The following is a 72,089-nucleotide window of genomic DNA, read 5'->3' as shown; positions in this document are numbered from 1 at the left end:
TCTATTTGCTTTCATTGTCTACTGATAAACATTTCCTATCCATTCTTTTGAAGCACGTAATATTGACATACTCCGAGATAACAATGGGTAGTCTAAAATAAAATCCATTTGGGTTAACTCTTATGTTCAAAGTCTACTTCCCTAATAAATAAAGTGATTTTTAATTGTTGTAAGCAGTCATCAAATGTTGTGAAGCACTTTGGGTGTCACAACTTTAGAAACACCACTGTCTGTTAGCAGCATTATCATTTTCCAGTTGTGACACAGCTTTCTTGTACAGAGCTGATACTCCTAAATTAGCAGCATATTCTGAAAAAAAAAACAAACACAAAACAACCTAGAAATATTGTTTCATAAAGCAGCAGTCATAAAGTGGCTATTTTTTCCCCCCTTAGCTTAACTATTAGCAATCAGGTCCGAGCATTCTGCCAGTTATCAGTAAACAACTGATCCATAGTCTCTCTGAGACCTGTATCTCTAAACATATTTGTCAATCAATTTGCCTACTTTGTATTAACAGCTATACTGGCCATGTTTACAATGTCAGGAATGTTTACTGAATTAAACATAGTTGTCAGGCAGATAATAGTATTAAAACATTGGTATTAATATTGACTCGCTGTAGTTCCAACTCATGCTTTTAATGCATGGTATCTTACCACAGATAAACAGAGCACAGCAAGAAGGTATTTTAAATATGGAATAATCATATAGCGCTATATTGTACTGATGTTTGGGCCAAATGGGTGCTTGAGAAAAAAAAAAAAAAAAGGAAGAAGTTCCACATATGTTGACTTTACATCTCAGGTTAGTGATGAGTCAACAGTCATGGAGCAGTTCCTAAATATAATTTCAAGGCCATTTTTCATTTTACATTGAAGCTTTTCTGAACACATATCACATTTTGTCCAACCCTTAGGAGAGAGGTAACTTCTACCACATCGCTTTTACAGTTTGAAAGAGTTAAAAAATTGGCACATATTCCTTAGTCATAACTACAAAGGCAATGGTGTAAGACAGGCGCTGGGGCTCTATGTCCTTATACAGTGATCTGCCTACTAGACTACTGCCAATGAGTCTGATACAGCTATGTATAGAAATATAGGCATGTTTATGTCAATTTCTAAGGAGAAAGGAATAACAGTTTTGGGATTCATATTTTTTCAAGACACAGAGAAAGTGATGAAAGAGAAAAACAAACACAGTTTTGTTTTTCTTCATCCTGAAAATTAGAAACGGGTATTTCTAAAAACATCCGTTTTGTCTGATACTCTGTACAATATTCATTCTAAGATACTACATTGCTAAGACATCTATCTGAGCCACAATAACTGAACTATGCAGTGTATTCCCAAATAAATACGCAGAGCCTCAGCACCTGCTGCTTGAAGTCAGTAAGGAAATGCACTTGTAAGGTAAAAATCTCTTAGGAAAACTGTCAATATCTCCCAAGAATCTTAAAGATATAGGGAAAAGTGTGTCATTTTCTCACCAATAATCTGCACTTTTATCTTACATGAAACAATTTTTCACAAAAAAATGGCTGCACTCCTTGTATTTTATAAAGAAGAAGAATTAGAAATGGGTCCAATTTCCTCTTGAAAGGCAGGCTTCTTCTGCTTTTGATTGGCCTTTTCCATGACCCTCTATACAAGAAGACGGATAATAAATATAATGATTTGCACTGAAAAGAAAACTGTAAGGATAATGGCCCAAAGAGTGTAGGTTTATATAATGTTACCATAGTACATAATAGCAGCATGGTTCACATGGTTATAGTTACAGCTGTATCATATTTCCATTATAAATCCTGTTTTTCATAAGTTTATAATTTCATTTTAATAAATTTTCCCTTGGCTGAACTGCAACATACAAGGTTTAAATTAGGAACACTTTAATTTAAAAAAATAATAATTTTTTTGGCTAGTCACTAGCCATCTGTTAATCAAAAAGAACAATTTACTTGTTTATAACAATGTTTTGCACCATATAACAGAAGAAAAACAACTTCAAATGAAGTAATGAAACCAGGCAATTGATTAACCTATAGCAAACTGTCATCAGTCTTGATTGTGAAACAAGTTCTTTTGCTCATCTGCTAAATGTACTTTTTGACTACGCATACTAATACCTCCTCCAAGCCCCCATTCTACAGTTAAGCATATGCTTAAGCACTCTCTTGAATAGGAATGCTTTCCAGAGCTCAGGCCCTAGAAATATATACATATTTAATTAGATGGTAGTGCTTGAAGATAATTCAATCCTCTCCAAACAGCATGTGGTTTCACTGACTTCTGCATGTCTAACAGCAGTGTATTTTTGCATTTGTGTTTTAATCATCAAATATTGCTTTCTTCCCTCCACACTATTCTTTTATCTTGATGGGCATGTTTGTTAATCAAGGAAAGGTGAGGGTACACCTGAATATCTGCTGAATCCTACACTGCTTGCACATACAGCACTCACTAATTTCAGTATTTTATACTGCACAGTTTGAGCATTATGCATTAAACATAATGGCAACAGATCTATTTTACTATACATATATATACTATAGTGTTTCACAGTACTACACTAACCTATTTTACTTAACATGGTTAGATATTAGTGACATAATTTACTAGTGACGGTGTTTAACAATCTAAATTTAAAACATAGTATTTCATCATTGGATAACAATATATAAATATCCAAGGTGTGTGGAGCTGCAATATTTTAAGCAGTGATGCTTAGGGAAGTTCAGATCATCGTGTTCAGAGATAATCTCTGAAAAAGTCAAAAATCCAACTTGGATAAGCACCAAGGAGCCAAAGGCTTCCACAAAAACTACTGATTATTACCCTGCAACAACCCTTCTTAGTTCTCCTGAGCTGAGTATCTTGGCTATCCACAGCAGCTGAGACCATCATGGGCTTCTGCAAAGTGGGGATGGTATTGAGGAGAGGTGGGATAGCTCATCTGTCTTATTCAGGGGAACCAGCACCCTAATAGCATTGTGTAAAGACTGCTCAGGTGCTCGGTGCATCATGAGGACTCCAACTATGAATATACTTTATATTCGGGTGAATTCTGGTCTAAAAATAGGATCCAGCTTTTATTCCTGTACCCTGAACACCAGACTCATTCTTGGCCTTGGTCCTGCACTAGAGCATCTGCACTTACTCATATACAGCAGAGCTGCTGCCTTCCCACTGCTCAAGGACACTCCATGCCAAACCAAGCTGGTTTTTGCCAACTGCTTGTGCCTGTAGCTGGGGCCTCAGGGGTGCGCAAAAGGGACAATGCAGGGCTGTGGGGTGACAACATGGGGGTCAGGCCTAGGCCACGGGGCTCCCCACACATGGCTATATCCCTCACCAGATCTTTTTCCTCAGTCCATGGTCTGATGTGTAGACCAATGTAGTAACCAGAATCTAGTAACTAGAGAGGGCGCTGTACAAGGAACATCACAGCTAAAAACAGAATACTAATAAAACACACGAGCCTCCATATTATCACTTGCCTGCATGATAAACAGCTCTACAAATGTTAATTTCTCCAATGTTACTAGAAGTACAAACAGTACATATTGCTTCAACGCTGCTGCACACGGCTTGTGCATTTAGAGGGAATGTGTTTAGTTTTTATATTTATTTACTAAGGACACAAATTTTAACAACATGAAATATTTTGCTTGTATGGTATGAACACCAATAGTTTAACATAAACTATGGAAGGAATCCAGGCTGTGTTGACATATTTTATGAATGTTATGGGATGCCAGATTGGAGGTGTACATCTGTGTGGGTTGGCCAGTCATCCCACTGCCGTCTGTGTATCTGTATGCTTAAATGAATTAGCTATTATAAAAACACTGCATAAACAAGTTTAATGCTGTACACTTTCCTTTTGCTGATATAAAAGCATCTGAATCACAGTGAACTGAGCTAACAATGATATTCAATTGCTCTTTCACTACTCTCCTGTAAAAAGTTGGAAAGCTCTGCACTTTAAACTGTTTCATCTCCAACTCTGAGGACCCCCTCTCTCCCTTTGACTCCATCTCTCTCCATGTCATTGGCAGCAATCTCCTTGCAGCCCCTCACGATGGGAAGTACCACTGCATAATCCTGCAGGCGAAATCATTACCCAGTGACTGCCATCCACAAGGTCACTCAAGGTCGCTAAAATCTCATCCAACCAGCCTGAGCCCGGAGCACTGGCTGCCAGAAAGCGGCACCAGATTGCCCTGCTACCAGTGCCAGGATGCCCATATAAGAGTCAAGAGCTGTGAGATACCTTTGGGATTCTTCCTACCTGAGGCCATCATGCTGGCTATCAAGGCAGACATGGGAATGGTAAAGAAACCTTTTTCCTTTTGTGTATCTGAAAATGCTTGCAATAACTCTTTGTTGTTCCTTTTTTTTTTTTTTTTTTTACAAAGCACATGACAACAAGGGGTTTAGTTCTGTTATTGTAACATATACATTTGTCAGAGGATAAACCAGAGGATAAACATAGAAACCACAGTGGTCAATGAACTTGGTAACAAGTGGGATACTCAGCACTGAAAGAAATCACAGGAGAATAGGGAAATAAAGCTGTTTCTATTTTACTGTATAAATAAACATTTATAATCTTGGCATTATGCTTCTTGTTCTGAATATGCTGGTCAAATGGAATCAAAAAATGGACTAGAATAAAAGTTTGTGTGTTTACTCACAGATTTTGATCTTTGAGTTAAATGAGAAACAATAAAACATTTTGAACTTTTTTCAGCTAACAGTTTGTAGGCTAATTTTGAATTTGAATTCATTCCAAGCATGATAGGTTAGATTTGCCCCAGATGGACTTTCAGTTTTGTTCAAATCGCTTGACAGCACCATAACAGCCATTTGTAACTAAGTCTGCAGAAATGGGCTGGCACTTGCAGCCTACTAGCATTGCTGATCTTTTTGTATGGGAAAAGCACCCATAAATCACAGTGCATTAAAAAGGCACACACATCCCAAGCAAACATCATGGAGAATCCATTGTCCTGTAGATAAGTATACAAATAAGTGCAAAGCATCACTTAAGTTTTATATAAGGCACATATTTTTTGGAAGGCAACCAATGCAGTTTCACATGCTGTACTTTTTCTAATCTGACTGACTCACAGTCTTGTGATAGTGAGATAAGCTAGGTAGGCAAATTTTTACAGAGTTGCAATTACTGAAATTGTCATTACGCTGCTCACTGTAAAATAAATATAGATAGAAGTGAAATTATGCACAGGCTAGAAGTAGAAAGTGTTTTGCTTCTGTTTGCTAAATTAATCTCTTCCTAAATGGCTGCAGGCCAGGTAGGTTAGCATTTGTGGTTTCAAAGGTTTTCAGCGCTTGCAATGAGCCATGAAATTACTGCATGCTGCTGAAAATGGCAGCTGATGAAAGGAAAAGAGCGAATCCCAAAGGCAGAAAGACAGGAGGAAGCAAAATTACAGGCAGAAAGTCTGATTTTTGATGTTGCTCATTGTGAAATGTACACCCAAACTTTTAATAAAACATAAAACATTAATAAACCTGCTAACAATTCCTTACAATTTCTTTTGAAGTCTCAGTATAATTTCTGAATACTTATTAAAACAGGCAACGATTCAATGGTGGCTGAGCAGTTCCTGTCTGTCGGATATGGTATATTGGTATACTAGTGACTTTTGAAATTAGATTTTTATTGATGTTTTTTAATTGAATTATCCAAAGGATTGATTTTTTTTTTGTTAATAATGTGACCCTAAACTCTTGAATTGTTGATCAAGTTTAACTAATATTAAATTAGATATTCAATGGTAAAATGCATGGCCTGATCAATGCTGCTTCACTGTTCCAAATCTTTTCAACTTGGTTGGGAAAATAAATCTGGCTTCAGCTAGTCATGTTGCTATCAGCTACTATATTATATGATGTATATGCCACAGAAATGTCGGCTTTATTTCTGGGGAGGGACGAAACAATGATTTTAAACATTATGAAAAGAAGGATACCAGCAAAGGAATCATGCACAGCAATAGCTGGGATACTTCAGCACACTACCATTTTAGTTTATAAGAAACACACAAATATGCAAGTCCTTTGGATCAGTACTGTGCCATTAATTTTTTGGCTGAATTGCCTAGTACTTTCAAAGACTCCCAGTGTGGTAGGATCTTCTGTAATTACTTTGTAATTATTAAGACATAGTTTGTCATACAAAAAAACTTGTTGAGCAATTAAAAAATACATATTTTTCATGGACATAACATTACAAAATTAGCTTTGCATTATAAAAATACTGAACAGATTAATGAATTATCCTAGAATCTGGCTATATTCTTAAGGGCTCTGTGCAGGCAGATAACTTGTTTACTGTGATCAACTGTAATGTAAAATGGGGCACTTCCTGGTAGAAATAAGCCTACATCTACTGTCTTGGGGTTTGAGGAAGCTGGCACTTTTCTGATATGATTGCTTATGTAAAGCAATGTCTGCTGTTATAGGCTCTTCAAAATGGACAGATCTGAATCACGCAAGGCAAGCAGGCAAGAACTGGCTTTGATGATATGTGTAGAAGGAATCAGGCTTGGAAAGTAGGGTCACATCCTAAAATTTCATTGATAGAGGTGATTGGCTTTAAAGGTTCCTTTACCTTAACATTACATTTCTGACCTGAAGTGTCTCCAAAACATACATCAATAAGTGCAATGACACAGAAATGGTCTCCAGCTAACGGTGGCCCCCAGAAGTAGGAGTGCAATGTAGGATGTGGTGAGGGGAGAAGGTATTTCAGCAAGGGACACTCTGCAAAAGCACTTCTGGAGTGTCACAAGCCAGTCAAGCTCTGTGTAGGGAAAGAGTACTTTGGTTTTTGAGGTATCGTCCACCTAAGAAGGAAGCATATATAAAATTGCAAGGAATACTGTTGTTTACCCATGGAGGACAACTGAATCAAGGCAATCACATTGTAATTTGAATGGAGACTTAGAACTGCATTCTGAACAACAGTGCTGCAGTGGAGAACGTTGGGCCAAATCTCTTCCCAACAGAAGAATGCCGGGTAAAACTGCAGGAGGAATACCACAGGTAAAAAGAAAGTAATTGCTGAATTGGAATCACAAGCATGTACATACACACAAATTGGGATTTTGAGTGCATAGGTTCAGTATATGGTAATGCATGTGCAAAATGTCATGCCCTTATCTATTCATTTGCTCATTCACACCACACTAATCACTGTCTCAGCACCTAATTTTGAAGACTATAAATATTTTATTATCCACACAAAAATCAGAGGTGGTAACTGAGCTCAAGCTGTGCCCTGAGGAAAATAAAGCAAATTGTGCCACATAATAAAAGATAGATATAGAAAACCATTGCATGGACATAATTCATATTCATATTGAGGAAGCCTATATTATATCTAGAGTAACCACATTATTCATTATATATCGTATACTATAGAAATAGAAAGTGTATACTACACATATTGTAGCCTAAAAAACATTTTTAATTATATTTTTATTAAAACTTGTAAAATCAAGGGCAAACATAGAACATGCTTACCTCTCAGTGTGATAGGAAGAATCTACTGCTGTACTACCGAAAAAGATAGCACAGAACATGTCCAACATTCAAAAACAAAATCGTGTGTACTCAATCTATGGTCTTCTTTACCAGACTGAAAGAATCTTATAAGCCTGTAACAGAAGACAAACAATGCCAGCATATAAGTCACACATGCACAAAGAATAACACTAAGCTTCATAGAAAAACCACAGTCATTTCGAAGCCGACTTATAAAGGCAGAGATATTTCTGATTTTTTAATCTTAGTAGCCAGGCAACTTTCACCTCATCCTCCAGAAAGAAAGAAGAAAAGAAGGAAGAAGGAAAGGAAAGAAGGAAAGGAAAGAAAGAAGTCAAGCACTCCTAAGAATAAAAGTCTGTTTAAAAATACATAAGAAAAATGAGTCAGGAATAAGAGAAAATGCTCATGGTGTGAATACACCTGAATTTTGAGCTGAATTCTGTTGAGGTCCCCATTTAAAAAATAAAACCACTGGCAGAAACCAAAATACAGAAATCCACAACTGAAGCAAACTAAATGCTGGTAATGTGTATCTTCCTAGACATGTAAAAGAGAATATTTTTTTGGATGCATACTCCATAAGGAAACAATGCTCTTTGTGATAAGTAAAGATTCAGAGGTAGGTAATACTTGATGGATTATTCTGTAAAAAATGCATGAGAAATACCTAAACGAATTTGGGTGGGTAAAAAAACGGGTTCCATATGTAATGTGTTATAATTTGCTACACAGAGTGGAATCTAGTGCAAGCAGGAGCTGTAGGGGAAGTTGCAATTTATGTGCAGTTTCTGTGGGGAAGAGAAAGGAAAGAAGGCTCCTAAATCACCCACTTAGCAGGCTATGCACTGTTTCCGTGAATTGAGAGAAAGGAGTTCTGGCTCCCCAAACTGCCCCACTTTGCTGCTGACACAGTATGAGGTGAAGTGAGTAACATCATTGGATCACGTGCAAGTTAAAACTGTGTGTGAATACACATTGCATGTGTGGGTTGGAGAGCAGAGGTTACCCTTGAGTGTTTCACTGCTAAAGGTTTAAGTCTGATAGTAGACATTGTTTACTTCCATCAGGTAGAGAATGAAATATAATGACCACAACGTACACCATGGACATCTACACTTTGCAAAAGTCAATAGATCCATGCTACTGTAAATCAGGGCAGTCTACAGCTCTTTGAAAATGATAGGAAGTATTTTCCAATCAGTATTTTCCAATCACTTTTCTCTTTGGTGCTGGGGTTTCACACACTTCCTCAGCAGGATGCATTTTGAAGATGGAGAGGTTTGACTAAGTGATTTGTTTAAAAGTGATTAAAATCAAAGGTATTCCTTCCTCTGTAGTGGGTGGAGTTTCACAGCAAATAGACTCATTGAAGCTGAACCCCATTTCTTACTCTGGCACAAGACTGATAATATGTACCCAGATGACTTTGTCTACTTATATATGTGAATATTCTCAGAAGTAAGGTGATGTAGGCTTAGTGCTACTATTGCTGGAACACTGAACCTTGACAAATTGCAAGGATTTTGGTAACGGTCCACAGGAATGACTGACAATGTACATCTTGCCTTAATAATAAAGAAGTATGAAGTTTATTTCTTTAGTTTGTGAAAGAAGCAACTTGGTCAGAGCCTACAAATAAGTGTTGAGGAAGAATATTTCTGCTTGCAGAAATCTTATTCTACCTTGAATCAAAGACTGGACAAAATTCAATATGTGGCAGGTAAAGCTGGACAAATTCCAGGTGGAATTGGTATAATGTTCTAAACACTGAAAATATGGAGTTCTGAGAAGTTTTTACCTAAGGAGGTCATAGACGTCACCTGGAATGCTTAGTCTTGATGTCTTTCTAAAGGCTGTGTTTTATCACAAAAGCATTGGAAGCAGTAGATGAAATTACAGCTTCTATTTTATGCAGAAAGTCAAGTTAAATTATAATTATGTCTCTTCTAGTTTAAAAAACCTGCAGATCTATGGGAAAACAAAAGAACAGGTGGCAGTTATAGGAACAGACAAATCAGAGAAAAAATTAAGCAAGCCAAGCCAAACCTTCGTGAATTCCTCTTGTTGATTATTCAGGCCACATGTTCTCTCTTCAAAATTTGCCAAATCATTCATGCTCACATAGGAACTCATCATACTCAAATAGATGACATTTTTCCACTCATAAAGTAATGCCTTTTGGACTGTTAAAGTGATTTATAGTCAAAAGAAACAAAAAAGACAAAAATGCCACCCCAACTGAGAAGTACATCCGGGCTAAAAAGCCGGTAAGACCCCTCAGATTCTGAAGGCAGCAGCATGCAAGGGAGTGAGATGCCTAAGGGCACATCCAGCTGTAGCCCAAACAGCCAGCACCTGCTTTCTGGTGTGATAAACAGAGCCAGTCCTCAGTACAAGTCAGAAGCAAAACTTCAGCTCACATCTCCATGTTCCTGGTTATAGCCCTTAGCTGCACTGTGATCTCAGCCTGGCTAGGCTGTACAGGGGAAGAGAAGTGAAACCAGGTTTAAGGATGCCATGTATTTATGGGTGAATCTTTTTGTTCTTTAAGTAACTACCACCTTACACAGTGTGATTCTGCTCCCAATTAAGACAATTACCTGCGCACACTGACACTGCTGGTTGGCCGCTTAGCAAAGTTGCCACTCCAGGAAACCATAGTCACAACTAGAAAACCCTTACTTAAAGACAGCCTGACCTAATGTCTACCTTTCTCTGAAACACAAGGCATTCTCAAGATGTAGGAAGCAAAAAATAACCTAAACTCATTACTCCACGCAGAATGCATCGCCATGCACATTACTGGCAAAATTATATCAAAAGCAATATCTCTCTCATGTGTGTGCTTTATGGGTGCATTTCAACCCCCAAACACTGACTTTCTGTTGCTGTCTCCATGTGGCAGTGTGTGGGAACAGAAGAGGTTAAAGCGCATCTTGCCTGGCTCTGGCGAGGGACCAGCTGCTGCAGAAGGATGCTGAGGATGCTGCGGAGATGGGGAAGGAGAGCTCGTGCTCACTTGCCTGTTCACTCAGGCCTTTGCTAATCACCAGGTGATGGATAGTTTTGTTACCTTGCTTGATTTGTGTTTGCAAAGATCCTCTCCTACTGAACAAACCTTCATACCTTTTGCTGTATTTATTTCTACTCCACCATTTTACCAACTTCTGTTTCAGCAACTGACTGTGCCATGGCCAGTGAATGAATGAGTGGAAATTGACAGGTCATTGTACATATTAAACATATGAGAAAAAAAGAAAAATCCCAAGCAGAACTCAAAAAAAGGCATATTGAAAAGGGCATTCAGAGTGTTTAAACACAGGCAAATGTAGAACTCTGCACTTGCTTTTGTCAGACTAAATAAAAACATACACATTATAAATTGTGGCCTGTTTTAGGACCTGATTCTAATTTCTCTAAAATCATAACTGTAAAAAAACCCCTGGCTTTTGCATATATACATATATGCTTTTTTTGCATATATACATATATGCTTTTTTGCATATATATAAAAATCCTCCCAGTGTTCACCCTTCCAGTACTGCAATGTGTCCTTGAGTGTGATATTATGTCTGAGTAAATTAGTGGCCAGTACATGTGGTTTGTAATGGTGCAAAACTAATGCTTATTTGCAGAAAGTGTCACTGAATGTGTTCTGAGCTTTTGTATCTTTACCAAATGTTACATTTAATTAACACTTTTCTTCAAAATGTTCAAACTAGGAAAATATTAATAATTATTTGGAAATAGAAGATATTAAGGAATAGACGATTTCAAAACTCTGGAATACAGAGAATGTCTCCTTATCAATAGCCTGAATGGAGAACAATTTGCCAAAACCCAAGAACCATACTCAACCTATTTAGAAAGACTATAAAGATGTTTTATGAAGATGACACAGGAAAAAAAAATCCCTCTCTTATGAGCAGGGAGTTCAACTTAGAATTTTAAACTAACTTATTGTATGATGCATTATTTAATAAATGTTAGCATTAATTTTTGAAGAGTTCAATTTGCATACATTACTGGGCCAAACGGTTGATGAGGATCACAATTAAAGAAAGATGCACTGTTCTAAAAAAGAAAAATCAAACTAAGTCAAACCTTTATCATTACACAGAATAAAGGTGCCCTATAACTGCCAAAAAAATGGAGCTCTGTGACAGATGTATTTAAAGTTCTGCTGATATTTAAATCAAACTTCTTGTAGTCTGACCCTATGCAAAAGCTCAAGATCCTCTCCTAGACTCAGTTAAAATATTTTAAAAACAAAAGCTTCTAGCCTAGGAAAAAGAAATATTAAAAGATAAGTAAGTTAGAGTTTCTTTTACGATGACATCTGAAATAAGTTTTCATCACCTCATCTATGACTCATATCATTATTTTTTTGATGAAAGATAAAATATTTGAGCAGAACTGTTAGCATTAACTTACCATACCACCTATGTATGTTATACCAAGGAATGTTACAGCTATAAATAAACGTAGGCATTTGGAAGAAATAAACGATGAAAGATGGTAGCTTACAAATTCACAGATTATTATGCTGGAAGAGATGATTGTGACCCTTTAGTCTGACCTGCTGCATAATGCAGGCCACAGGACTTCTCTGAATTAATTCCTGATTGAACCAGGCCATCTCCAATAGACTTGGAGTTCAAAGGCTCCCATCGTCTACCCTGAGCAGCCACCTCAATGCAGCTCCTCAATGCAGATGCTAGCTTACCATACATCACCTTTGCTTTTGGATTCAGAGACAAAGATTAAATTAAATATTTTAAAACATTTTTTCATACCCCTAAAAATCCTTTAATGGGAAAAAAACAAAATAAAATAAAACCACCAGTAAGTGGAAAAAGTTAAGAGTTTCCAGTCTTTCCTCAAAAACTAGAAAATGTAAATCAAAATGCATTTTGGAGAGGGGGTGAACAGAGGAGTTGTTGGAAGTGATTGTCCAGTAGAATAGTGCAGCTCTTTTAACCTTCAGTACAATTGCTTTAAGGGATGTGAATCATTGTTTCTTTTCTGATGTGCAGTTTTGGAGGGGTCCAAAACCTCATCTGCTCTGGCCTGATTCCACCATGAAGGGCAGAGGGTTCCTCCCTCATTGTCATGCCTCTTGAATCTTGCATGCTTTGTCACAGCCATGAAAGGAGACTACAAGTGCTGTTAAGAGAGGTCGATGATAAGTACAATATTAATGAAGCATCTGGCAGTTCTAGCTTTGGCCTGGGACTGCATTGTACTTGGGACTGCCCAAAATAGAGCGAAAGGAAAGTCATGTCACAAAGACAACATTTGGGAAACAATAGGAGGATAATGTGTAACTTCATAGATGTTCAGTGTCATCTTCTCCTAACAATGAGGGGCAGCATAGGAGAAAGCACATGTATATATTGAAAATTGAAGGATGGCCTACTGGGAGGAAACATCAACCTTTAGATATTGAATCAGGGCTGAGTGGGGACAAAACTGGCTGGACCTTGTACATGAAGACAAGTAGGGCTTTTATTGACGTCATAAAGGGTAGAGAGTCACTGAAGATCTGTAAAGAGAGGATTCTTTTGGAAATGTCCTGTTCCTGCAAGGATCTACAAAACAGTTGTTACAAAGGCCAATATTATCTCATCATTTTGTTGATCTTCCCTGGCTGCCTGCACCATTTTGTTTTTTAGAAATACTGTGTCATAGTATGTAAAGTTGAGCCATGGCTTGGACATGTAAACTAAAAATCCAAGGCAATGTCCATGTTAGTAGTGTGAGTAGCAAGCAGAATGGTGCTGCTGCTCATAGCAACAGAGAAAAGTCTGGGGACTGAAAGCGAAGAGCTTTTTTTCATAGTTATGTTGCACTCAAGTTGAAAGCCGTCTTTACAAAGAGACATAACGGTTTAGCTTTTCAATACAAAGATATGTTTCAGGACAGAGCATTAGAGATACATGTATATGATTCACCTGCACAGAGATGGCAGCGGAAGTTGGCTTGTGTACCTAAATTGCCCAGTTATCAGATGCTGAGGAAATATTACAGCACTGATGTCTTCGAAGAGTAGAGCTGACACACAGCATAACATTGGGAGGCCAATGTCCATGGAAGCTTTATCTGGTATTGAATGTTATGGTTCATTTTATCAGAGTGGTACACTGTACTCCTAGTCCATGCTTTTCCCTGGCTACCCATCTACTGCCAGGTCAAAGTGTTGGTTATAATCTTTAAATCCCTACAAAGCTTTAGTGTCTGCAATTCTAGAGACTGCCTCTCTATTTTATGTTCCCACACAACAGTTAATCCTAGTTATGGCTGTTCCAGGTAAATGGGAAAAAGGAGCAAAGGATGCTGCTTAATTAAGCCATAATGTAATTTATTTGGGAACTATATCTGCACCATGAAGTAATTTATAAATCATTCCCAACTGAAGAGAACTTCACCCTATTGAGCTACTGAACTCATTTGAACTTATTTAGATATTAGAAACGCAACTCTATACCACTATTTCATTAACAGACACCTTCCCTTAAAACCATTTCCAGTGTGGATTCATGAGGAAATCTTATCCACCATGGACTGAGCAGCTTCATTAGAGAACTCCCAAAGATAAACTTTGGTTAATAGTAGGTAACCCCATGATGGACTAATCATCCAGGGCAAAAAAACGTACCCCATACTGAACAGTATAATCATGTGAGGCACAGTATTTTGAAAGGATCTAATATATAATACCCCCAGCTGACTATGTTGATCTCAGGGGTAGTGACCACTGATCCAGACAGGTGAACATGATCAGACTTTGGAAAGACGGTGGAGTTTTTATCCCTTTCCGTATGTACATCTACATCCAGTAGCACAGATGAACCAAAGTTGGGGCGGGGGGGGATGGCAAGTCGGGCTGATGGGAAGGACCTTTAAACAGCATCTTCTGGTTCTGTCTCACTATTGAAAAAAATATATATTCTAGGGATTGTGTGTCTTCTCGTGGCAACAAGACCTTAGCATTGATTCTTGGAGTTTCTCTGGACTTCAGCAAAGCTCTCAGTACTGTTTCTCACAGCACTCTCCTGGGCAAACTAACAAGATACACATTGTGTGGGTGGTCTGTGATGTGAGTAGGAAATTGGATTTTGGATCACCTCAGAGGGTGGTGAACAATACTTTTTTACTTAGGCTGGCAGCCTAAGTGGGGTCCTCCAGGGATTGATACTTATCCCCACACTGTTCAACATTTTCATAAATGGATGATAGGATTGAGAAGACCCTCACCAAGTTTGCAGATGACGTCAAACTGGATGTTGAGGTGAACATATCAGAAGGGAAAACCAATTTACAGAATGATCTTGAAAGGCCGGAAGACTGGGCTGGCAAGAACTGTTTGACAAAGACAAATGCGAATTCCTACAGTCTATGATCTGTGTGGCTGGGGAGCAGCCGTGCTGAAGGGGACTTGGAGGTCCTGGTAGACAACAAGCTGAACAAGAATCAGCAGTGCGACTCTGCAGCAACAAAGGCAAATCAGATCCTGGGCTGTATCCACAAGGGCATTACTGGCAGAGATAGAGACATGATGATCCCACTCAGTGCTTGTCAGCCTGCATCTAGAGTACCATGTCCACTTACGGTCCTGGTAATTAAAGAAAGATGCAGACAGACTGGAGAAGTTCTAAAGGAGGGCCACAAAGATGATCAGTGGGCTGGAGAACCTCAGGGGGGATCTCATCACTGTATTCCAGTACATAAAGGGTGGCTACACAGAAGCTCTCTCTTCACAAGAAGCCACGTGGAGATGACAAGGGGGAATGAGGAAGAAGTTTCCTCTCAATGTAAGAAAACTTTTCTTGCAGTAAGAGCAACCATTCATTGGATAAACCTCCTCAGGGACGTGGTAGAGTCCTCGTCACCGGAGGTTTTCAAGATGTGACTGGACAGGGTGCTAGATGGTCTCATCCACGCTCTCTTTCCCACAAAAGGCTAGACCAGGTGATCTTTCAGATCCCTTCCAAGCTGGGACATTCTCTTATTCTACTCGGGGCCAGTAATAAGGCTTTTCCTGAAATATCAACTCCACCACATGATCCAATGAAGCATATATGTGATTTTCAAGGGACAAAAAGAAGACTTGGCTGTTCCACCTCCTTTTCAGTTAAACTTTGGAACAGTTGTCACAGTTTTCCAGTTTAAATGAATGCACTGTATTGTCCAAGGCCACACTGTGATGCTAGCAACAAAGCTTTCCCTTTGAAATTATCTTCTTTTCTGTCTCCTGGTGTGACAAAGGCCAGAGACTTGGGTTTTATTTCTATAGTGGTTGCCCATTCATAAGATAAGGATGCAGAAATCTTCCCAAATAAAGAGCTTTGATATATAGCTCAAAAAATGCTATGCTGACATTAAGAATTCAAGCTACACTATTTGTTTTTGAAGAGAGAAGCTAGAGATGCAAGTCTTACTATAACGTTTTGTAGATTGATTTGTAGTTGCTATACCTACAAAATCTGATAGATGTCTCATTTCCAGTGAAGTAAATATGGGAATAAATTTAGAAGGTTCTGAGCATGTTTAAGCAATAGGTACTTGAAAGTGTATTTTATAGAATAACGGCAACTGTTTTCTGACAGATTATGCTAAAAAAGAATCCACATGAATACACCTGTATTGAGCACCTTTTTCAAACCTAAATATCTTGGCTATTTAAAATATATATGTATAATGCCAAAAGTAATTACACCATATTATGAACTAATGCCTTGCCAAATTTTCCTGCTACTCTGCAACACTTTTCAAGTTATGCAAATACTAAAAAAATCCTTAATAGAAAAACTCCAAACAGCTCAACCACTATCTTTGAAAATTTATTTTAAAACCTCACATCGCTTCCAAGCTAAATCCTTGAAGCTCTGGATGCCAAGTTTCAGACTACAGTGTGTTTTCTTTACTATTTATTTCTTTACTATTAAGCTTTAAAACTCAGAAATGAAAGTTCATAATGCAAGTAATTATACAATCTAATTATTGTGATGCCACTGGGTGCTGCTATAATTTACAATGAATTGTTAGACTATGAATGCAAGAAAAAGCAAATAAGAACAAATATAAAATAAAGAAACATAAAGGTAAAAAGTGAATCTTATTTCAGGGAATATCCCACTGTGATAATGGAGACTGATTCTTATCTGTTGAACTGTTAATTTACTGACCCCTTATAGATCTGTTCTTCCAATAACCCTTGTTACTTACTGTAATATTAATTCATTTATTCACATTTCATTCCTTGAGAAAAAATCCATTAACACACAACAGTTCAATGTGATCTAAGGCAATCTAGTTAAAACAGATACTTTGGTAAGGTTAATTTAAGTTTTTTCTCTGTAAAAGTTCTCTGTCACTAACTGACTAATGGGAAATCTGAAAGGTGTTGCTAAACTGTTGAATCTCTGACCCTTGATGCCATCTGAAGCACACTCAGTTTTGTGCATGACAACCAGTATTTAGTAGGTTAGAGGAAAATATAATTTTATTGTTTTGTTGGGGGTTTTTTTGTTTTGTTTTGTTTTTCTGTTACAACGTCAGGTGGCAGTCCCATTAATAAATGACATCTGTTGAGAATAAATAATACAGGTAGGGTGTTGTCAGCTGACAAATGTCATCACCCATTAGTGCGGATTACATTATCCAGTCGTGTTTCAAAAGATTCTGGATCCAGCAGTATTGGGGGACTAACCTCTCTCAGTTATAGCATGAGGGATAAAGCGTATCATCTTTAAGTCAAGTTGAAAGTCTCCACAGTTTAGCTATGTTTGGTATTTTTATCATCACGGGTGCATTTAGAAGCTTTAATTATCTATGGATGGTATTGACAGATGAAGCATCAAGTGTTTAAAGCATAGGCTGGTGTGAAAGCTGCACTTCCTTTGGAGAAGGTATTTAAAGGAATGTCTATTTCTGTATACTCCATGATGAGGCTCCAGATATCTGGCCAAGTGTTTTGCTCTCACAGGACTGGTTTTCTTCAGAGAGCTCAGCCCCCTCTGCGGTGCAGAGAGCTTGGCTCTGGGGCCAAGACGCCATAAAATCCCACCTGGCAGCTGAGCAGCCTAGGACTTTTTCATTCTGATAGTTTTTAACTGAAAGTCCCTGATATACTGTAAGAATTCTGCCATAGACCACCAGGGTGGAATTTTTAACAGCACAACACTAAAAGTATCTTTTGCACACCTGGGAGCATGAATGAAGCTTGAAGGTAATGATATGGACAAGAAATTTGAGGCTATTTGGGACATTAAATATGTTATTTTATCTCTTTATAGATCTCGCCTATACCATTCATCATACGGACTTTGAACTCTCTGGGAAAGACCAAGAGAGAAATACTGTCTCAGCTTGAATGATTAACAGCACAGCCATTGCCAACAACACTGTCAGGCTATAACCCTGTACCTCTATTTCTTCTGTGTATTACATTATTCAGAAACCTAATGATGAGAGACAGAAACTAACTGGTAGATCAGATTTCATTATACATATCAGATACCAAAAAGTCAAGGTCACTAAACTGAGTTCACCTAACTTGAACATGGTTTAATATAATACTAAAGAAAGTGAAACAGTTTGGAGAAAAGCAAAAACAAAAACAAAAAAACAAGTCTGTTCTACTATTGAGTTGGCAAACCTTGGTTTGAGGAACAAATTACATCTTTTTCAATATTTTTGGTCCTTTGCCATAGGCAAGGCAAAAGGTCCTTGAAAATCTAAGATGTATCCTGTCTAAGCATTAACATGGGACTTAAACAAGTTTGAATGCCCATCTCCACTATTGCCATTCTGCATTGCTGGTTTGATTGTATTCCATGACCTAAGCTGGGTCTTTCAATACTCTGCACAAATCATTGCATATTTTGGAAAATCACTGCTGCGCATGTGAAGAAGAAAGAATTTTCTGCTTATGCTGAATGGCAGGACAGAGGAGAAAAATCACAACCATTTCCATACTAATATGTTTGCATGAGCAATGTCTGATATATTTTATTAAAGTAATTATTATTTCTAACAGAAATCAGAAGTAGAGAAGTATATAGTATATTTTCTTTATTTGAATAATTGCTTAAAACATTTTAGTTACTTGCACTAAACCTTAATAAGATACTATAGAAATTAAAAACAGGGGTTATGAGTGAGATATCAATTAACATAAGAATCAATTTAATGGTAATTTAAATAGCTAACTTATAATTTTTGCATAATGAAGTGGCCTGTGGGCTTGAAGTCCTAATCATGTCTAATTAATTTAAAGGATGTTACTTTTTGTTATCATTGAAATGTCTGACAGGTGATAAAACATTTAGGGTTGCAGTCACAAACTTTTTACATCAGCTATAATATAAGGCGACAGGTTATATAAACCCTTTCTCTGAAAAATGAATATTTAAGGAAAATAGTGTTAAGTATTTTGGATCAAATTCAGACATGGTAGAAGTGGATGAGAGTCCCATGAAGAAATTATATCTGCCTACGTGAGGGTTCAGTTTTATTCTGTCTTTCAGTATGAATTGGATTGGGAAATTCTGGGTTTCTTTGCTGTACATACAGAGTCCTATTGAAATTAATATATGTATTATACCATACAAGGAAGTCTTCACCGGGTGACATTTTCACAGTGTTTCTCTTTTTTTTTTTTCCTTCTTTGAATCTGAAGAAAATTACAAGGTGATCTACTTAAATCCTAATATGTACTATCTTTTAAAGAAAATAATGAGTTGTGGTGAAGACAACCCTAGCTCTCACCCCCTAAGAAAGAGCAGTTGTGACCTGCAGTATGCTTGTTGCCACACCAGTTATGCATGTGGTCTATACGTGCCCAGTGCATTCAGCATTATGGCATCCTGGTGTGCAGTGTCTGCTGAAGCCCGCTCTCTCCTCCACCTCCCATTGACTCCTGACCTGATGGCACTGAGGCTAAGAAGGTTCTGCATGTCCTTTAGTTCTTCAGTTTATATGTAATCCAGGTCATAGGAATCTCTGACAGTGGGAAGAGAGGGCAGGTCATAGAGTACATGAGGATAACACATTTCACAGGACAGTAGTCAGTGTCGGGTAGGTAATGGCATGAGCCTTCAAAGGGCTGTCTAAGATGTTCCACTCAAGGTGAACTGCGAGCCCTCTCCCCATGGTCAGGAGTTTGTGCTTGTTGGCTTTTTGAACAGTCTGTCAAGGCAGCTTTTCCAAAGCAAGTATCGAGTCTTGATGCCCAGAGAAAAGGAATTAAAGCCATATGGAAATTGAGACCAGCTGAAAGAGCTGTACCAGGCTGTAAGGAGCACCTGCAATCTAACCAACTTGTGACTAGTTGAAAATTTTCAAAATTTGACAGCTGTCACACCCAGCTCACAGACCATGGAAGCAGCTTCCAGGAGTTACGGAGATGATCCTCTTTTTTCTGTGAGGGAAACCCTATGGGGAACCCTATAGGAAAATTGCATGCATTTTTGTCTCCCTCCGGGAAGAAGGAAGCTAAAGGAGGAAAATTAGTACCTGACTTAAGTGAAATCCAATGTTCCAGTTAGACTTCTGCATGTAAGCCTGAGGAGCTACAGTCAGCCTACCACATTTCACCAGAGCCAGGAAGGGTAACCTGAATTTTTCCATATGTTTCGCAGGTGAATGAAGAAATGATTGCTTTTTGCTGGCCTCACTAAAGGAACTTTGGATGACTAGACTGTCACCCAACAAAAAATGCAAAAACCTTCATTTCAGTACTGATTAGGAAGGTATATGTGATTAGAAATCAGATTTTCCAGAGCACTTGCCATCTTTCTTTAGAATACCTTTGGCAATCTATATTAAAAGTTTAAAAAAAGTTTAACAAGATGAGGCTATTTTACTTTGAAAAGTTATTTTATATGACAGAATTCAATAGCAACAATAAAAGAGAAATTACATAAACAGGTGAAAATCTGAGAAAAAAAAATAGGAAGAAAAACAGTACTAGAGGCAGGATCAACAATGAAGCTTATTTTGAAATTCCTAAGACTACAAAGATGAGGAGAGGAAACTTGTGTAGAGATCCATGAGGACATGTTAGGAAAGTAACACAAGTGTCAGGAATAGACATATGGGCCATTTATACATGAGAAAAAAAGATGAAGAAACTGTTTTACAGAAAATTATGCGTGGATGAGTAGGAAGCAGGTATATACGAAAATATTTACACCATGCCACATTGAGCTACCTTGCAAATAAACACTTTTAGCACAAAAAATAAAATGCCTTATATTCACCTACAGTGAAGAGGGAGCATGACAGACTCTTTCACTTTGCCCTAAATGCAACTCAGACAGCGGAAGAATGCAAATGAAAAACACATTTGTTTATAGAAAGATATGCAGCTAATCGTGTTCAGTTATTATCATAGAAATTACATGTTCTCTGCTTTAGCTATATTCTGCTACAGTTAATAATTAAAACACAAACACATGAAACACTAATTTAGTGGCAGACTTCCTAATTACACAAGTACCGTAAGTGTTTGTTTTGTAAACATATGTGAAATTCTTTTGTACATACTGTAATTAGGAGATCATAAAAATCAGAGACTATCTCAAAAGGAAAAACTGGCCCACATTTTATTTTTTTTTCTGAAGCAACTGTAAATGTACAGGAGCCGTCATCAAAACAGGTTTTTTCACAAAGCCTTTAAGTATCTAAGCACATCAGTTAGTCAATGCATGTCTATTGCTGATTCTACAGTTTACTTTTTGCAAAATAGAGGCTGTTGACACAACCTGCTTATAGCTGTGGGAAGAAATCCTGCACCAAAGCTGCAGAGCTCGCAGGTTCCCCCAGGAAAAGGCAGGGCTGCCAAACCCATCCCAAAGGCTGAAGGAAAGTAACGGTGGCTCGGGGGGCAAAGACCGTCATTTGAACAGTCATGGGAAAGAATTTGGATTTGCATTCTGTGGTGGGCTTCTCATTGAACAAACTCAGCTTTTGGAAATCTTTGTTTCCAAAGAACTTGTCCAGACTGCACTTTTTTACTATGTTGCTTGGCTAGGTGTCTCTTCTTCTGTGCCTATCTCATGGTAATAATAGGGAAATAAAGTAGGTCAGAAAAGAGATCTAATAGGAAGTATATTCCAGAAAGAAGGAAAGAAACATGTTTCAGAAGAAATGAGCTGTGCAACATGGAGAGCAAGACCCAGGCTAAGGAAAGTGTTGAGGCCAGAAAAGAGAGCAATCCACAAAGACAAGTGGTAAGAAGAGAAGGAATGAGAAATACCGGAGGATCTGGGATAGAGAGGAAGTTCTCAGCCAAGCATGCAGAAAATGAGACAGGCTTCCAGTTACTCACCAGCCTTTCTTTGCCTTTGATGTTATAGTCATCTTCCTCAGTTTCCTACTGAAAAGGTGGCAGCTTGGGTGACCAAGCAAGCTCCCCTTCCCACACCACAGACCTCTTCCTGCTAGGCAACTGCTTTCCTTTTGTCACTCAGGTTTTGTTCGGTTTTGAATCTTTGAATTCTTGCAGCTGGACTTCTTTATTTTCTTTTAAAACAGGGATGTTGTTTAACAACAATACTATTTAAAGGAAAATGCAAGATGGAACAGCTGGACTTCTAGCCCCTGGACTAATCACCAGCAACTGGCCACAACTTTTCCAGTTCTTGTTGTGCTGTGTTTTCTTTTCATGTGAGAGAAAAATCTCTGTAAAGCATAGGGACTGGGCTGATTTTTCTCTCTTGCCTGTTAAACATCTCCTCAGAGGATGTTGCTGTTAACTACTGTTACTGTTAACAGTTGGCCTTTCCTGGCTACAGAAATAGCCTCTCTGAATGAAAGTGGAGAATATCCCCCTGGGTCCCCAGAACCCAACTATTACCCATCCTGTGGTTATTTTAAAACATTAGGCTAGTTTTCTGTTCAGAACGGACGAAATTCAGGTGCTGTTCTAATACATAATTAGGTTTGAGTGAACCATTTCAGGGTTTTTTTTAATGATTTTTTTTTCTTTCAGGTCACCCTGCCTTCAACTAAAACCATCACCTCCCCTTCAAAGACTGTTTGAAAGCCATCTCTGTCAACACACTTCTCAAATCAGCATCCGAACAACCAGACAAGCTGCTTCTATTGACTTCTGCTGCTGTTTCAGCACATAAAACATCTTCTCATTTTGTATCCCGTCTTCACCTGCTCTTGTAGTCATGCAGCCTCATTTCAATGTTTCCTTTGAAATTCATTCAATCATCAGCAGCTGAAATCTTTTCTCGAATCCATCCATGCACAGTTCATGTATCCTGGTGAGCCTGCTCATTGATGCTTATCTGAGCACCGCCTTCATTGAACTAGGCTTTTACATTCACACCAAGACTGCTCTGAAGGTATACATACATACATACAAGCAGTCCTGCAAAGTGAAAACATTTCAAAAGGCAGTACTGCAAATGCACCCACTTCTGAATCTCTAAGGTCCAGCCATTGCAACAGAGGATATGTGTTCAGATCTACATAGATAAAAGGAGAACAGCAAATGCAGTCAAATCTCTCTATCCTTATTGAGATGGAGGCATCAAAACTATAAACAAAGGATACTTGAATTTGCTTAATGTCAGAATTATACATTATTTTGGTTGTGCCCCGGACTTTTCCTAATAATGTTTGTTCATATGTTTTTAACAGCTACTGCACATTAGGCTAATGTTTTCTTAGAATTACCTATTATGACTTTGGGATTTCTTTACTGTGTGGTAACAGTTCAGAGACCAATACCATGTTTGTAAAATTAGGCTTGTTTTTTCCAACTGCCTTACTCTGCATTTATTAGCACTGAATTTCATTTCCCATTTTACTGACCAATTACTCAATACTGTGAGATCCTTCCACAGCCAGCTTTTGTTTTTACTACACTGAATAATTCAACATCATCAAGCTTTATCAGTCTCTACCACCTTTTCTAGATCCTGTATGAATATGCTGAATAGGACAAGCCTTAGCATGGGTCTCTGTAGGGTACAATATTTTCCTTCTCTGATGACCATTTACTCCTACCTTTTGTTTACCATCTTTTAAAAAGATACTCATCTGTTTGAGATATTTATCTGTTCTTGCTAAACTGATGACAAGTAAGTTTTTGCAAGCAATGCTGGTGAATAGCCTTTGGAAATCTCCGAAGATTGTATCTGTTGGCTCCCTGTACACATGCTCAGTGATTCAGCAAGATTACCTTGTGAGACATAAGTTCCCTGCATGAAAACCATATGAACACTTCTCTCTAGATATGTCAAATTGTTGGGTGATTGATTTATTTTATGATAATTTCTACAACTCTTCCCAGCCTGGACATCAGACTTGCAGAGCATACAGGAGCCTGCTTTAAAAGCTGGCATTTGGAACTTTCTTTTCCAGAGTCATAGCAGAAGCTCTAAGTGATAATTCATACTGTGCAATTAGAAGGTCAAGAATTTCAGTGCACAGTTTCATCATAATGTGCACCTGCACACATACAATCCCTGTCTGATGATTTGGCTCTTTTTCTGACACTTTGGTTTTATGCAGACCCTCTAAGTTGTTCCCTATGAGGGTTTCAGCATTGGAGCTTCTTTACCTCCTACACAGTGAACACAAATAGAAACAATTTATTTAGCTTTCCTGTTGCAGCCAGGTTTTCTATGAGAGTTGCCTGCACTCTCTGGTCAGCTATTGGTCTTCCAGATCATCAGAAAGGCTGTTTGATCCTGAAATATCAGAAGAGTACGGGTGATTATTTTTTATAGCTTTAGAAAACCTCCCTTACTGACTGCTTTACTGTAACAGCCCTTTCTTGATTGCTTTGGAGTGTCATTATATACTATGTGCCCCAGACGCAGTGTTGTTAATTAGTCTGTGACACCTGCCAGCATTTTACCTTCTGATCATCTATGTCACCTTACGACTGGAACCAAAGGCATTTATGCCATCTACATTAGCTGGCAGCTAAGAATGGATAGGAAGATCTCTCCTGGGAGGTTTTATGATCAGCTTGGTGACTGAGACTGACCCATGGGGCTGTGGGTCCTTCATGCTCAGCTGATGATCAGCGTTCCACTCGTCCTCTTTTCTTCCCTAAGATGTTGCTCCCTGCTTATCCCTTAATATCTGTTTTTTTCTCTAGGCAATTTTGACAGAAAAACCAATAAAGATAGAGAGATTGTCCTGACATAGAGAGAAAACAAAGCAGAAAATTTTACCTTCACGAAAATCAACTACCAAGATCTTACAGCTCAGGCCACCCCTGCCTCACCACATGCTGCAGGCTGAGAGGATGTATGGCAGACCGCATGCTGTACATATACTCTGCTCACATCCCCTTCCATGCTTATACTGTTGGCCATTGTCAGACCAAGACTCTTTTGCTGAAACATTGAACCAAAATGGCTGAGTTTATATTTCTACCTTTGTGAAAATATCCACTATTATGTTTCTTTAAGTATGAACTTGAGGAACTCCCTAAAATCTTCGTATCAGACACTGTGGATAAACATCACTTTTCCTGGCCACAATTTCCTGCATGTGTGTTTGCAGTGTATGGTGAAATTGCAGCAGATGTATTTAAATTTGATTCAAGTAAGCTCTATTTGATGTTTTTGATGAACTTTTGTTAGACATTTACTGAAGAATCAGCAAGAGAAAAAAAGGCAAAAATATTATTAGAAAGTCCTATTCTGATAGTTCTTTTCATTCCTATCTTTTGCCCTGAAGAATATAGCGTAGCCTTGGAAATAAAAAGGGAAAATATAATAAGAGTTAGAAATACCTGCCAGCAGGAAAAGAAGCAAATGAAACAAAGAATAACAATTTGTCGCCTGCATTGTCTGCCTTTGCCAAACAGGAAAAAAAAAAAGTCCTCTTCTGCAGGGCATATTAGGTCAAAGAGGCTAGTAAAAATTCAACCAGAGTCAGTAAGGATTAAGCTATTCAAAAAGAAGATACAAAAATAGAAGTGTCTGTGTTCTGCATATCTCAGCTATATCACCTGCTTCTTTCACTGGGTCTGCTTACAACTTCTCAAAACTTTTCGTCCAGCTCCTTTTCCTTCTGCTGTATACTGATTTTGCCTTTCCAGCTTCTTGGAAACTGGACTCAAGGTCCAAGTTCCGAAGCATCAGACGTGAGTTTCTCTTTCACTGAGTATTCACTTTCACGTATTGCAATTCCATTTCTACATGAGATGGCTCAGCACTCTCTCTTTTTTTCAGAAGCAATACTGTATGGAATTAAAGCATTTCTTTTACTATCAAGTGAATTTTTAATCTGGGTTGTACTCATGAAAACTTTCATGGGAAAAAAAATCCCACAGTAGCCTTAAAAGAATACCTTTTAACTGAATATGCCAGGTACCTCTATGGGGGATTTGTTTAGGAATCAGAGCCTTCTATAGACCTTCATGTCAGATGATACTCAGTGAAGGTGTACTACATGAAACAGGAGTTCAGTTTTTCTCTCATCAGCAACATACATAGTAACTGATAGCTGAGGCAGTTTGTGAACATAATAGAGCCCCAAGAGTGATTTTGAGCTTGAATTCACTACATGGCCATCTGCTGTTATTTCAAATAGAAGTTTTATTAACTTCTGTATTTTAACCTTTGCATTTCTACAAAGGTCACAATTAAATATTAACACTTTCTCTTGCAAAAAAATTAATCATTCCTTTTCTACTAATAACACTTGGTCTTTGCTTCTGAACATGTCATAAATATGATAAAGAAAGTGCTAGGGTGCAAAGGAGGTTTCATCAGCAATCTGGTCAGTGAGGTTAGAAAATTTGTGTATCATTTCTTGCTCTCAAGGGAAAAGTAATAAGGATGTTTTGTGATAAGAAGAAAAAATCATGCACATTTTAATCTCCATGTGTGTGTTCTTTTTTGCATATGCAGAGCAGGTTGCTTTCTGAACACATTTTGAGCTAGAATTATGATGTTAAAAGTACCAAAGTTGACACATCCAGAAATGGTTCACTTGAAGTTGAAATGCAAAAGAGAATAAATACCTGATGTTTTGGTTGGAATCAGGACTGAATATTGTTCACATCCAGAGCACTTATTAGCTAATGTAGTTTAAAGTATGCGATGTTTAGGAGAGCAGTATGTCCAACAGGTGACAAGAATCCCAAAAGAACCACTTGTAAATTTTCAGATACCGTTCTTGAATGCCCAGTTTAATTTTTCTTGCCTATGATTTAAACTTCTGAAATAATTACCTAGATAATTTTTTTTTGCTTTTTAGGTAGAAACCATGAAGCCTATAAACAGATCTGTTTCTGAAAATGTTGAATTCAGTATAGTATGAAATCATATTTATTTATTGTTTCTTAAACTAAAAAGCAAAACCAATATTCTTAAAATAATTTCTGATTTGCTAAACATAGGTTTAGGGATTCCATGAGACAGTTAAGATATTCTGAAAACACGGAGAAAACTAAAGAATGCAGGGGTGATGCAGTGACTCTTGGATATTGGAAAAGAATTCCATCAGTGTAACTCATCTAGGAAAAACATGAGTCAAGGGCAGAACTTACAGCAACCACATCACTAGACAGACAGTATCTCTGATGCTTAAAGTCATAGACACGCAGCACTAGCACATCTTTTAGAATTGAAAACAACAACAAACAGGCAAAAAGAACCCATAATCTGTCTCCCAAAGGGAAACTAAGAGGGAAGAGAAATAAAGGTAGGTAATTCTGAGTGGGAAACGTGAGTATTGCAGTGCATCTTAGGTTGACTACATAACACTTGGGATTGTGAAAAAAGTTTGGAACCATCTCAGTATTATACTTATCAAAGTGAGCTGAGTTAGGCCAGTTAAGACTGTTTAAAAATCCCTCTTCACATGCATGTCTTACTTTTTTTAAAATAAATCTTGTAACCATCTTTGAAACATTTAGAAGATATGGAGCTTGTAGTGACAATTAAAACCAAACAGAGCACCTAATATAGCATAGAGCAAGAGATATGGCTTGGTATGGAAGTGAATTCCAGAAAAAATAATCCACTAAAGTTAATTTTATATATTACAGCCACTTGGACTGCAGGATACCATGATACACGGCGAAGGATAATACCTAGTTCAGCTGATTCCTGACAAGGACCTGGAAGACATAAAAAGCACTGTGGTGGTACATGAAGACTACCGTTTACCAAAACAGAATATTTTACCCCCAGTGAAAAATCTACCAAAGCCAGTAACTTTCTGTGGAATGCTCTGTCATCAATAAATTCTTTTGCTTTCTGGAAAACAAAAATCTTGTCAGGAAGGTTTTGAACAGTCTAGACCGTGAACGTGTAATGCCTTACTTCTCATTGTTTCATAGCTGGGTCGTCTTTCCAAGATATTACTTTTCTGAATAGAACATGAGCCATGTCAATGTGCTGAGGAAAAGAAAAAAATTCTGGGAAACGGGTTTGTCCTGCCCTGGTGCTAGAAATGCCCTGTAGTTGTAGCTCTTGTTTTGCTTGGCAAGCAAACAACAAAGCAATGAATAGACTAACTAACCTTATTTTCTGAGGGTAGAGAGACTCCCCAATAGCTGTCAGCAGCAACAAGTTTGTTTAAAGAGTGTCCTGAAGTGCTGAATCGGGATCCCCATGCAGGGCAGCCGCTGTCTCCATCTGGCTCCGGTTGTGCTGTGGCATGTGCCTTCCCAGGTCAATTGCTCAGTTGTTCTGCCTTTTAGACAGTCACAGCGTTGTCACAGTGCTGTTTTTCTGCTTCAAATTCTGCAGTTAATTCATCTGATGCTGTCTCAGATGTATCTGTGGATAAGGAAGAGATTTCTCCTTTGTTCTTGTTTGAAAGGACGTGAACAATAAGACACAAATAATTTCCAGAGAGTTACCAGGATGTGCAGAAAAATTGTGCTGTGGACTACACCATCATGGAGAAAATATTTCACAAACTCTCCTTGTGGGATAAATAAAAAAACTTGCTATGGAAGGGTGATACTAGGGAAATAATGAAGTAGACCCCATAATGAGGGTCTAATGCAGGTTTCAACCATTGTCATTGGATACTCTGTGAGGTCTACAGAAAGGGGAATGTGACTGGCATCCATCCTTTGTTACTGGGGTTCATATCAACTCATGCAGAGTTTCACTAAAGCCACTGAAACTAGAATCAGTCTAAGTAAGTTCTTTTTGAAGTCACTGGAGAAATGCAGAACCTGAAGTCCTAAATCATCCTCTGGAAACATCTCACCCTTTGAGTTCATAGAGTGTTGAGGGCAACTCTAGCCCTACTTTAGACACTGCAGTCAGGTGCCTAGTATTAGATAACTGAGCATGAAGCTGTGTTTCAAGCCAACATATCACAGATGTGGTGAATAATGCATTTAATAAAGGTATTGGAAAAATACTTGGAGATTTATCATTTGAATATTAGTAGTAAGAATCCAGACTGGTGGAAATATGTTCTTTCTCTTTATAATGCACATATTAAGTTACTGTGAAGACATGCTGTTTTTCTACAAATAACATCTTTAAGTTCTTTATGCAAAACATCGTATTGCTACTGTTTAATACTCACATCTTGACCATATGTATACATCACCTTTGCTACCACATTCTTACTGCATGGATGCCTGTTATGCAGCACTCTCCATGTTCAGTAGCGCAGGGTCTCTAAAAACAGGTTGTCCTGGAATGACTGTACTATAATTTTTCATATATTATGGTGAATTACTGTGGTGGTTTGACTGAAAGTGGGTTAATTTTATTCATGCAGTTAGAAACTTCCTTTCCATAGCTAGCACATTTATTGTCTGGATTTAGTTTGAGAACAAGAAGATAACACCTCGAAACAGAGTTAATGTTTTTCTTCAAGTAACTTTCCAGTGTCTTTGGGTTAGAACAAAAAGAATGTAAGAGCCTGGTGTTATCTTAGTTGTGTCTGGAAACCAAGGTCTTTTCTGAGCTCTCTGCCTCTAGGTGTGAGGCAGATAGGAAGTGAGGCACAGATGGGACAGAACTTGACTGACTTCCAGGCTGATCAATAAGAATATTCCATGCCATTAGTGTCATGCTTTATATTTAAGGAGAGTTAGGATCTTCCAGCTAGTCTTGGAGTAGCTTGGAGTTGGGACAGAGATCTCTTCAGTGGGGTTTTGTCCAGGAGCTTCTTTAGTTCAGCCTTTTGTCATCCTGCAGTTTTGCAGAGGCCTCTCAGCCTTTCTGCCTTTTTCTCTTGTCTTTCTCTGGGATGGGCTGTTGGGACCAGGGACTGCTTCCTGGGACTGGCTGCTTGGTGCATGTGGAGTTTGTGAGGAAATGCATTGAGTGTCTTTTCTTTTATATTCTATTTTCAATTTTATATAGAGGAGGATGAGTCATAGTAGTAGAATAATATTATTTTGTTATTTTATTAAACTGTTTTTATCTCAGTCCATGAGTTTCTCTCTTCCCTTTCAAATCTCTCATATTTGGGGACAGAGAGAGTGAACAAGCAGCTATCAGGTTTGTGATTGCTAGATCAGGTTAAACCACAACAATTACATATAAATTGTCACACTTTTAAAATATTTTGAGGAATTTTCTATACAAGACTTCTGATGGATGACTGACCATGATAGCGGGGATCTAGGCGGCAGAACCCTCAGGGTGCTTTATAGACTTGTGCTTTTCCAATTCCTCAGGCTCTCCAGCCATCTTTATGCGATGGTTGTATTGGCCTTGACCACAGAGCATTCCCTGTGGATCGTCAGTAATCTGCCTAAAAAGACAGGGCCTTTAGGCTACGTGACTGCTGTCTTTGAAACCCTGAGGTTACTGTATCTTTGGGATTGGGAGCATATGGAAAAGCCGTAAAGGTTTATTTTTTGTCAATTTTGCTAATCTCTGACTGTAGCTTTATAGTCATTATAGCCTGATGTAAATTCACATTGCCATTAGGGTCCTTCCCTCTGTCCTTGGCTACTCATTTCTGCTATCTCCACTGCGCTGGCACTAACATTTTCATGTCTGTTCAGAGAGCTGGGTACTGTTAAGAACTAACCCAAAACCCAACCTGATCAGCTCTAGTCCTGTTGTCCTGAGCACCGCTTTCACACAGGGCATACATTTATGTCAGATGACAGTGAGAGTTTAACTACAGCCTCTGCAAACTTACACTTTACCTAAGCTCTGCTTTATAATATCATTACCCAGTTCAAGTGTTAGGGAATTCTGGTCGAGCAAGGAAAGGAGCTTTAAGCACCACTTAAACACTTCCTGCCCCTAACCTTTATTCTTTCAATTTGGAAAACAACAACAATACTTTAAAAATAAACTACATAAATTGGATAAGAGTCTGTAATGGTCTTCAGACCTCTTACAAAGACTGACATGAATGACTACATAAGCTTAAACTTCGGATTCACAAACAACTGTTACTAACATATAAATATAGATGCATAAAACATGTAAAACACCATAAGGATTTTCCTTTTGTTCATCACAAATTCCTGCCTTCACAACACAGGCATGCACTTCCTCCTCTGTTAGACAAGCAGCATTCATTCTACTCCTGAATCAAGGATTTGAATGGTGCAGCCTTCTGTAATTGGGATTTCCTTAAAAATATTGAACATTTTTACTATTAACTGCTATCTTCAAAATCCTAGGGCAACATTCCAAGAGCTTTTATTTGCCCCCAAATGATTTGGTTCCCAGAATGTTTCAATTTCTGGATTTAGCAACTCTGAGCTGTGGTGCAGAAAAATATATTTTAAAAAATCTTTGAAGCTAAGTGCAGAGAAGAGCCCAGTAGCCAGCTAGAAATTGCAGCACGCTTTATTTTATTTTTTCCGGCATCAGGATTTCAGCCCAGCAGGCATACAAACATCCAGTGTGTGCCAGAAAACACAACGAATGAACTAGATATCAGGATTTAACTTTTTCTAATAATAAAAGGGCAGAGAAAATGTGGCTGCTGATGTTAGTTGGGTAATTATCAGCTTCCATATTATCTGTCTTTTTTTCTCCCATTGCTGATGGACACAGCCTACTGAACTCTACTTTCAAGTTTATAGTCCTAGCCATAGGTAAAACTGTGCCAGTCATATAAAGCCTTAAATAAAGGTAATTTTCTTTCAATCTTCATCTCTTCATATTCAGCAAAGGGAGTAAACCCTTAAACTAGCAGTAGCTGTGTGCCAAGGATCTCAGTTTTCAAGCCTTGCTTTGCTAGTTTATGTGCTGGCAAGAAAATCAAGGGGATGGGAGAGATTATACTTAGTCCTGGAGGAAACTGGATGACTCTCCAGGAACTCCCACCAACTAAGCAAAGAGGTGATGCTGATAGTTTCTGAAAAGTCTTTCTGGGAAGAGAGAGAGTGACCACATTGTAGAAATTGGAAGCACTATCTGGTGAATTTTCTAGGAAGACACTTTAGGGCCAGTCTTATTTAACATTTTCATTAATGAGTTGGAAGTGAAAGTAACTATCCTGTAATTGCATTTGCTGATACTAAATTGAAAGGAGTTTCAAACTTCACTGGAGACAGAGAAATAATGCCAGGGGACTTACGGTAAAGATATAGGCAGACAAATCACAAAATGAGTGGGAAGGATGGGAGTAAGAGAACAAGAAATAGAATACCATTTTAATTACTATTTTTTTTTTTTTAATTGATTTGTGTTCCTAACCATTAACTTGCTTTGTATCACATGCAGACAAACGCTAGTTCCAGGTATTGAGTAGCCAGTCAGATACTGTAGTTAGGTATTCAGCAGACACCTAATAAGAATATGAAGGAACTGTAAGGTTGGTAATCAGAGGTCTGTGGCCGTGAGAACAGTTTTGGGTTCAGTGCACCTGGATATCAGCTTTGCAAGCAGCAAAGATGTTTTGCTCATGATACAGCTTATAAAGCCCTTGCCTTCATCCTCTAGGCAGAGAGGTACTTTGATCAAAAGTGTGTGGACCTGTACTGGTAAATCCAGGGAACAAGAAATGGATGACAGCTCCTTCAAAGGCAGTGAACCCATTTTGTTCAAGAATCAAAGCAGTTTTTTGTGTTTTTTTTTTTTATATTCCCTTAGTCTTTTCATAATATGACCCTTGTTCAGTGGTAAAATGATGACTTGTTTCCTCTTATTATTTAGGAATTTTTGTGACTTATGTGGCAGAAAAATATATGCCTACATGTGCAGGTTTGCATATGAAGAAATAAACCAGTTACAAGAATGGAAAACAAAAGAGGGCCTTTTGCTCTTCACTGCAGAAAGCCTTCACCATGCTACTAATAAAGGCACAAGATGTCAGAAGGCAGAGCAAGTATTGTAGGTTAAAATATTAATGTTAGTAAACATTGATTTGTTTAGATTTAATATAGAGGATTAAGGAATGAAGAATGAAGAAATGGGCATCAGGTAGTGCCCCAAGGTAAAATGCAGCTTCATAGTTATGAAAATTTAATTTGACTGCATTGGGAATAATTGCTCCTGTTTGGTAGCAGGCTTATATTTGCAAGATAACAGTCACTCAGATGGACATCACCCTGTGCACACTCTTAAGCAGCTGCATAATATTCTCGACTGGAGAATGATGTTGTATCCCATTGTTATAGGAGAACCATGCAGCTGAAAAAGACACTAAATCTGTCTGAATAATGCTCCAGTGCAATACTTTTTTCTATAATGAAGCTTCTTTTTGTTTTAACGTTGAAGTCTTCTTAAATGTCAGCAACTCTTTCTTCTAAAAATGGAAAATCTGTCACATTGTTAACAAAACCAAAACCCTTTGGGGTGTTATTTTCACTGAGGTTCTTCCTTCTCCCTCTTCTCCTCTCCCTCCTCACCAGTATAATAACATAAAAGCCCTTTAAAGATGTGTTGATTATATATCTATATATTTAACAAATAAATCATATTTACATACAATGTTGGATATTTCAACATTTCCAGGGCAGGAAAGAAGACCCTTAATAAACCAAAATAATTAAGTCCTTGTGATTAATCTGACAGATTCTCTGTTTCTAAAAGTTGCTAATAGCCTGAAAAACTTAGCAAAAAAAAAAAATTGGCATTATCTGATATTTCTTTCAGACCACTCTGAGACATAAGAGAAAATACATGAGCAAGGAACTAACATCCCAGCTGAAGGCCTACAGTAGTGAATGTATTAATTCACTGTCTGTATTTCCTATAACACTTTCTTTCATTCACCCTTTTCCTCTTCTCCTGTTTTCCAGAACACTTCATGACTACTGAGAAAAGGTCATTAATAACTGATACAAAGAATCACGCATGTGCATATAGATAAACTGAGGATGACAAAATATCAACTTACAGCTGCTCAATTGAAAGCCGTATCTACACAACGGATAATTACTTTTAATTTAATTAGGACTCCTGGTATTGTTTCTATCTCATAGATTACATTATAACACGTAATGTGTTAAAGCAGGAAGATGAACTGCAAGAAGACACAGAAAATATTACCTGTTTTGTCTAGAAATACCATATTTCAATGCCTCCCTAAGCACTTACTGCTCATTGTCAATAATCAGTTCTTGCATCCTGCCCTTCTACAGCAATTTGGTATATTCAATACACTCAATATTATTTGGAAAGATAGTTTTTAGCTTTGTAGAAATAAAACAAATTGACATATATATTGGGCAAAATTTTCACAGATTTTATGCTCTAAAAAACGCAATTTTTAAAAGCAAACTTCAGTTATTCAGCTGCAGAGTATAATCATCAAGCTGCAAGAGCAAAATGTATCATTTACAGAAATTAGTGTCAAGAATCAAATCATGCTATGTGACATACCATGGGCCAAACTTTGTACTGGTATAAATGGGAAGAGTTGCTTCATCTTCACTCATTTGTGCCACTAGAGAATGTATCAGTTGTAAGGAGAGCAGTAAAATAAATGAAACAAAAATATCACCTAAAACGTGATAAAATTTTGAACTATTCATGTAAGTACAGATTTCAGTTCTCTATTTTACAGTTGATATTCTTTCAGTATAACGTGATACACAATTTTTTGGATAGAGCCTAATTCTGTGCTCTGAATACAGCCTCTCATTTTAACATATAGCAGAGTCCGCAATTTTTTTCTCTTATTCCCTATTATGTGGCCCTTTGCTTCCTATTTATCAGCAATTCCCAATAAAAATACTCTGCCAGAAGTGCAGGACAAACAGATCTAAGTAAATGATTCCTAATGGTTCAAGCTAGAAGCAGAGGAGGGTGACGAAGCTGCTGAGGGGCCTGGAGCACAAGTCTGATGAGAAGCGACTGAGGGAACTGGGGCTGTTTATCCTGGAGAAAAGGAGGCTGAGGGGAGACCTTATCTCTGTCTACAACTACCTGAAAGGAGGTTGTAGCATGGAGGACGTTGGTCTCTTCTCCCAAGCAGCAACTGATAGGATGAGAGGAAATGGCCTCAAGTTACACCAGAGGAGGCTTAGATTGGATATTAGGAAAAAATTCTTCATGGAAAGGGTTGTCAGGCTCTGGAACAGGCTGCCTAGGGAAGCGGTGGAGTCACCATTCCTGGACGTGTTTAAAAGGTATTTAGACGAGGTTCTTAGGGACATGGTTTAGTGCTAGAGTTAGGTTGTTTATGGTTGGACTCGATGATCCTGAGGGTCTCTTCCAACAGAAATGATTCTATAATTCTAGAATCTGGCTCATCTCTTACTCTTTCTCTCCCCATTCCTACCCACCATCATTTAACATCCTCCTGGACTGTCAATGGAGGATGAACAGTAGAGAACATGCTATGTACTTGGTAGTTTATCACCCCAGACTACTGTCCATTTTGTATTATATCTCATTTCCATTCTCCCTAAAGGCCTGGATTTTCCTCACTTCGTGCAATCTAATAAAAGTGAACCTGATACTACCGTTACAGATGTACAAAAAATAATAATAATAATCTTTTCTATAACATGGTCAAATTCTGACCTTGAAAAAATAATTTTTTTGTATGAGTTCAACTGAAAATGAGGGTAACTTTCAATTTAGATCTGAAGAACTATAGTCAAACCACCAGGGTTTCACTGGTGGTCCTTTCAGTAAATTGTTCTGTGCATTGAGCAAGTTCATTTCTCCAAGGTTGGTGCATATGTTGAAACCTAAATATAATCCCTCATAGCACATACGGCAAGCATTATGTGTAACCTGAATGAAAAAAATACCAAAACATCAGCCCTTCAAACTGAAGTGAATAACTCCAAACTAAAATAAACCTCAGGAATGACCAGAACAAAGGTTTGGTTTCATAACATCATTGCAAATCGAAACATCCATAAAACCTCGCTGCCCCTGCCCCATCACCACCCAAAAGAAAATTCCATGTGAAACCAGCCATATAAGCAAAAAACCCAGTTGCCAACTGCTGCACTTCATTTATTTTCTTTTAAAATGATTAATCCTCTGAGAATTGCTTTGAACTTAAGTGAATGATTCATGCACCTTGACAATCTTGTCCTGAATCTCAAGGTTTGTTCCTGGAGTCACTCATACCACTCGTGACGTAATACTTAATAATATTCCAGGTAAAGGAGTGATGTTTTTTATACACTTGTAAAAGTATGAGTGATTAATTCTTTTTATTCAGACACTTTAAAAATAACCAAATAGCAGGACACTGAGGGACCTGGATTCCAGAACATCCTGATGAAGGATGCTATCCTTCCCTGAGATGAGTGTGTTGGCGGGCTGATAAAACCCTGCAAACAGGAGATAGTGATGCTAACTGACAAACTTAGACCTTTCGGAGCTGTGCTGGCATCACAAGACATCACAATTCTTCAGAGACCAAGACTAATTAACAGAAAGAGATGAAGACCCAGGGCTCAGGTTTAATGGGAAGTTCAGAGCCACTTCACTGAATCTGAACCCGAATGTCATCAGTAAATGTCTTAAAAGCCAGTCTTGGCAAGGGTTATGGCACACAGAGTTTTGGAGACATTTTCCTTCTCCTGTTCTTTAATTCCTGTTTAAATCCTGCCTGGCTGAGGTATTCTGACAATAGGTCTGACTGTTTACCCTGGCTGTCTTTGCCACTTATAAACCAAGGTTATCCTTGAAGGTAACATTGAAATTTTAGACTGATTTTTTTAACAGAGAGGAAGATGAACAGGCTTGAAAGAACTGATAATGATACCTCTTTATAATCCTCTTGATGATAAGCATTTAGTTATATGAAGAAAGAACGCCATACATATAATAAGTGTACAAAATGTCATCTCAGTATGAATCTATGGAAATAGACTGCAACTTTGCATAGCTAGCAACATTTGGTGTCTTGGTAGGAACTACATACCCCCCTCTTGGGGAATAGTCTGCTCTTCGTCGGAAAGTACATCTCTCCTCTCAGCTCATTCATTTCTCTCAGGTTCTACTCCACTGGTTGTACAACGTATACATGCTCTGGTTTGCTCCTAGGCATTTTTCTCGGGATTATTTCCCTCTGAGGTGAAATTCACATGTGGTCTCATGTGTTTTTTGCTCTAAGGTGAAATGAGATAGTACTGAAGCCCAAGTCTGCATCTGCAAACTTTATACCTACAAGCACCACGCCTGCTTTGTGTTTTGCCCCTGCCCATAGCATGCATTTCATCCCCAACATGCTGCTATAAACACCATATCACACACAAAGACAGAGCTGTCACATCTTAGTCACTTCAAACTGAAAATCAAATTATATTTTAAAGTATGTTTCAGAGGGGTGCCTATAGCCTGAAAATATCTGGACTGTGTGTTACATATCATGACTGGGGAGCAGTTGGCCTAGATAAGCGTGGGAGATATTTTGTTCCATTTAGTCTGTAGGTCAGGGACTCTTCCTACAGCACTGTAGATACAGCCAGAAATTATGAAACACCAAAGCAAATCCATCTTGTCTTTTACTTAACTTTTCCATGCTCCTCAGCATTAATGAAAGCCATTTTCAAGAAGGTCATTGGTTTTGTCTACATTAGCATGTATCAGTACAGGAATGGGTCTGTATAACAACAGGGCTTCTTTTTCAAGCACAATGTCTGTGACGTGTTTCACAATGAGCTACCTCCAGCTTTTCCTGCAACCAGAACATGCTTTAGCATCTGGCCTAAACCAGGAGTACTACTCCTAGAGCCTGTCCTGGTTTGTTTCCTCCCAAGGGAATCCAGCCTGCATGCTCTGAGACCTCTCTGCAACGTCACCCTTGGGCATGGTCAGGGGATTATCTCCAAAACCACACTGACCAAACAAGAATGTAAAGATGCACGTATGGCATGAGACTCAGTAAACAGGACAAGAAACGAGCTTATGATGAAATGTGGTGAATTAACTTTGACTGTCACACTGCAGTGGGTTGGAGGAGAAAATAGGATGAGAAATCTTGTGGATTGAGATAAAGACAAGAACATCACCTACCAATTACGATCATGGGCAAAACATGACTGGACTTGGGGAAAATAAATTCAATTTCTTGCCAATTAAAATATATTTGGGGAATAATCACTACAGCTTTTACCTTTGCTGCTTGGTCAAGTTAATTTTGAAAAGTAATGGTGATCCCATTCCTGTGGCATGTAATTTCTTCCTATCCATACTTCAAGTCTTTCCAGGCAGACTATTGAAACGAATGAGAAAGAGAGATGTCTCTAGCTGTAATGACAGCTAATCTTATAGTCATGATCAAGGTGTCATGAACATTACTGATCAAAGCAGACATTAATGTTATCCTTTTTATCAATTGCTTTTGCTACCATGGATCACAAAGTTCTGAGGCTTCTCTCCGAATAATACTCTGAAAGACTCCAGAGACAACAATAGGTAATTGTTCTTCATTCTTGAGGTTTTAATCCTGTAACATTTCTTATTGAATTCCTGTATAAAACTGGTGGGATGGTGAAACTTTCAGCCTATGGTTTGCAACCAAGAACTTCTCTTCTTCAAGAAAAGGATTTTGGATAATAGTACATCTTTAGCAGAGTATCTGAAGGAGAATGACCGAAAAAACCCCAAACAAGATACAACAACAAAACCACCAAAAACCCACCCACCCAACCAAACAAAAAATCCATCCCAAAAAAAAACCAAAAAGGAAAACTGTCCAGAAGTAAGGTAACATTTGGAGGAAGAGAAAAACCACTAACAACAACAAAAAAAAAGCCATATTTCCAGTGAACAAGGTCAATCAAAGTCTTGGGAATCAAGTAAATTTTTCTGTTCAAGTGCATTAAAAACTTGCAATGGCCCAAAAGATATATTTTAGTGTTTTTATCTTTATTTGAATTTATTATATGTGGATTATTATCAATATTTATTATTTATCCAGCAGTGAAAAAGTGACCCATGCCCTCCTTATCTACAGGCTAAAATATATGAAAAGATAAAATATCACAAAGGAGACATGCGGACAGTAAAGCCATTCAACTTCAAACAAAAGACTTTATGAGGAGGAATCTCTAGAAACTTTCAGGAGTTCATAAATTGTGCAACATCATCTCAGACAACCTTATCAAACAGAAAAGCAATACCAGGTGTATTAAAGATGGTAAAACAGAGATTTAACAATAAATAAAACTAGAATTACCATTACAAATGGTCAAGAGATTTCTTAAGAAAAAAAAAATGGCAGGATCAGATGTTACCCATAGTTTTTGGTTTTAATACTTTGTATTTCTGCACCCAAGACCAGCACAAAACTCCAGGCATTTCTCTCAGGAGTAATCATTAAGATGCATGTCAGAGTAGTGTTAATTATGGAAAACAAAAACATAGGCCGTCAAGTAGTTCCTAGCTCTTAAATAATCACGTCTCTCAATCATGTGCGAACTGCTAACATTGATCATATCAGAGCGAATCTACTACAGTGTAGTTACCAATGCAAATTTCACATGGGTATGAAAAGGACACAAAATAAATACTAGTACTTCTGGGGATTGAGTTCTGATTGACATTTTGGTCATGAACCTGCCAAAGCCAGAAAATGTCAGGACAATATGCAAAGACTATGAGGTCTTTGATTTTGTCCCTCATACGTGAATAAAGAAGGCATTAAGAACGTATAGCAGTACAATAACATAATTCTTGCAAATTTAAATAAAAATATCTCAAAGACACATCTTGCCCTCCAAGATTGCAACTTTTACCCAGTCCATAACCCCAGGAGAAATTTCCTGGGGGACGTGTTATCATCCCAATTTTCATAATTTACAACTTTCCATTATTAATCTTTTCAAAGGAAAATTTGAACGTAAATTCAATGTATCTTGCAAAACATAACTAGTAACCACCCACATATAGGCAATCTCAGATGTTTTTGTGTATAGAGGGTTATTTCTTAGACGAACATTAAAGTTATTGGGTAGGAGAGTAATTGGGGAAAACACAGTAAAGAAACCCAATTATGGGAAGAAAATCAGCTTTAGAGGTAGGAGGCCCTGATACAGGAAATGGGTGAAGAGATATTAAAATGTCAATAAAGATTCTTCTGGGTAAGATAGCTCAGCTAAAATCATTCACTGCAGTCTTGGCTGCAGTTGCACAAAGGGAGGAGGGATAACACACGTGAAAGGCTATAAAACATAATGCCATAATGCATTTGGCACAATGTGTAAACCACAGATAGCATCAACATTGCCCTTCACTGTGATCTGTGTGGCCAATATTCCCCTCCTAGACATCACAAACAATGAGATCAGAAGCCTGATCTGCTGGCAGATGGAAGAAAAAGGGAAGAACCTTTGGGATCTTGTATCTGGATAGATCAGTGAAAGGCAGAAAAACGGATTCCAGCGAGTTCAAGATGATCATCACCACCATTATCAACACTGCCTGCCATAAGTTTAACATAAGACAGAACAGGAAGTGTAATTGCAGTATTTCAGCACAACTGCTTTGAATATAAGCCATCAGGAAAGCACTGGAAAGGATGGGAAGGAGAACGATCAGAGGAGTTCTGATTCTTACAACTTCTTCTGTGGCTCATCCTAAAACCCCTACACAACCTTTCAATGACTTGAATGATGACCTGAACATTTCCATCAGTGACTAGAGCCCCATGGAACCTGGCTGTTTCTTTCCCTTACATCTTTCACATTTGACCACACCCTGACCCTAAAGATCTGGTTTTTAGATGGAGGTGAAAGGTTGCTGACTTGTAAACAATGACACCAATCCATTAAGATGTGATATGAAAAAAATAATAGCAACAAATTTTGGGAACTTAGAGGTTAAACAAGAGAATATAACAAGGATAAAATACCCACATAAAACCAATTATGATTGCAAGCTCTGAAGCATATTGTTTAAAGGTGATGTGTTCTCCCCTCCAGAAAAAACAAAAAAATGTTAAAATTGCCACCTGTTGTATGTTGGCAAAATCTACTGCCACATGGAGCCACATGGATAGATATCTAACCCACTGTCTGTATGTTAAGAAAGTTGTGTAAAGCTGAATGTAACTTCACATGACCCAAGAATAGTTGTCACTACATGGTGTGGACAATATGCGGAAGAGAGTGGAGTAACCCAGCATAAAATTGGATGAGTTACTCTCAGTACTAGCTGCTCAAAAGCAAACAAACAAAACATTGGACTTTGGAGCTCCTTAGCATAGCTCAGATTAAAACAAAACAAAACAAAACAAAACAAAAAAACCTGTATGGAAAAGAGTGTAGATATGTAAATGGCAAATGATAAATAAATAAGCAAAGATAGTCCCATTACCAAGCTGTTGCCCTTACAGACATTCCTTTGGGATTGATTGTTGCATTGTGTTGTGTTGCTGTCACAGTGGTGAAACTCATTTGCCAACTGGTCATATGTTGACACATGTACAGCCATTTCTAAGAAACAACCAATACAGAGCTTTCAAGGGAAATCAATCATCATCATTTCATAGGGTGGACTATGTGTTTCTTTATAGACAGAAAAGTAAGACTGACTCGAGCATTTGCCAAACAGACAGGGTTTGACTCACAGCGCTGAGGTGCAGCTATGTTAGTGTTGAGCACAGCATAAGAAATCAAATCCTGTCATCATTCCTGCTTTTTCCAGTTTTGTATCATAGAGATCAGGTCCTTCAGTATACGTCTTCTACAGCTGTTTCAGTGCCAGCTCGCTTCGTCTATGCCATTGCTAGTGTGACATTTGTGAACACAAGCAGTGATCTCAGCAGTACACAGTGTTTTATCAATTGTGGCTAGTGTTCTCATTTCTCTTCTCCAACATCATTATCAGATGGTCCTGTCTCTTATACAACAAGAGAAGAAATTATTTCAGCTAGAAGAAAATGATCCAGTTGGTCACAGTTCTCAGTGTCTTCCTGCATGCTGTTTAGCTAATGCCGATATTAAACGTTAAAGCTGTGCACATCTATTGATGGCGCGCACACACACACTGGCTTAGAACACAGTGTGGCATAAAGTAGCTGATTTTGACTCTGAGAGGCATGACCCAGTAAAGTAGCACAATATTGTAGAAGTTGCAAACTTCTTGATTGAGTCCAGCTGTGGGGAATCAAGATGGATTCAACACCTACTGAATCATCATTATTTTATCATGAACAAAACTCACAGAAAATAAAGCAGTTAATTTATAATCACAGATATGTATGACCTGTAATTAACAAACTTTCCATCATCTTTTTCAGTGTAAGAAAAGATTTAAAGTGCTGCAGTAAAGTTTCCTTTTATTAAAACTTCATTAACTTTACAGGACACATTCCATGCAATGTTGTACTAAATAATTAAAACTAAATGAAAAAAGAATAAAACAATAACAACAACAACAACAACATCTTGAAATGCAACAGCTTGGATTTCAAATTGCCTTTTCTTTTTTTTGCTATTTACACACTTGCAAAACTCTGAGTCTCAAAGTTCTGTAGTGCAAATCATAACATCCCCACTATATTCCTGTACACTAGTTCTTTTGCATCTAACAAATTTCACATAAGATAAATAATGCTTTATAGTTACCACGGTAGATATCTAAGTGGGAGATTGATGTTATCTCCCACTTGATGTTATCTAACTTGAGTCTACCTTGAGGACTCTAATAAAAAAGGAATGACATTTTAAGAAGCAGAAGGAAAGTCCACTTTGCATCTGTGGCATGTATAGCCATCCAAGGCAGGAACAGCTGATCCACACGTGAATTTACTCCTAAACCACTGTGTCCCATAGAGATTTAAAAGCTGTGGTGATTCAGGAGTTGATTACTGTGCAGAGGAAACGTTTCTTCCTTAAGGGCAGAAATATTTTTCAGAAATATGGGCAGATGGCTGTGGGGCAGCAACAAACTCAGCTATCCCATTTTAATATTCTACCATATCTTTCTCAAAGCTTGTGCTTGGGATCTGGACTCCCTCTGTAGACAAGAAGCTGAGACTTTTTTTTTAGAGTGTGATGAATATCTGGAGTTTCCTAGTTCTTTATTGATAACAGGAGAAGCCTGTATGACTGCCTTAGATTATACTTCTAACTCTTAGATAGTTAATTTTAAGTACAATGAATCCCACCTCAGGTGCTTTATAGTTGTCATCAGGTTGATCTTTTTTGCTTTCATTCATAATTGTGTTTCTTACCTTAGTACTTAATGCTAACTGTGTTAAAACTTGGAACTTTCACCATTTAAAAGATTGCTAAGCTTGATTTGGACATAGACATCTCAGAAGCCTGGCTGTAATGCAAGTGGATACACAGAATTCACTAAAGGTTCTAAGCAAAACAGATTTTCTTGACTGCATTTGGAAAAAAAAAAATAGTTTAACAAAGCAAAGGGTTACATTCCTGATTTCAAAGCAGGAAACACATTTATAAAAGGAAGTATAAAAGCAAGAAAATTAAGACATGCAGTTTCACTGTTTAAATAGTGCATCTTCTTGAACATATTTTTTTCTGAGAAGGACTCCATCCTGAATTTGTCTCCCATTTATATTTGGTAGGTTTCTTCTTGTTGCTAAATGCTAGCAAAATTCCAGAGCTTTTCCAAAACACTTTATGTTTTCTCCTTTTAGTTGGAAGGCCTTAATTTAAGAAGGAAGGTTTTTTGTTTGTCATTAAGAAGAGCACCAGTGGAATATTCTTAAGACTCTGTAAGGCTGAATGTCCCCAATAAATAATGTGAGAGTTTGGACTGTTATTCCATGCCTTGCCAACTCTCCATTCAAGCAACAACTGGACTGTAGTTTCAAATGTACATTGCAATATTCTTGTTTTAAATAACAGTGTAAAAACTTCCTGGTTTTCTGTAACGGTTTACTGGCAACTTGATTTTCTAATGTATTTGTTTTCTATGTATGATACACTAAAATATGCTGATAGTTCATTGTAGTGTGCAGCTTCATTTTATCCATGATAGACCGGGCTTTTAGAACACTTTCCTCAGTCTTCTGTTTGTCTTGTCAGTTTTGAGGCTTCTGCCATTACAGCAGAACTTGTTTTTCTGAATATCCTGACTTTTAAAAATATTGCCTCTCTGGAGGGCGCCAGAAGTACCTGCCATTTGAGTGGCCACGGTTTCACCAGAGTTTCCATTTCTTTTCTTTTGTGTTGGAGTCAAATTTAAACTGTTTTGTTCAAAGGTTCTGCATAACCAATTTAGGACTCTTCCTATTCTGACACTAACAATGGCTTTCATGGCACTTTACAGCAAGAGCTTGCTACAAGTTCCTTTCATTGACAACTTATTAATTTCAGGTACAATAAAATGCTGCTGGCTTACACTTAAAAGTTGTAATAAAACACTGTCCTTGCTCCCTCTCCCCTCCTAATTCTATCCCTCTATTTTCTCTTTTCTCTTTCCCCCTGCCCCCAAAAGTTTGACCTCAGAATGAACAAGCATACACATGAACACAGGTGCATTCTCCCTGTAGATGATACCCTATGGCCCCCTTCAGTTTTGACAGATTTCTGCCTCTTTGGTGGCTCCGTCAGCATCACAGCTCCAGTCAGACTTGCTCTTCACTGCAAACCTAATCGGCAATTTCAGGCTCATGATGAAGAGCAAGACAAACAGGCAAATGGCCGCAAGCACGCAAGCTTGAAGGAGTTTCCTTGCCAGCTCATTATAGCTCCACTAATGAGATTTCCATCCAATTTGTGGGATAGCAGAACTCAACTCAAAAAAGGGACAGGGCTACCTATACAGTAGGATTAGCATACCTTATTAAAAAAAATACCTTTATTAAATCAGGACGTAGTGGTTAGGGCAGTGTCCTTATACACTGGCACAATACAGAAACAATTGCTGGATTATTTACATTACACTCATCATCTTGACACAATTGCTGAAGTGATATAAAATGCATACAGTTCACTTAGGCAATAACAAATACATACTTTATGTACAATCTTTAGTAAAGTACTTTACTCTTTAGCAAGATTTTTGCTAGCAAGTAAAAACCAGCAGTGTTTGTAAAAATGCTTTTACAATTAATCTTGGAATGCATAAAGTAAATGGCAAAAAAGAAATTGAGATCCTATGACACTAAAATAGAAACCTAAGAGGAAGTATAAAGAAATTCCCCAATTCTGCTGTTGTATTGAAAATTTGAACAGGTTCTAGAAATTTAGGAAAAGTTTATTTTAAATTCACCCAGAGATCTGCCCTTTTCACCCCCTGATTACTCCCAGTCTCAGATAAAGTGGTATTTATTTTTTGCTTAGGTATAATTCAGGCCATCTGTACACGCCCTTGAAATACAGACCTACCTCTTCAAATTCTGAATTTACTAACAAAAGATGATCACTTCATTATTCAAATATGCAGTTATTATGCATTTCAATAAGCCTTTTCTAAGCACAGATCTAGCATGTAACCTATTGGAAAATAGTTATAAATTTGTTTCATATCTACCAGAAGTATATCTTAGTTCCCTAAACTGTATTGCCATTGCTTTCATCAGAAAGGATATAGATGTAGTTCTCCGTGTTGTGAAGACCTTATTCTCCTTCTGAAACTAGCAAGTAATATTCAAACTGAGAACTACTGTAACATTTGTCCTCTCTGAACATTGCTCTGTCTCCATGGAGGCAGATATTTCTGCCTAAATCCACATGATTAAAAAAAAAAAAAAAAAATGCAAAGCAATGTAACAGGATTTTTTTTCACAGTAACAAAACCTCAGTTCTGTAACCAAATGGAGTCAGCCTGGTTTAATCAGGCTATCAATCACCCTGCAGAAACTAGAGAGGAAGCAAATAATTCTTTTCCATCTCCTGCAAATGCACAGAATACACCATCAAAACTTTTCAGTGTTGCTGTGAATCAAATTTGGCATGGGACTTCCACCAGAAGGTAAAAATATTGGGTGCTGTTACTTAACCCACTGCAAGTGACTTACAAGCCATGATGGGAAAAAGGGAAAGCTACATTTAGAGACCTCCTCAAAAATTCTGGAGGGTAGAAAGATCATTAGAATGTGTTAACAGATTGCTAATCAATCAGCCATTAGCCAATACTTATTGCAACAGGCTGAGGACTCAAAGCATCTGCCAGTCTTATAAGACAGGCTCTCAAAGTGGTGCACATATGCCCCAGCCTGTTATTTTTCACTCATTGCACACCAGCAAGACCAGCTGCTAGCTGGAGTGTCCCAGTAAGCACCAGACTTGGTGAGGAATCATCCATGCTATGGACTCTCTGGACAACAAGAGACCTGTGCAGCACCAGCAACTGGACCCAGATTTCTTGGCTGCATTCCCATGTTCTAACCACGGTCTTCTTTGCAATAAATTGTAGCTTGATCTTAAAGGTGTTTTAGAGATGAGCATGCCATACAAGAGATCTATTAAACCCTAGAAAAAGCAGAAACAGGAGACTTTATTATAATATCAGTGTTCCCAAGGGCTCTAGTGACACAAACTGAAACAATTCTAGTTTGGTGTCTAAAATAAAATGGCTTAACTGCAGACAAATCTTGCAGGGGCTGCTTGTCCCATTAGCCTTTTCCTCAGGGCAAACCACTATCTGCCTTGTTGTTCAACCTACAGATATTCATCTATTCAATATCATACTTTTTGTATTTTAAAGCCTGATTAGTGGTATTTCTACCCTGGCCTGGGGGCTGACAGTTTGCCTAAGTCAGTCATTACTATGTTGTGGCATAATGATACTCTGAGGAAGCTGGAGGAATGTGCTGGTTCCTCATGAGTCAGAAAGTAGCTCTTACATTTTTTTACAGATTAATGCAACAGTTTTATAGTTTGATGAGGAAAGAAACCACCACAATCTGCTTTGGCAGCATGTTCACTGTGATTTCTTCAGTGTGTGAACACAGAACGGAGAGTGACAGGGTTGGGGGGATTTCTCAGCCAAGCAGCAAAAGTCAGAAACAAGTTCAGCTCTGGTGAAAAAACCTTCTTTGTCTTTGATTATCATGTTTTTGTGTATCTATGAAATCTACGGGCTATAGGGCACAGTGTTCTTATATACCTTTTTTTTTCTAAAAAAAAAAGGGTAGTTCTTTCCATGGGTTTGTTAATTGTTTTTCATCTCAACAAAAACGAGGAGAGAGCCTTGGCATGTTCCTTGTGGAGTCCAAAAAGAAATGAATTATATACAATGGCTTTGTGTATGTTGCTTTGGAACCTCAGTCCAATGACTCTGATGGTGAAAATATTCAGACATGGAAAACCTCCTGATTCTACAGCATTTCAGACTATTTCCCAACAAGTAGTTAGGCCAACAAATACTTCAGGAGTTTGATTGTGTTAATAGTCTCAAAATTATTTTGGATCAATGCACATGTCAAAAACCATTATTATCTTGTCATTCAATAATACATTACTGAAGGAAGCCATACAGAACTGTAGGTATTGAAACTAAAAAGAACTTTGAAGGAATTCATGTTTTCCCAGGGAAATAGGTGAATATCCATGCACTTTGTAGAAAATTAGATCAATAACTCGTTTCAAAGATTTCCCGTTTCTCACAGAACCTTGTGGTAGCAGACATAGCCATTGCAGGCAAGTATGAAGTAATTTCAGAATATAACTTTTTTAATAGAGTTCAAAGAAAGACAGTGTTGCAAGGTACCCTTTAATGATCAGGTTACACTTCCTGATTCTTTTTTCACATGAAATAGTTTATTCATGACTTTCCCTGGTCTCAAACCAAAGGTGATGTGGAACTTGTTGCACTAATTTGACTGTGTAAGGTACGATTGTCACATTGCTTGATTCATATGAAATGTAATGGACAAATATGGAAGGGGAAACCTCTTCTGCCAAGGACGTTCTACTTAGGTTTTCATGCTATTGTTCCTGAAGGAAGGGAATTTACCCAATTGATAAACCAAATGTATAGGAATTAGACTTAAAGAAAATTCTTGCAAACCAAGAATTTATTCTGTGACTACAAAATTAAGAACAAAATGTTCTTACGAGTTCTAGTTCACAGCCATGTGATAAAATAAGCCTATAAACTGCTTGCCAACTTGTCAACAGAAAACGAGAAAAGCCTTTAAAATAAGCATAGTTGCCTTCTTTTCTCTACACCTGCTTTATTAACATTTTTTCCAGTCAGATCTTTCACTTAAATATCTTCCTTGTTTTTACATTAGAATGGCTTGTGTCATGACTAATATTGGTTCAACTATCTGCCAGCATGGTCCCTGTCTCTTTGGATGTAGGAATCCTTTGACCCAGGGTTGGAAATCTTATGGTGTCTAGAACCGTGGTACAGAGCCCTGGAAGTGAGACAAGGAGCTCTGCTGGCAGCTCAGTTGAGCTGGGATGTGGATCGGGCAGGGAAGGGGCCCTGCCTGTGCCCAGGCACTTGGCAGCTGCCTGGATATGGGTTGCCAAAATGGTACAGGGTGCACCATCAGAGCCAGGCTCCCAAAAGAGCATGCAGCAGTCTGGTAGTTTAAACACTGGAGCTTGGGAGTTAAGGAGCCATTTCCTTGTTGTACAACAGGGTTCCTGTGTAATAATACTCATTTTTTCCTGGAATAAGGACTGTTTTAAGGGTATGTCCCACTACACACAGCAGTGCATTAGAGAGATAACTGAGCTAGCTTTAAACAGGAAGGATAGCTAGCGCCTGTCATACTATAAGCCTATACGCTCATACATATCTGTATTGCTTCTGCTAGCCAGGCTAGCTAAGTTATCTTTGCACTGTACTGCAGTCTAGAGTGAAGACCTGTCCCTAGTATGGTAACATCTACCACAGATAAAACCCAACCTAAGATGTGGCTTGCAGTAATGATCATTGAACAATCACTGAGATATGACGGATTCTTGTGTGTGCAACTGGTTCCTTCTAATTGAGACTGCCTGGACCCGACAGTGTCACCTCTACCCATGGCAGAGCCACACTCCTTCTCACTGGTTTCAGTGATCCCACTTGTTTCAGACTGGGCTACTGCTCAGCACAGTTATGGTGATCACAGTTTGGCCAGTAATGGGAAACAGCCAGAAACTTTTGAAAATGTAAATGAAATGTTTAGCTTCCCACTGTTTTCTTCATTTGTTGTTGGGACATCTGGTTTATCTGAGTCTAACCAGATATTTTCAGTGTGCTACAGATTTTGGAAGGTGTGCATGGAACTGCATTGTGGAAGGCACCTTGGGCAGAGATAAGGAGAGATGAAAGATGGGGGTTTGAGAACACTAGGGATCAAACAAGGACAGAAATAAAAAATGGTAGGGGGCTAGGGTTCTGGAACAGTCACAGAAATAACCTCCCACTTGAGCAGCACTTAAATAGTTAACAATTATGGCACTTCTATTATCTTTAAGTTTCACAATGGACAATCCAACTGAAAGAACCAGTTTGGTTACATCTCTCTTACAGATAAAATTTCAGGCTCCCTGAAGATTCAGAAAAGAGTATTTTTTATCTTCTCATACCTGGTGCATGCTTTAAAAGATCACAGTGATGAACATATGGTAGTTGTTTTTATTTTTTAAAGTTTTTTGATTCAACATCAAGGAGATGATTCTGCAGACAGTTATAATTATGCAGAGAAAATCCTGGGGGTTTGGTTTAAAACATAAAACAGTACAATAATCCCTATAGGCTCTCTGAATGCAAAAATCTAGGTTACTCAAACCCACTCATCCCCAGTAGTAATAATTCTGTGATCTCAGGTTGTAGGGGTTTATGGGTTTTCTTTTCTGAAACCTGAAATCTCTGCCTGCAGTTAACTCAAGTGACTGACTACTTTCAAGTGAATGACATGGACAAAGCTTTACTTCTCTATAGGAAGTTGGCTAGATACCATCTATACCATGGTTGAATCATAGTTGTAGTTTGGTCACTTTCATTACTTTCAGGGAATAAGCAAGCTCAGAAGCAGAATTTTCTCTTTTTACTTGTGAGATTACTGTCAGTGCTGGAATTGACAAGGAAATCCAGAGACAAGGCTGGCCATCCTGAAACTAAAGGACTGCTTCTTGTGATATTACATATGTTGTTGATCTGCTCCTGTCCTCTTTTCTTGACCTCCTCATGTAATCATACATGGAAAAGTTGAATCTGGATGGATTGGAGAAGTCAAGTGGATTTTCACGGGGTTTACCTGTCTCAAGCAAAAACAAATGCTCCACCCTGGGTTTTGTCATCTAACAGCAAATCTGCCTAATCGTAAGGGTAGACATCCTGGCTCATTTGTAAGGAAAGGTAATGTCATCTAGGCTCCCTTTCCTACAAAAAGTTGGATCAGATGATCTTTCAAGTTCTCTTCCAACCTGGACTATTCTATGATTTTATGATTCTATGATATTTATCTTCCATTAGGCTTCAGCTAGAGAGTCTCATTTCCCAGGATCTGCTGCTGTCATTGGGTTTTTGTGCTCAGTTTTAAAGAATCCAGCATCCTCAGGGACAACTGGCAGTGTAGGACACTTCTGCTTTCACTTCTCAGCAACCTCTGCTGTTGTGTGTACCATCCACTGTCTTCAAACAATCTTTATAAACATAAAGAAATGGTCATTAGACCTTTTTGAATGTAGTATTTCAGCTGAGAATCTCACAATGTCCTTCTGGTATTTAAGCACTGCTTTACAGAACAGCACCCTGGAGTTTACACAGGAATGACGATCCCTGAGCAGATTGTACTACTGATGTCTTTTATGTTCTTGATGGTTCATCACCCTTGTGTGCTAGGTACTTAGGAAGCCCATGATACATAATACATATAAAGAGGCAATGCTGTTTTAGTCCTCTTGTGGATTCCACCATAAATAAGTTTCTGATATTTATTTGGTAGGCCATGATACTGAATTATATGTGCTCAGGACGAAGTGGTTACTAGATGTAATAATTTCAGCCTTTCAAGTCTTAACAGCTAATGTTCTCCAAAACATACTTCTCAGTCACAATGAAACAGCATGATTGTTCCAAGATCCCCACACAGTTTTATGAGAATTCACCTGGCCAACAAATTCAAACTCCACATCTAAGCCAGTGAGAATATATTTAGTGGACTGTAACAGACAACTAACTTGTGTAGTCTAAAGTAGACATTTAAAATAGCCTCCCTAAGACTCTGTTCTCTTCTACTAAGACATTCAACTGTGGACAACTCATATGTGGAATTACTTTTACTGTGCACCCCTCTGTATAAGGGGTAAAGGCTATGCAGTGACTTTATAAGCATTTGTTGTGTGGAACATAAAAGTGAGGAGGATATTAATGGGATAGTTTTATCCTGGCAATGGATAAGATTGGAGAACATAAAGGTTGTAAACTAGGACTGTTTCTTAATATATATTAATGATGGCCAGAAAGGATGAACAACAATGTGCCAAAATGTTCAAATGACACAACATCGTTCAGAATAACCAGCACATAATAAACAAGTAGTATGCCCTCAACTGAAACACTGTGTTCAGCTGTGGTTGTGTTATCTTAATGAGAAGACGTAGGTAGAGAAGAGGTTTACTGACCTCTGAGTAGTGAGAGAACTATTAAAATTATTTGGAAAAAAAAAAAAAAGTGCCTGATTGTTCTAGAATAAGCAAAAAGTAGAGTCAAGTCATAAAAATAGTGAGTAATAAGAGATGGTGTTTTTTGCTAGTTAGCTCACATTTCTGTCATGCTTCTAAGTAATAGGTACAAAATATTAAGAATAACGAACTATGGATAATGGAAAAAGAGGTTTGTGAGGAGGCCATCTAATGCTTCCCTGCCCCAACAGAGGATGTAACATACCTAAACAGTAAATAAATGTTTGGTTTACTTGATATGAAAAAACATCAACTAGGATTGCATAATTTTTTCGTTTGTGTGTTCCATTGCTTAAGAATCTCAGTTACAAAGTCATGTCTAATATATAACCAAAATCTTCTTTACAGAAAATAGTTCCAGTTATTTCTGAACATAACTATAATAGACATGAATAACTAGTGCTTTTAGTCTTTTTGTAACAAATTTTATGTATTGAAAGGCTGTTATGGTGTCTCTCAGTCTGTTTTCTCCTAGACTAAACAAACCAAATTCTTTCAACCTTTCTTCATACACCATGCTTTCTAAACCTCTGATCACTCTTGTCACTGTCTCCTGGAGCCACTCCAAGCTCAGCTTTTCTTAAAGCATGGTGCCCAATACTGGAAAAGTATTCCACCAGTAGCAGATAGACCAGAATAATTACCACCCCAAATCTCTCATCCAACAATCCTTTTTCTGCATCTTGAATTAAGATTTTCTCTTTTGGAACAACAGCACATTTCTGCCTCAAATTCAGTCTGTGCTGCCGAAGATGTTTTCTGTAGTACAACATTCTTTCTGTCTATTTTGCATTTGTGCATTTGATATTTCTTTTCTGTATGTATCGCTTTCTATTCTTTTTCCTTGGGTTTAATCTTATTAATTGCAGATTTGAATGTTTTATTTTTATTCCTCAAAGTGTCTGTAGTCATCTTGTGCAGCTTTGACATTCACCAATTTTGTTACTCTGCTTTCCAATTCCTAATCCAGATCATAAAAATATTGTATATAGTTCAGTTTGTCTCCAAGATTTATAAAGTGCTATTGATATATCCTCTTTGAGCATTGTTTTTCAACCAATTGGTCACCTACCACATAATTATTTAATCTAGTTCATATTCCCTTGATTTTCTTGGGATGGTCATATATGACAGCATAAAAATCTTTACAAATGTAATGATAAATCATCATTATCTCTTCTAGTTTATTCCAATTACTCTGTCAAAGAAAGAAAATAGATAGGGTTGAGATCATTTTGTCTGGAAAAAGCCATGTTTGTCTTCTATGTGGTTACAGATTATTGGCTAATAATTGATTCAATATAACAAAACTAAGTCTAGAGTTTCCTATGTCCTTCTAATTCTTTTTTTTCCATTTTACTAGGCAAGTACTCTGTTTTCCATTTCTTGGCCTTGTGAATCCCCTCCATATTGTATGAGTTCCTAAACATAGTTGCTTACTGGATTGTTTTGACTGCTTTTTTGAAAAGTCTAGGAAAATACATCTCATTTTTTGAAGTATTATTCCTCTCCTCTCCTCTCCTCTCCTCTCCTCTCCTCTCCTCTCCTCTCCTCTCCTCTCCTCTCCTCTCCTCTCCTCTCCTCTCCTCTCCTCTCCTCTCCTCTCCTCTCCTCTCCTCTCCTCTCCTCTCCTCTCCTCTCCTCTCCTCTCCTCTCCTCTCCTCTCCTCTCCTCTCCTCTCCTCTCCTCTCCTCTCCTCTCCTCTCCTCTCCTCTCCTCTCCTCTCCTCTCCTCTCCTCTCCTCTCCTCCCACATCCAATTTCTTTTTTCTTTTTCTTCCAAAATAAAAGCTCTTGCTCTCAAAACAATAAAGAACAGAAAAAATGATATGGAGAACAGGAAATGACTGATCTATTTAACCTATATTTCATGACATGAAAGAAAGAAAAAAAAAATAGTGATATTGAAATTTGTCAGTTTCAAGTTAATGAAAATAAACACTTAATAAACACACAACAAACACTGCGTGGAACTTGTTGCTGTTACATACTGTAAATCCCAATAGTCAAGTTCACACAAGGATTTGATTTTAAAAATATTAGTGACATGAAATTTGATGCTTTGAAGAAAAATCCAGCCACTGTAATGTCTTAGAGCAGGTCATCTGAAAACATATACTGTTTCTTTTCTTTTTCCATTTTTTACTTTTTTTTTTTTTTTTCTGAAATATCTGGGCTTGACCACTGTCAAGATAAGAAAATTGGACTCCTAACATGATCCAGTTCTTCTGCTTCCATGGATAATCTTGGCATTTAGCTTGTCTGCAAATTCTTTCGAGTTTAAACACCAGTAAGTTAAATGCAAACCATAAATATAAAACCATTTGCAGGCCAAAAAAAAGGTTTTGAGGAACAACTTGTTAACAGAATAAAAACTTACAGTAAAGCCATCTTCAGACACATCAAGAAACAAGAAATTTGCCAGAGAATCTGTAGAGTTGATAGAGGATGAAGGTGCAAAAGGGGAAAAACTCGAAGAAAATAAAGTGCTAGCAGTGAAAAAACTCAGATAATTCCTCGTAATAATGTTCACTCTTGAGGAGCATAGATAGAGTCCAACACTGAATTCTTTCTTTGAAGATGAGAAGTTTGACAAACTATCTCAAACAAAAGTGTGAATTGAAGAGATTTTAGAGTCCGTTGACAAAATGAATAGTAACAAATCTCTAGGAGCAGATAGTATTTATCCAGGATCTGTAAAAGATTTCAGTATATTGCTGAACTGAGATCTGGTACTCACTACTTAGCTCTGATTCAGTCCCGGAGGCATGGGAGGAGGCAAACTTGGTGTCAGCTTCTAAGAAGTGCTCCAGGGGAACCTCCTGGCACTGTGGATCAGGAAATCTAATTTCTGTACCAGGAAAGCTGGTAGGAACTGAAAGATGTGTTAATCACTCTGTATAATGGAGGGAAAACAAAGAATAGGGATACATTCACAGTGGAGGAAAATTACAAGAAGGTACTCAAACATCTCTGTGCTGATGCAATTGAATTGCAATGAATCCAAAATAAAGTATATTTGGGGAATTTTCCTAAATATAGATAAAATAACAGTAATAGAATATTACATAGCTATTACCTTATGAAAAGAGATTCTGGAGATATTGTGGCTATTTTTTCTGGAAAGCTCAAGTCAGTGATGACAGCATGTTAAGGAGCTATTGAATGGGCAGCCTCTTTCTCAGGAAATCCCTAATCCATGCTGAGAGTGGCAGGGCATGCCAGGACAAGTACTGTTCTGTCCTTGCCCTGGGTTTTTTGTTTTTTGTTTGGTTTTTGTTTGGTTGGGTTTTTTTGTTTGTTTGTTTGTTTGTTTATTTGTTTTTCAGATCTGCTACTGGCAACTACTGGACATGGACAAGCAGGTTAGATGGATGTTTTACTGTCCCTAGTACAAACATGTTAACGTTCACATGATTTATCACTGGATTTACAGGCTAGTCTTGAATTCGCACTGAAGAAGCAGCTATCAAATTCCCCAAATCATACAGTGATGTATTCCCCTCTAAAACCTTTTCTGTTTCTGGTTAAACATTTCAGGACTTACCTGAGAATTTATTACCCGATTTTTAAAACTGCATATAAACACATTTTTTTAGTCAGCTAATACAGCAGATAAATCCATGTTTAGGCACCTAAAACTACAGATAAAAACACACTTAGGTGCCTAAATACCTTTAAAATATGGCCCTACATGTCTTTGAAGATGATGCCAAGACTTCTGTGGACATCGTTAACATAGGGCTGAACTTCAAACATATTTAGTAGGATTCAGATAATGTACAGAGCCCATCTTGGCACGAGCTCCTCTTAAAGGTCAAGAACTAAAAAAGGAAATTCTCCTACAAAGATGGAGTGTACAAAGAATCTTTTGGGAAATACAAAGACATTTCTGGGGCCCCCTTAATCTTGATGAATAACATAAGGGTAATGAAAAACAAGGAAAGACAGATAAGGAAACAGAGATAAGAAAACAGATAAGAAAAGAAAGCCAAGGTTTTTAACATTAAATGCCATTAGAAAGCAATATGCCAACTGGAGAAGTGAAAAGAATATAAGAAGTTTCAAAAAGAACATTTTGGATTTTTTTTTTAACGTGATAGAAGCACCTGAAGAACTCCTCAGATATATGAAATATAATAGCTTTATCCCACAGAGGAGAGCCCCTACAGAAGAAAACTCAGAATTCTATACCTTTTAAGGAAAAAAATAACAGACAAGACAAGAAATAAAATGTTAACAATAATCTCTTGCAGATTTCAACTGGAACAAACTTTGAGAAAAAAAAATGACATGTCCATAACCGGTACTATCTGTTTCAAGATACATACCTGTTTGTAACAGGGTATCACTACTAAGCCATATTTCAATTCACTTGTTTGCAGTGAATACTAACTTATGACAGGAGAAGATTCATTGTCTGCCTGGGATGCAGTTTCACTATGCATTGTGAAAGGGGATTGTATCTCTTACTGTAGACTATGATATTCTGACACTAAATTTACTAATTAATCTCTGGTTTTGAGCCAGGATACTTTGTGACCAAAAGACTATTAGAAATTCTTCTGCTCTCTACATCTTACCATGAAGTTGTTGTGACATACATGTGGCATTCAAATGGTTTCATGCCTTTGACCCTAAAATTTGTAGCAAATTTACTTTTTAGAATTTCAGTAATAGCTTTCTACAGATATCAACAATTTTTCCAGTGAACTAAATCTGGTCTGTCTGTGATTGTGATTTTTCACTTTTGACTTGCACTTTTTTTTACCATTTATGCCTGTGCAAAACACGTGTTCTGTCACATATAAGTAGAAACATTCCTCCTGTAAACCATGGAGGTATAAATGAATTCACACAGTGTTCAGCCAATAAAACACTGAGGCTTATGGGTTGTTCAAGAGGATGGCCATTTTTCTTGTGTTAACTGTTAACAAATAATACACTTTAGAAAGATCTCTAGAGATGGAAAATACCCTGATAAAATGGACTAAAACAACACCAGGAGGGACAAAGGTGACAGCAACTCTCTGTAGATCATAATTTATTAATAAACCAGAGTAACCTGAGGGTTTTCTACAGTGAAGTCAAGAGTAATGACAATATACAGTGGTAGCTAATGTAGTCAATAATTTCCACAGATACACCACTGTATATATTATATTTAACTGACTAAATGCAATCCCGCTACTACAACTTTCTTTACACCCAAGCTGTTTTTATTTGGCATTTCTTTGGCGTTAAGGCAGCTACTTAATTGCACTTAAATAATTATTATCAGTTCCATATTATTACACTGAGCAAAATATATTATAATTGTAATGGACTTTTGATGTTACTTTACTTATCAGTTGCACCATTTTAGTAGTTTTCCATGTCTGTAAATATGACACTGGTTATTCTGTGGAAGCGCTAATTAAAGAGGAAAAAGAACTTAGAATAATATATAGTCTCTGTAGTATGTGCAGTCACAAAATATGTGAACCAGTTTTATCTCATATTTTTACACAGCAACAACCTTAGTCATCTATTCAAGTAAAAGTTAGTTCATTTTGAATTTCTAATAAAAGACTAAATTCCTTTGTTACTGTGTCAACATGGATTTTATTATCGTCAATTTTCAAAAATGCTTGTTAGCATTTATCATTTAGCATGTCAGCAGTTATCATAAGGTTATGTAAATGAGAAACAAACAAGTTTTCATATATTCCAGACTGAAAAATAGTGCAGCATCTCAGAGCCCACCCTAGTAAATGCTTTCCCTGAGTTCCTCACTTTGTTATTTTTTTTTATAATTTTGCTATATAATGTAATTAAGAAGAGTGCTGAAATTAAAATATAGTGTTTACTTATAAAGACTGGCTGGTCTCAGGAGAGTATCTCAACAGATTTAGTACTTTAATACTTGGGTGAAATTCATTCCTGGCTTAACTCTTGGTAGATAAATCCAGGAATGAGTTCAGTCCTTTTATTTTGCAGAAATATATTGCACTGATTTATCCCTCTTTTATTCAGTTTGGCATCTTCCAAGACTTAGAAAACTGTAGAAATAATATTGAATATCACTTTAAATCCCATTCCACTCAAAAATCCTTTGAGTAAAGTAAGGCAACTAAATTTAAAGTTTAAAATAAGACAATCCTTGCAGTAAAAATCAGTCACTTATCAGTATACTTCCATGCAGCTCATTCGGAATTCAGAATTTGGAACACAAATTTAGAATATTGAACATGGCATTATTCATTACCTGGCACACACTCATTCAAGGCAGTTAGCCAAACAAGCTATCTCTCTACTTACAGGTGAAACAACGTTTTTGAAAATCTTAAAAATTTGAAAACATTCATAAATCAAAACATGAAGGTTTCTAAGAGGAAAGCTAACATCACGCCAGTTTTAAGTATACTGGATAGAAAAACAAGTCAGCAATTTAAAAGGCTTCTCTGACAGACACTTCTACTCATTCAGACAATATCAATTAGTGTCTGTAGAGTGGACTTACTGACGATGATATTTTAATTGGTGTGTTTTCCAGATGCACAGAGACCTAGTTTTCCTCTTTGTCCTGGACTACATCAAAATGAACAATTAATAATTCAGATTAGAACATGAATCAGAGTGTAGAACAGGTGCTTAAATATAAGTTTGAAAACCTGTCAGGTCCAGAAACTTTTCCACAGTGGTCATCACCCCCCTTTGCATTGATGTTCTCTACCAACAATCTACTTTTCTCTTTTTCCCATGGTGGTACACTGAGAAGCATGTGACGACCACAGTGGTGGAAAGGGCTAGTGGAAAGTGGCCCAGGAGAAGACAGACGGGTGGCCCCAGCCATGTAACCTGCTCCTGGGTGAATGGGCAGCTGTCAGCCCAGAAGCCCGTGCCTCGGCCATTGCAGTCCTTCCAGCCCCTTCACCCTTGTCCTTGTGCTTGCAGCCCATGAGCGGTGTTTTCCAGGGTGGTGGGTGGGAGAGAGCGTTCACTGTGGGTCCAGGAGGAGTATTCCTGTTGCACCAAGCTGCTGCAGACCCAGGCTCTTCTTCCGTCCCTGTCACTTCCCAACAGTACCACAGGCTTTTAGTAAAAGGATAAAAACTTGGGAATTTGAGATTAACATTTATTTTGTCATTATACTGACTGCTGACTAAAGGAGTAAAGCCCAAGTGGGACTTACAACAAGTAGGTTGTGATTTCCAGGGTGGCCTCATGCCCATGCAGGTGAGAAGATCCAAAACTAAGCCATCAAGGAGCCCAGTAACCGTTCATTAAACTCCTTTAAATGTCTGCTGTGTGATAAACAGAGGCAGGGTTAAAGTAATGGCTCGGAGGCATCCTTCTGTTGCAGTGCCTGTGCTCACCTGCATTGCCTTACCAGCAGTATAGTCTTGGCTGAGAGCGAAGAGAAACCTCTGGAACAATCTGGACAATTGCTGTAGTTCCATGAATGAATAGTGCTGTCTGGCTAGTTTAAAAACATAAGCTGTCAGCTCATCTCTAGACTATGCTGAAAACGGCCATTTCATTCACGATGTCCACAATTCCCAAGACTTTGGGCAATTTAAGCATTAAAGTTTAGACTAGTAGGGTGTTTCAGCCTTCACCTTTCACTGTTTGGTATTCCTTTTTTGGGGTAGGGGGCTTTAAACAGGATCAGCCATTCATCAGAAATCCAGAGTAACAATATAAGGTTTAGATGATTAGTTATGCCCTGTGGACAATAAGTATTAAATATGATTGGCCCCCATCAGTGCTTCAAAAATATATTGTTTGTAATAACTTTCTGAGAAAGCCAATAGCAAATACTTATGAGTAAAATACATCAGTTTATGATTAGGTTTACGATACAGCAACAACAACAGCAAGATACAGGAGAAAAAAGTCCTAAATTCATGAGAAAAAGTCGTTCATAACAAAGAATTTAATCACATCTGCAAATATTATTCTGTCTGCTTGGAATCCCCTGGAGTTTCAGCTGGATTAGTTCTCCTTCACTTCCTGTCCTAAACATTTGTTTTATGTTTCTCTCTCCTGTTAAACAGAAATTGCCTCTCACCCCAATGGATGCCAGCATTTCAGTGATGCATGAAGAGTTTCATGTATGTAGCCTACACAGTTAGACAGAGACACAAGAATAGATGAATGGGTGTGTACATGATATGTTCATTCATATAAAAGTCGACATGTACTATGCACTGCTTACAACCTGGGTTGGGTTCATATCAGTAAAAAGGCATATAGCTACCATAATTTCAATGTTCTATGTATAGAAGGGTTAGACTGATGTGTACCCTTCTATACATATAACACAATATTTATGTAGGTCCTTCAATTCAAAGGGATCCTAAAATGATTTGTGTTTTAGTAAAAATCTCTTATCTGCATTGTAGCTGGGTGAGTAGTACTTAAGGAATACATTATCAGAGAAATTTTACCATTTTTCCTCAAATAATGTGTTCAACAAGTAGTTTTATGAGGTGTTAGAGTAATTCTATGTGTAAATGAAGACTACACATGCTTGAGTAAAGGTTTCAATAAACAATCATAATATGTATCAAATTGTGTTCAATTATTTGAGTCCTTTAAAAATGTGACCAGCTTCCATTAATTTATATGAAAATAAATACTAGTACATCTCTAATACTCAGCACCTTGCAAATTTTGATCAGGTGTTTTGGTTTTTTTTTCCTCCCCAAGAGAACATCTGAATGAGGTTTCTGATGCTCATTTCTATTCTCATTTCAGAAACTGGAGATACAGAGATGTGAAACACAGACCTCAACTCAGATTTTTTTCATATGCACAAAGACAATAAGTCCCTCCTAGGAACTTTCATCTGCTTGCAGCTAGTAAATGCCAGTCAATAGGATGTACATCTTAGACAAAAGCAGTCAAAAATAAGTGCTGACCCTTACCTCTCTCAGAGCTAGTCTGGGGTGCCTTTGTCCACCTGAGGTGCACAGCCTGGCTCTCTTCCTTTCCTATAGCTCATCCCACCTTTTCTTTCAAATTACTGTAGTCTCTACTGGCACAACCTACCTCTTGTAAAATATCATGGTGATTAGCACCTCAAACAAGAAAATATCAGACTTCTTTCAATGCCCATCTCACTCTGAATGGATTTAAATACATTCCAACTGGCCAGGAGAGTAGACTGGTTGGCTTGGGAAAGGTGAGGTTCAATTTTAGACACTGCCAAAGGACCATTTCTACCTTTAAAACTGAGCAAAATACAGAGATGAATCTCAAATCAGGTCTCAGAAGGCAGTCCTCCCTCTGCTGTGCTCTTCCTTCCTCCTTGTCTTCTCCCTCCCTCTCTCTCTCACCAGTTTTAGTTTGTAGGTCTTAGTTTATAGGCCCACAGTTATGTACTAATTTCTGGATCAACTGTCTTCCCCACTTACTGATGTAGAGGGTGAATATCTAAATAACAATGTACCTCTGATATAGACATACTCTTTTATGAGAAGCGGTAATAGTTTAAAGAAACAACAGCAGACATTATTCATTAAACTGTTTGGGATCCCGTACAATGAAAGGTGCCTTATAAGTTGCTGTTAGCGGTACTATGATCGCTACAAAAGTCTTCTTAGTGTCTTAGCCCAGAAAGATTCTGGAAAGACAAGACGTATTCACCATTTAAAAATTGTGATCTACCATGATCTTACCTAATTTTATCATATTGGGAGTCTTCTGCATACATTTAAATAATGATCAGATCTTCCTTCGTCTTTATCTTTTCACAGTGTTCCTGCAGCCAGAATGGTATCAAGGAAGTAAAATTCAAGCATTATTCTTTTATAAAACAAATTTTCTTTTTCTGTAAGTGTACGGTTTAATTTCATGTAAATTAATTTCACTCAGGAAAGTATTTTTTCACTTCAAGTATCTGTTAAATGCTTCTTTTTACACCCAACCTGCTGGCAAAAAAAAAAAAAAAATAGAAAGCAAAGAATGAGATGATTTACAGTGAAGAGACAGGATGCCAAAAGAGAATAGTATATAATTGGAAGAGCACAGGAGAATGTTTAAAATAAGTTCAAGAACAGTGATAAGGCTAAAGATGATGTTATCTGTTGGACAGAAGAAGCCATTAACATACACCAGAGTGTTTTCAATCACTTAATCAGAAAACCCTTTTCCTGAGCACTGTTTCTTGTCCATGTGCCATGAACAAACATAAATATTTTGGATTTCCTGCATCCTTCACTCTGATAATGGGCTCTTAACTGTAAGCCCTTCCCACCTCAAAGAAAGACCTAAAAACAAATGATAAAACATGAACCATAGAGATGATTTCTAGACCAGATGAGTTACAGAATTCAAATGCATGTTTAAAATGACTTTTGCACTACATTGTTATCCCTAGTTTGATATGAATGTAATTTAAAATCAGAGGCAAGGAAAAAAAGGCTGTGGATGAGGATGAAACTGCTCCCAATGAGCTAAAATGACTAAATTATCACTTACTGCCATGGTATATGTCCAGCAATGGAGGAAAAAAAAAAAGAAAAACAAAGGAGCATAACTGTTCTGTTTTTACAGCAAATACCAAATTATAGTTTTCAATGAAATAACATTTGATTTCATAGAAGTCTATTAGAAAGATACAATCTTGTTCTTTTTTTAACCTCTTCAGAGACATTTTTTGTGCGTTGCGGAAATGTTCAGGAGCTCAGATATGTACTTATTCCAAAGGAGATCTCTGAGGGATATTGAGGACATCATCTCTGCTGCTGGAGGTTTTTCCAGCAGTTTCTGGTGAGTCAAGGAGGAAATTTAGGTGACACTAACTCTTTTAGAGAAACAATGACTGGATGATTTCTATAACTGTAGATCTCCATCAATTCTTATTGCATATTTGCTGCACACATTCACTCTTCTTTGTTAGAGCTGAATGGCTGTCAAGTATCGTGCCCCATGCTTACAGCACTGCAATCATGCACCCAAATATTGCGTCGGGAAAAAGCAGGATTCACTCTGTAATGACCACAGTATATTATCAGAAACATCCCAAGTTTGGCAACAGCAGTATGGCTTTAGGAACTGTTTTCAGATAATTCTGACACCACTGATGCAATGTTTTCCTTGGTCCAAATGAGCTATATCAGTCATTTGAATAATAATGAACTAGAAACTGCACAGTGTGTTTCAACAAATAAATCAAAGTGGAATACTTGGGCATCAGGTGAAACTAACTTTAAGTGATCATTACATAGAAAAAAAATAGATCCACTTTAAAGTGGTTTTGTACGGCTTCAAATGACCAGGAGACAAATTTGTTTGCTGTGTTACAACATATAAAAGAAAACACACGCCACATAGTGGATTGATCACTAGTCAAGATTTAACTTCCTAGAAGTTATATAAAAATAAATAGTGTCAAATACTTAGCTGGTATAAACAGCAACACTGCAATGAACAAAAACAGCTTGCATCAGGTAAGGATCTGTCTGTTCCACTGGTTCAGAAACCTGAAAGTGGTAATTAGAATGGCTTTAAAATACATACTTTGTGACAAAAGTTGTTTTAAATTCTAAATTGGACTACAAGAATATAAAATGTGTATAAACAGGAAAAACAAACAAAAAAAAGGTGTTCTGTCAGTGAACCAAAGTCACAGAAAATAATTACTCATCCAATTAAAACATTTGGTTATTATTATATCATTGAATTAATGTGCAAAATCTGCCTTTTCCCAGACAGCATATAATAGTATGAGTTTCATACTTAGGAATAGAAGGTTATAGTGACTTTTTTTGCCATCACAGAATGTATCTATAGGCTCACACTTCTATTCCAAGTAGAAATAAACAAAACCTCCTTGAATACATGCAAAATGCAGAATGCAGAATCAAGGTGATTCAGTGCTTTTGGTGTATGTTCCCTTTGTTTGTGTGCCTGAGCTAGTAACAAGAAAATGTATGTGACTTCCAGATTGATGACATTTTCCACTTGTTTTTCTTACAGGTGAGATGCAGTTTTTATAATAAAAAGGTGGGAAAAAAAATTCTAGGAAAGCTGCAAAGGAAATCTGATGGCTCATTAGAGAGTCTGTTTCCTCATCATAAACATTTCCTCTCATTACTGAGAAAACTGCCACTAATCAAATGTATTTCTGAAGTACTACAAAAGGATTTGGCATTAAATTTCAAGATAATAGTTGTTAAGTATGGCTTGTTTCATTATTAGTCTTTATTTTTAGTCTATTATTGCTTTATTCTTTTTCTGTACACTGGAAAATATGCAGCGTTGTTTGTTATGGAGTGCAGGACATAAATAAGAATAAAACCTGTTTACATATGATTTTGATTTTTTGGGGAGGAATTACTTCTCAGACAATCAGACTTAATAAGTGCAACAGAAATGAACAGAATGTAAAGTTGGTTTGTTTTTTTCGTTTTAAAAACTGTTTATTGAATCACATCAAAATATCAAGACAATTCCAAGATGAACCGACTCTGAGAGTAAATGACCTCTTCATCTCAGTGATAAAGTTCCAGCCAAAATATTCTCTCGGCCTGAGACGTGATTCATTAGAAATATGTGCATGGTGTGGAGCTCTACTCTCTATCTGGCAGAGTCCGGCCTGCAGACTGATAAGAAGCAAATGCAAATGTCCTGATAAGAACTGAATGCAAATATTTATGATATGATATTCCCTGGGAATTATGTGCAGATAAAACAAAGTGTATTATTTTCCCGCTTCTCTTTCAGGTTTGCCAAAATGCCCTTTTTCGCTTTCGGAATTTGCATTTCTTCAAAATTGATTCGGCTTGCGTATTATGTTAAGCTATTTGTTTGCTAAGGATGGTAATTAGTTACTGTAATTACAGCAATGACAGTTGCTAAATTGTTTTTAAAGCATTACAGTGAGCCTGTGCCAGAAGATTGCAGTATTTTTTTGGATTTAAGCAGAGGCTGGAAAAACTCCCACTCTAAGGCCAGCATGGGATTTTCAACTACAAAGCTGCTTTTCCTGATTGAAATATTTTTTTTTAAGAAATCATTAATTTGCATTGATTCTAAGTACTAACTTTAAATTTTGGTTTATTCACAGATCACAGAAATATTAGTGATAGTGGGCCCTGTGGGAAAGGAGATACAAGGGGGACTCCCATCGTAAATAAAAGTGAAAGCTGATAGCAGAGGAAAAATAGTATAACTATTACTCTGAGCCTGTTAATTAAACTCTTTAGCCTGTTTTTAGATAAATTAAAAACAATTTAAGAGTGCCTGATTGAAAGTCATTCCTGAACTTTTCTGAGGTGCTCAGAGCTAAGTAAGAAACTCTGAAACAACTCTATTCACTAAGTCCTTTTGTATAGCACGTTCTGAATCAAGAGACAGCAAGAGAAGGAAGGAGACAGTTCTTCCAAATAAGCTCACGAAGTCACTTGCAAATAAAGGATTTTTCTATGGTGGCTTGAAACTGTAGAGACTGATTTTCCATTCTTACTTACAGACTAACACTGGACACTTGCATCCTGAGTATGTCCAGGGTGAATATTTGCTAATAAACCCAGTTCGTCCTTTCCTCCTTCCCCCTAGCATTTCCTCCAAAGGAGGTATTGTCACAGCAGGAAGAGTGTGCAGCTCAGCAGTGGAAGAGCCCCAGGCATCTTAGCATGAGCTCTTCCTCTTCCAAGACATGTGGTCTCAGGAGATTAGCTGGTGTGTGTGTGGGAACCCTAAGGCTTTCACCCATCTCTTCATTCTGTTCCTCCTTCCTCTCCACCCCCGTATAATCTCATTCCCCACAGTTTATAAAAACAGACATAATCATTGCACTTTTCTTCCTTCAGAGAAAAGGCAGTCTCCTTTGAGGCTACAGTTATGCTCTGTAACTAGGAAGCAGTACACCTGCAACACACCTTCTGTCACCTTTATCCTTGGATGTCAATTCACCTAGAGCCCTAACACCTTAAGTGCTGGGATTTATCTAAAGATTCCTCCTACCCCAAAACCAGCCTTTCTTGGCTGGTCCTAACCAGCAGCAATGTTTCTGTTTCTTTCCAGTCCCATTTTACCTCTTGATCCCTGCTGCCCCTCAGCTGTAGAAAGCCATTGTACAATGAGCCGCAAGGGGCACACACTGCTGCCTCAGCACATGGCTGGACTGTGCTCTTCTACTGAGCATGCTGTCACTGTATTTACGTAGACAGCATTGTATGAAAGCAAAATTTGCCTCATGGGTTGCAGGCCTATGCTTTCATTTCGACATACAGTCAGTCTTTCAAAGGCGCATTGTGCTTTGCAGTGTTATTTTTCTAGTCTCTAGTTAGCAGGAATTTTCAAATTATTAACTAAATGTTCAGCTCTTGCCCTGGAACACCATACTGAATCAGCTATTGTCCTTACACAAAATTCCATTATTCTGATTATATAGAAGTCTTACTTTTGTTCGAAAGAAAATAAACAAACAAACAAACAAACAAACAAACAAATAAATACTAAAAAAAATTTGGTGCTGTATTGTCTTCATGAAGTAGCTAAAGATCCAGAGAAACACAAGTCCCATGATATCACTGGATCGTTCAACACAGGGGAATCTTGCCGTTTCTAATCATGAGGGAATAGCATGCTAACAGCTCATGAGAAACACATGGTGTGACATTCTGAGGTCACTTTTCTATCCCATATATAAACTTACAATAGTGGATTTTGACTGAGCAGTATTGGATCAAAGAACAACTTCAGGAAACATAAGTTAAGATTCAAATATCAGCTAAGTGATTGCTTAGCTACAGAAAGAAAAACATCTCTCCTGAAGTGAGAGAGTTTTCTTGTCCTGAGTTTCAAAGGCTTATTCTTTACAAGGTTTATTGGCTTATATTTGGATTATACTCTTTGCTTTGAAACTCCTACCAAGGATTTACTTCCAAGGCCTTACAATAGTTACATAGACAATATATTAGGATGTAACAGCCCCATCTGCCAGTAAATAGATTTGTATCTAATTTATATTTGTATTTGGATTACAGTGTTTTTAGAAAAAGATGAGAGAATATCTTTAAGCATCATTTTGGATCAAACTTCATATGGCATTTTCATTTTAAAATGGAAATTAAGCTGGTAGTGTAAGCATGTATGGTATGTCATGACAATTCTCAGAATCTCCATTAAAGGGGTTGTGAAAGACTAATATAAAAGCCCCAGTAACTCATTAGGCTTTGCAGCAACTCATAACTATTGATAAATCATTTATTATCACATCTAGTAAACATTTAGTACCATTTATTGGCCATTTATAAATCAATATATAAGATCTCATCAAGTGAATGAGAACTGGTCATATATTGTTATGTTTGTTGCAGAATGTGAATTGCTATCTACTTTGGATTTCTGGGAGCAACACAATATCAGCATACATTTATATTTAACTTACATAATAAACTAGTAAATATATTTGGTTACTTCAAGAGTGAGCATGACTGTAGAACAATTTAGTTTGGTTCGTGTGTATAAATATATCTAATGCTATCATTTGGGTTGTGCACGTAGAGCCTTAAACTGTACTACTGCTGAGTTTGGCAGACATCACATGGTTAGATGCATGTGAAAATATGCAATGTAAAGCACACAAGAGTGACATAGATGTTTGCATAAACACACAAAACATAGAGATCTAGTTCTTTCAATCAGGACCAAAGCTGTAGAATCATGCATCTGTCCAAATCAGAGCTTAGTACAGCAGGTTATAAAGGACATAGGCGTGTTATGTATTGATAGCTTCATTTTATAGTAAAATCAGTCTTGCAAAACACTGGGGTACCAGATTGGTATCTGCTTTGCTTGTTCCTGAGTTACAGGAGAGCGACTGGGTCAAGAGAGAGTCCGGCAGGGAAGAAGGTGTTTCGTGTTCCCAGCAGCTGAGGGGCTCTTGGAGAAGCTGCTTCTGAAACCCAGTCCAGGCAGGACTGAAAAGCACAGGGAGTGACAGAGAGGATTTGGGAGACTGCAGCTCGAGAGGGGCTGCTGCAAAGAACAAGGAAGAAACATACAGCTAAGGTGTTGTGGTGATGGAAAAGAAAGAGCCCAAGGATTGAAGAGGAGTGTTCAAAACTAGTGCAATCCAAATGATAGTTTCTGAGTGGCCTGAACCAAGTGGGGAAGCAAAGACAGACCAGGGAGGACTCAGATGGTTGCAGGAAAGGACCTTTTCCCCTCCTTGTTACTTCTGTGCACTCCGACCTAATTACTGTCCTTTTTATCTGAATAAGAATTCGTTAAGTACCCTAGTTTAGATTACAATAAAACCTGGGATTTTGAATTAAAAGTCTTTGTTTTGGGAAGATGAGGAGGGGGGTGACACTTGCAGTGTATAAAATGTAGGAAGATGCCTCTCAAAGGCCTAAGTCAGAATTCTGTCACACTTGTTTTTTGTTTTGGTTTGTTACTTTCTCTAAAAGCCTCGGTTCTTGGAACCAATAACAGAAATACATTCATTGAAAAGTATTTCCCAGACCACGTGGAGGCGAAGGAAATCTTGAAATGCACCCAACTGAAAACAAAAAGCTCAGAAAAAAAGATCACAAATGGAGGAGAAAAACCCTAAACTGTATTCTTTTTAAAATCTTGTTAGCTTTGTTTTTGTTTTGTTATTAACTGATCTCAGGCTTTTTTGCAAACTTGAGGCTGCTAATGCTTTAACTATTTTACTTCTGTGCTATCAGGGGACTGGGAATACAGAACATTACAATACCATAAGAAGAAGTTTTACACTCCCTGCATAATAAAGTAAATGATTAAACAGATTTCTCTGATGTGATGCATTGTTTAAGGTCTCTCGTCCTGTGTGCATCCTAGAAAATGATAGGGATTAAAATCCCCCCACAGCATTTAATTAACACCAGTGCTCTGGCGACAATAAAAGTTCAACAGATAGATACAATGCTTAGAAATGGGTGTTTATTTTCTAGCTTGAAACACATGAAAAAGATTAAGTTAATATATGATTGCAACCCTCTCACTTGACCAAGGCCAATAGACCTTGATTATTGTAACAAGTGTTGGTTTTATTCTAAATCAAATATAGAAAAAGATTATATCAACACTTATACGCTGTGTTATTATAAGGGTCTAACATGGTGAAGTATGGATGTCTTGACTGCCTAGGTTTTTGGAGTTTGCTGTGCTTTTGTTAGTAATGTGTCTTGCATTCCTGTCCCTTCCCAGCACAGGTTTGCTGGAACTGATGATGTATCAGGGAGGACTGGAAAAAAAAAAAAAAAAAAAAGGGTTATTAAGTGTGGGTCATTATCAGTGAAAAACCCATCGTCAGTCCTCTGGTGAGCTGATGACTGGATGCAGTTGTGACAGGAACAGGGTGAGGAGTAGACTGTAGAGACACCAGGGGATAATTTCTCAAATTAGAGCAGATCACGCTAATGGGATCTCAATGGGGAAGGAGGAGTACAGGTCCCTCTGCACCTTCTCCTGAGCCCACAGTAAATCCACCACTGAGCCTGATATAAGTCAGAGCATCGTTATGTTACTGACTGAGGTGTTGTGTAAGTCCTTGATTCTGTAAATCTCTCATTTCACTCTGAAAAGCTGTTTGCTCTCCATTTCAGCTTTCTGCACTAAATTTGAACTACAAATATTATTTTGGCAGGAATTTTCCTCTTAAAGTCTTTTTTTTTCCCTACTCAGTGAATCTTCCAAATGATCATGTTAGGCATTTCTCTCACATACATCATGAGGTCAAACTCAGCTCTAATGTGTGATCATACTGCTAGTCCTCCACCATGTGACACAGAGCAAGCACACTGCGCTGGGACATGCTAAAAGATAATAGTTACAGCCTCTTAATCTAAGAAATTCTTAATATCTTTTTCTTATGCTAAGTGCTTTTTAGAAGTATGCTGAATTTGACAAGTTCTCATCAATTTACAAAAAGAAGTTCACAAGACCTGAGCAGGCTATTAGTACACACTAGTTTGCCAGATTCAGTAGTTCTGGGGCAGTATTGCCTTGGACTACCTTGACCACATGAACTGGAGACCTTCCAGGTTCCCTGACAGCTGACTGCAACTTAGAGCTACCTACACCACCTGCTTGTGCTGAAGCTTGGATCTCTGTCACAGCCAGGAGACTGGAAGCTCTGAAGGACTCAGTTTGAATTGTGACTTTCTAGACTTCTTCCAGCTTTGAGGCAGGGAGCTTCTCTGAATGGACTTCCCCAGAATGATGCAGACCTTTCAGACAAGTCAGGTTTCTCCAGTTAAGTCCCGTTAGTGAGAAACAGCTTCTCTGTCCTTTGACGGGGGAAGGTGCACCGAGTTCCCAGGAGGTGTGATACCTGGTTTCTTAACATTTTCCTAGAAAAATGTAACAAAACATAACAATTTATTAAAAAAAAAAAAAAAAAAAGGGGGTCAGAATCAGTGTGAGGTTAAGATAATGTAATTCGAGTATCTACACATAAACCTCCATGCTAGGTAGCTTGAGACAGTGCAGTTCAGTATACTGCTCTGCGTAGTCTTGTGCCCTTTGAGCTGCTCTGGAGTGTCCCACTGCTCTTCCTGCTGCCACTACAGAAGGCTTTTGGTCTCCTTTAGGCCTCGTGCCATATTCCTCAGTTTTCGAACATGCCTGAGATAACTTGGGGCACCTCAAATGGTACTAGTTATCTGTCTAAAGGCAATTGAATCAAGCCCACCAGAATCAGCCATGCTTAGATATTAATTTGTTGAACACACAGTAGGTCTCTGCTTTAGAAGAGTTAAATCACTCTTTAGGCTCTATTAATTATGTACTCTTTAACTGTAATGAAAGCTTAAGCACTTAATGTCAATGTAGGCATCTGGCTATGGAGTCCTGAATTTAGGTGTCTTAACCCAGAGCTGACCCCACTAAAAATATGTTATATCAGTACTGTGTGGATATTTACCACCAATACGCTTAGTTGAACACGTATTTCAAATCACATAAAGGGGAATCGATAGTGTAATCCACAATTTACAGCTACATCAAACCATTCAGTTCAAGAGGGACAGGGAACTCCTGGAGAGAGTCCAGCGCAGGGCAACAAAGATGATTAAGGGAGTGGAACATCTCTCTTATGAGGAAAGGCTGAGGGAGCTGGGTCTCTTTAGCCTGGAGGACCTCATTAATGTTTATAAATATGTAAAGGGTGAATGTCGCAAGGATGGAGCCAGGCTCTTCTCTGTGACAACCGATTATAAGACAAGGGGCAATGGGTATAAACTGGAACACAGGAGGTTTCATTTAAATTTGAGAAGAAACTTCTTCGTGGTGAGTGTGACGGAGCACTGGAACAGGCTGCCCAGGGGGGTTGTGGGGTCTCCTCTGGAGACATTCAAAACCCACCCAGACGCCTTCCTGTGCAACCTTATCTAGGTGTTCCTGCTCTGGCATGGAGATTGGACTAGATGATCTTTCGAGGTCCCTTCCAATCCCTAACATTCTGTGATTCTGTGATTTTATGTAAACAAACTGTCCAATTTGCTTATTTGCAAGATTTTCCATTGTTACCATAACAACACCATTTATGGTAAAATAAAGTCATTTAAGAATGAATTTGAAGATTTGTGATAGATTTTTGATGACTCTTTACAGGTATAAGGCATGTACTGTTATTTTAACTTTCATCTGTGATCTCTGAGTGTTAATTGCACATTGTGTTTCGTCTTAACGTACAATGAAGACCTATCGAACTAGGACAAAACCAACAAGCTCAGGTACTTGTAACAATTCAGCTACGGAAGAGTAGAGGTCATCATTATCTGGTATATCCTGCTTTTCTACAGTCTGTTGGATATATACATCCTCATAGTTTTACAATGATTTATGTTTAGGATTGTGCTACAAATACAATTTGTATGTGTACAAAACACAGTAGAATTTGCCAAGGAAGATAGTCTTTCTGATCAAATCACTAACAAATGAGTGTAGCCAAGTCTAACACTGGATGAACTCTGAAGTATCCATGACATGTCGAAACAAACCAAGTGCTTGCTGGCACAAATTTGAAGTTGTCTCTGTTGTGTTCCATTAAGAGGATGAATGTGTCCTAATCACAAGTCCTAAAATAGTCTCAAACTCCATCAAAAGACATTCATTCAGTCCAGGTGCACCTCTTTTCCAATAAAGTTTTGATGGTAGATGATAGATGGTAAATATAAATTAGCTGTACTGGATCAAAGACCAGCTGTAATGATGGGGAGAGAAGAATGGCTGCATTCATCAAATCATAGAGCCGACAGAGACACAAAATGGTACTAGTTAAGCTGAGCTAAGAATATGTGAAGGGAAGAAAAAGGAAAGGAAAACTAAGATATAGAAGAGAGACTATGAATCATCATGCACAATCAGTACCCATATCTCAAAAAAATGATCACAGAAATGTGAAAAAGCTATTATTTTCCAAAAGGACTGCAGATCATTCAAGATCATTTCATCGTTTTCATACTGAAACCACTATATATATTGTGAAAAGAGGTTGCATCCTAGTTTGTTTTTGAAATATTGCATATTTTAATATTAACATTAATTTTTATCAAAATATAAAATCCAAATACAAGCTGTCAATAATTTTAAAGGTTTTGCTGAGAAAGCAATCTGCCTATAAATGAA

This window comes from Columba livia, chromosome 2 (genome assembly GCF_036013475.1).
Source record: "Columba livia isolate bColLiv1 breed racing homer chromosome 2, bColLiv1.pat.W.v2, whole genome shotgun sequence".
Taxonomy (NCBI): domain Eukaryota; kingdom Metazoa; phylum Chordata; class Aves; order Columbiformes; family Columbidae; genus Columba; species Columba livia.
The sequence above is the reverse complement of the archived record's forward strand: the minus strand, read 5'-3'. Positions refer to the sequence as shown.